The 72089-nt window shown below is 45.2% G+C and overlaps 1 protein-coding gene and 1 non-coding gene across 2 annotated transcripts; both read left to right on the top strand.

Moving 5' to 3' along the window:
- Window positions 1-46522: 46522 nt before the first annotated feature.
- LOC136571803 (uncharacterized) lies at window positions 46523-47035 on the top strand. The gene has a single exon (XM_066572431.1). It carries the CDS (start codon window positions 46523-46525, stop codon window positions 47033-47035), a length of 513 nt encoding a protein of 170 aa, XP_066428528.1.
- Window positions 47036-55621: 8586 nt separating this feature from the next.
- TRNAK-CUU (transfer RNA lysine (anticodon CUU)) lies at window positions 55622-55694 on the top strand. The gene has a single exon. It is a non-coding gene; the product is annotated as a tRNA-Lys (tRNA).
- Window positions 55695-72089: the final 16395 nt, after the last annotated feature.

The following is a 72089-nucleotide window of genomic DNA, read 5'->3' as shown; positions in this document are numbered from 1 at the left end:
ACAGTATGTCGCTGGATAGTCAGAGCACCCTCCTGTCTATATCTCAGCGCGTTGAGGAGGAGGAGCATGAGGAGGATGAGGAGGAGGGGGAAGAGACAGATTGGCCCACTGCTGAGGGTACCCATACTGCTTGCCTGCCTTCCTTTCAGCGTGTATGGCCTGAGGAGGAGGAGGAGGAGGTTCCTGAAAGTGATCTTCCTAGTGAGGACAGCCATGTGTTGCGTACAGGTACCCTGGCACACATGGCTGACTTCATGTTAGGATGCCTTTCTCGTGACCCTCGCGTTACACGCATTCTGGCAACTATGGATTACTGGGTGTACACACTGCTCGACCCAGGGGTTCGAGAGTGATGCTATACCACAGGACCCTGGCGGACAAACTGATGGTAAAATTCCCATCCGACAGCGCTAGTGGCCGAAGGCGCAGTTCCGAGGGCCAGGTAGCAGGGGAGGCGCAGAGATCAGGCCGCATGTACAGCACAGGCAGGGGAACACTCTCTAAGGCCTTTGACAGCTTTTTGGTTCCCCAGCAAGACTGTGTCACCGCTCCCCAGTCAAGGCTGAGTCGGCGGGAGCACTGTAAAAGGATGGTGAGGGAGTACGTAGCCGATCGCACGACCGTCCTCCGTGACGCCTCTGCCCCCTACAACTACTGGGTGTCGAAGCTGGACACGTGGCCTGAACTCGCGCTGTATGCCCTGGAGGTGCTTGCTTGTCCTGCGGCTAGCGTCTTGTCAGAGAGGGTGTTTAGTGCGGCTGGGGGACTCATCACAGATAAGCGTACCCGCCTGTCAACCGACAGTGCCGACAGGCTTACACTCATCAAGATGAACAAAGCCTGGATTTCCCCAGATTTCTCTTCTTCACCAGCGGACAGCAGCGATACCTAAACAATACGTAGGCTGCACCCGCGGATGGAAGCATTGTTCTCTATCACCATCAAAAACGTGGACCTTTTAGCTTCATCAATCTGTGTATAATATTCATCCTCCTCCTCCTGCTCCTCCTCCTGAAACCTGACGTAATCACGCCGAACGGGCAATTTTTATTAGGCCCACAAGGCTCAGTCATATAATTTTTGTAAACAATTTTTATACGTTTCAATGCTCATTAAAGCGTTGAAACTTTCACCTGAACCAATTTTTATTTTAACTGGGCTGCTTCCAGGCCTAGTTACAAATTAAGCCACATTAACCAAAGCGATTAATGGGTTTCACCTGCCCTCTTGGTTGGGCATGGGCAATTTTTCTGACGTACATTAGTACTGTTGGTACACCAATTTTTTGGGGCCCTCGCCTACAGTGTAATCCAATTAATTTTTTGCCCACCTGCATTAAAGCTGATGTTACATCAGCTGTGTTGGGCACTGCAATGGGATATATTTATGTACCGCCGGTGGGTTCCAGGGAGCCACCCATGCTGTGGGTCCACAGGGAGTTGTAACTGCATGTGTCTACTTCTAAAGAACCCCAGTCTGACTGGGGCATGCAGTGTGGGCCGAAGCCCACCTGCATTTAATTGGACGTTACCTAAGCTGTGATGGGAACTGCAATGGGATACATTTATGTACCGCCGGTGGGTTCCAGGGAGCCACCCATGCTGTGGGTGCACACGGAATTCCCATTGCGGAGTTGTACCTGCCTGTGACTATTTATAAAAAACCGCGGTCTGACTGGGGCATGCAGACACCTTGACAGAATGAATAGTGTGTGGCACATAGGTTCCCCATTGCTATGCCCACGTGTGCATCTCCTGATGAAGGTGGCACAGGATTGGATTTCTCATTGCTTCTGTACAGCATTGTGGGCTATCGCCCCGCCCCTTTTAAAGAGGCTCGCTGCCTAGCCGTGCCAACCCTCTGCAGTGTGTGCCTGCGGTTCCTCCTCATGGCAGACGCACTTATAAATAGACATGAGGGTGGTGTGGCATGAGTGCAGCTGAAGGCTACGCAGGGACACTTTGGTGTGCGCTGTGGACACTGGGTCGTGCGGAGGGGGGGGGGTTGGGCAGCATGTAACCCAGGAGAAGTGGCAGCGGAGTGTCATGCAGGCAGTGATTGTGCTTTGTTGGAGGTAGTGTGGTGCTTAGCTAAGGTATGCATTGCTAATGAGGGCTTTTCAGAAGTAAAAGTTGTTGGGAGGGGGGGGGGCACTCTTGCCGCTATAGTGGCTTAATAGTGGGACCTGGGAACTTGAGATGCAGCCCAAAATGTAGCCCCTCGCCTGCCCTATCCGTTGCTGTGTCGTTCCCATCACTTTCTTGAATTGCCCAGATTTTCACAAATGAAAACCTTAGCGAGCATCGGCGATATACAAACATGCTCGGGTCGCCCATTGACTTCAATGGGGTTCGTTACTCGAAACGAACCCTCGAGCATCGCGATAATTTCGGCCCGAGTAACGAGCACCCGAGCATTTTGGTGCTCGCTCATCTCTAATCTTCACCCATACATTCAGGAAGTCTTCCCCAATTACAGTGCCATTTGTGAACAGTACAACACTTTGTGTGATTGAGCTAGGTTCAGTAGGAAGTACTTGGAGGAATACAATAATGAATTTTCCACACTGCCTTGGCCCCAAAACTCACTGGGCTGTGATCCCATTGAGCATGTTTGGGATATGCTGGAAAGGGTTGTGATATCTGTTCCCACTTATCTGTAAAATGTGCACCAACTGAGCTTATGCAGTGGCCATGGGTAAGGTTGAACATGGTGGATGTTCGCCATCATAATTGCTCAGTGTATTCTCCATTAGCATTTTGCATGTACAGTAGTTCATACTCTGAGAGTACATTTTAAGTTTGCAGGGTGGATTCGTTTGAAAAGTTTTACCAGCTAAATATGTTGAGATTCTCAGAAGTGATTATAAGTCTTAATAATTACCTAATTATGCATTCATTGTAATGATAAATATTGCAAGTTTTAAATTAAATGAAAGTCATCTTCATCATCTTGTTATATATTCCCTTTTCAGTCTCTCTTACTAAAAGGTGTGACAAGTTAAACAAAATTAATATCTGGTGAGAAATGTAATGATCGTTACCATTCATAGCTCTATGTATTAGAGTGACGAATTCACAAACAGTGGACTCACGCCCTGTGCATTGCTTAAAGTTGGACATGTTAAAAAGTCAACAGTGACATAAATCCTTCCCATATTTTAGGCAGGTACTTACTGGAGAGCTGGTTGACAATAATTAAGAACTGTGTCATACACAGTAGGGCCATAAAATGTGAGTCTGCAATTAAATACGATGATACATGTATTATTTATTTGCTATTTAATGGATTTGAGCAATAGTGGTGCTCTACAAACAAGACTCTATTCACTCTAGTGTCATAGCTAAGATTTCTGGGAGCCTTTGACACTAAGTTGAATCTATCATTTGATGGATCCAAACAGTTATCGTATGTTAACATAAATTGAACACTGTATGGTGTTTACTTCTGTAAGGGCTTAGTCACATGGGCGCATCGGCGTCCGTTTTACTGCAGGTAGAAGACGGCCGCACTTCAGGACGGACGTCTCTCTGTAGCCCTGGAAGAAAGAATATGTGACCGGCTTCATTGTCGGTCATGTGTTCTTTCTTCAGCGCTGCGGGGAATCGTTCGTCCTGAAGTACGGCCGTCTTCTTCCTGCAGTAAGGGCTCAGTCAAAGAAGCTATGGCCAACTCACCTGCATATAGCTAATGCCCAGATATCTGTTGTAATTGCATTCTATGCACAGATGTTGGGCTGTGCTCCACAATAAATGAGAAAATATCCAGCAACGGGAAAGTCTGTAAGAATAAAACGCCATGTTTATTGCATCAGATTAAAAGCCACTAGAAAACTTCACTGGAAACACTGATTCAGTTGACGCTTTTCGGATATAACATCCTTAGTAATAACTTGAGTAAGGATGTTGTATCCGAAATGCGTCAACTGATTCTGTGTTTCCATGTAAACTTTTGGGGGCTTTTAATGTAATCCAATAAATGCCTGTTTTTTTTTTCTTATTGACTTTCCTCTTGCTGGATTTTTTCTTGTTCATGTGTTCACAACAGTGCATTTTATTGGAACGCATGTGAAATGTTATTGGTAGATATAATGGGTTAAACATAACATTGTAATGGTGGTGGCACAGGTAGGCCAGGTGGGGCAGAGTACAGCACTAGTGGTGAGGTGCAGCAGATTAAAGTGGCAGAGATTGAGTACAGACTGCACAATCCAGAGGTATAGTGAGTTACACCTGAAACAGTTTATTTCAATAGAGAAGACAGAGTGTGAAGGTTTAAGGTCTAGCCAGGGAAAGAGATTAAGTCTGGAGGACAATAGCCACATGTGCCTTAGTTAAAGCTGCAGAACACGTTGTAAGACCCAAGGGAACCCATTGCCAAAGTACTGCCATCACACAGTATTTAAAACCTACACAAGCCGATATTGGCTGAAACTGTTATTGAGTTGGCACAGTATTATTCCAGTATATCATCTAAACTGTCCTACATACTGTGTGTGACTACCAGTTCTTCCCAGTACGATTAGACTATATCTTGCAGCACTAATATTTCGGCACTGTACAGTATTAGTGGTTAGCATTGTGTTTTAAACAATTGTATGGGGGGCACTATAGTCTATGGGACAATTAATTAAATGGCTTTTCCAAGTAGTAATTACATTGGTGGCTATGGAGGGAATGAATCATATATATATATATATATATATATATATATATATATATATATATATATATAACCCAACAACACTCACATCTTCGTTGCTCCACTGCTCCTTCGTGGCAGCTCCAATTCTCTGGTCTTCTGTATACTTCGGCTGCCACTGTCGCAAGGTTGTTTACTTACATGACCCCTGCAAAATGGAACATTTACAGTGTCAGGACTCAAACCTGGGACCTCCTGTGCTTCTCTCCCCAGTGAGCTATCTAGCTTGTCCGGCAAGTGCCTCTGCTGATCCTAGCATTGTTCTTGCTCCTGTTAAATCCACTTCCTGTCTCCCTATCCTGGCCCTGCCCTGTTTCTAATCAGGCTCACTATAAAAGCCTGCCACTGCACTAGCACGTGATTATTGTGCTCCAAGCCTTGATCAAGCTCTATGTCTGCCTGCTCCTCTGCTATTCAACTGAGACCTCCAATTGCTGACCACTGGCTTCCCTTCTGACTGCGCTATTAACCTCCTCCATCCGTACTGCAAACTGAGACCTCCCGTTGCTGACCCCTGGCTTCCCTTCTGACTACACTACCCGCCTCCATCTGTACTGTGAACTGAAACTTCCCATTGCTGGCTCTTCCCTGACTACTCTCCATACCTGCCACTACTACACCTGAGGCTCCACCCTAGTGCCTGAAACTACTACAAACAGTGATGTCCTGTAAAACAGCTATGGCATCTATATTAGAAACTCACGTGACAGATTAATGGGACATCCCAGGGCCAGAAGACCTGGTGACATCACATGTCAGATGCCTGAACACCAAAACGGTGAGTACAAGTCAGACAACCTGTTTAAGCACAGTATATTAATACAATTTTTGCACTAAATAACAGTATATAATATGGGGCGGAGGGCAACAAAATGTACCACATGCGGCATCAGTGTCCACTCTGTGGTCCTCGTCATAGTTTTCACCCGACAGAAAACCAAAGCCAAATGACAAGTCATGAAGCAATTATATAATCTTGTAATCTGACAACCAGTTCAGAGGTAAGGAAATCCAGCATTCAGCAGTGAGGGAATGGTTAAAAATAAATTGCAGCATGTAAGAGGAGATAAATGGTAAAGGTTTAATTAGCTTTTTTTCTATGCTTTGATTTAGTTTACAAAAAAATGTCAATGTTATTTCCGTCCTAAATTTTGTATAGGAAGCTGTGAAAAAAGAACTATAAATTTTAAAGTGGTATAAAGGTTAAGAAAGAAAATCAATATAAGCATAGTTATTTATACCAATGATTGCCAGTCTGTCAAAGAAGGCACAAGGGTTCCTCTGAGCACAAAATGACCTTATTTTTCAAGGAGAGGGCTCACTTGTCAAAAATGGGTCACATTTATTTAATTGGAATTAGAAAAAGCCCACACCACAAAATGAAGTACAATTTCAGAACAAAAACATGTTCAATAATTTGTAGAAAAAGTCATACATAAGAGAATACCAAAGCCCTTCTCTGAAGATTGTATAAGAACGTTATCGGTTGTAGCACATATAAATAAGCAGAAGTACCTTCAAGTGGAAAATAAACACTTTTAGGTAAGAATATGGTTGGTATCAGTTTTGTGGATAGTAGGTTGGAGTTACATGGAAACCCCATAACATGTGGAGCTATTAGGGACCTTTCACATAAGACAGAATAGTCTGCAACAGTATTGCGGAATATGCTGTCCCTGAATTCCGCAGGAAAACCCTCACTGCTAACTGCATATTTTGATGTATTAGCAGTGCAGATTTTGGTGCTGAATGTTTTTCGCAGGAAGGTATATGCCGCAATGCTATAGCCAGGGGTGGAGATGGACAACACAGGGCCCCTGTGCAGAAAAGTGTTTGGATCCCTTTCTTTTGAGCTACTTTTTTGGCAGTAGGGTGCATAGAGCACATCCTTTATGTCTTTCCAGAAAATTTCTCACCTGACTGTTGAGCCATGGATTGACTAGGCTAACGTTAAAGAGTAATACATGAATGGAAGTAAAAAAAAGACCAAACAAATCACAAAAATACCATTATTAAAACGTATGCTTTAATATTGAGAACTAAAAAAGCCACAAACTAAAAAAAGAGTTATAATAACCAAATTTAACCACCAAAAAAATACAAAATATGAAAATGAAGCTATCAAACGAAGCCCCTCATAGACAGGCAGTTAATCATAACATTTTGTAGTGGTGCACCGGCCTCAATCAGGAAGTGGAGCAAGGGTGGCATCATGACGTCAGCCCTAATCCACATAATCACACCTTCAGCCCATGCCCCCTATCATCCAGTCCAAGTGCCGATGAGTGCTTCTTCCCAGTTACTGCAGAAGTTCCCCAAGGAATCGTCTGTTGGAATCCCTCTGTGTTTTCTCTCATGGCAGAAGTTCCCTTAGATGTTGTCTGTTGGGAATCCCCACCCCACCCTGTGTCTAAAGTTCCATTCTTATTTTTCCTGCCACAATACCTCCTGTGGTATATGGACTGATTGGTCAACAGGGTAATGTTTCTCCTAGGCCGCCAATTAGCCATACTTTTACTGTGGGGTTTATTTACTATTGCCTTCCTTTCCATCTGCTATATATTATTCCCTATCCTCCATCCATCTAGGGCTAGGTCCTTTAGGTTTGAAATGTGGGGCCGTCCCTATCAGTACAATCACCCTTTAGGCAGGGTTTGCCAATCCGAAGTTGGTTACGGATGTGATCCCCACTTCTGCACATGTGCTCCCTGTGTTTTGGTGTTTAAATATATGTCTATATTTGTCCCTTGTGGACAAAAGTAAGACCTATGTCAGACATATCCATGAGGGGTGTCGTTTTCTATGCCCCACATGAATGTAACACCCTGCCTGTTCATGAGACAGCCGGTCTGAAAAGAACTATTGTACTAGAATGCTGTACAAAAAAAAGACAAAATATAGTTAATATAATCCGTGTATCGCAACCAATATACACAGAACTGCAACTCCACTTAAAATATCCACTTGGATATCAGCAATAAAAAGTCTTCCATATAATTAATAAATGGCAATTCATAACCTCCTAATTAACAATTGAAAACCTCCAATGTGTTCCCAAGGCCACAACCATGGCCATCATTTAACAGAGAGGGTTCACTCTAAGGCCTCGGTCACACGGGCGATTTTCCGTGCGATCTGCGCATGCGCATGTGATGTGCGATTTTATAAAACCATTGCTTTGCAATGGTATCGGACACATGAGCGCTTTTTATGCGCTCGTCCGATAAATTATAGAACAGAAATCGCAGATCGCACCTATCTGCGATCTGCGATTCCTGTTCTTTTCTCTATATGCGCTCAATGGGGCTGGCAGCAGCAGCACCGACCCCATTGAGAACATATACTAGACAAATCATTCTCCTCTGCCACAGCTGTAACAGCTGTGGCAAAGAAGAATGATGTTTGCCCATTGAATTCAATGGAGCCGGCAATACAGCCGGCTCCATTGAAAGCAATGGGCTGCGGGCAATCGCACGATGAATTTTCGGGAAGGGCTTAAATATATAAGACCTTCCCTGAAATTCATCCAGAAATGTGTAAAAACTAAAGAAAAAATATATACTCACCTTGTCCCGGCAGACGGAGTTCAGCCGCGGCCGGCCGGCAGTTCTCCTGAACTACTATGAGTAGTATTCAGCAGCCGGGGATTTAAAATCCCCGCCTGCTGAATGAGCTGCCTCTGATTGGTCACAGCCCTCACCAATCAGAGGCAGCTCTCACCCATTCATGAAATCCCCGGCTGCTGAATACTACTCACAGCAGTTCAGGAGAACTGCCGGCCGGCCCCGGCTGAACTCTGGCTGCACGGACAAGGTGAGTATATTTTTTTTACTTTTTACACATTTCTGGATGAATTTCAGACAAGGGCTTATATTTTTAAGCCCTTCCCGAAAATTCATCGTGAGATCGCCCGCAGCCCATTGCTTTCAATGGAGCCGGCTGTATTGCCGGCTCCATTGAATTCAATGCGCTGGACAGCGCTGCACTGCTCCGGCCCATTTCTAATGAAACGCGGCTAGGAGCAGATTTTTCAGCGGTTTTTCGGCCCCGGTCACGCGATTTGCGGATGCGCATCCGTCATGCGATTCGCAAATCGCGGGAAAAAACGACCGTGTGACCGAGGCCTAAGTGCTTAAACTCATGGGCGTGCTTTTGTCCCATTTTTCACTATCAGGATTCTCGTGTGTTAATACTACATGCGAAAAAGATAGGGCAGGACCTATATTCCCACTTATTTTTTTCAAACTTGTGCACAATAGTAAAAAAAAAAAAAGAATTTTACATGGTACCTGCGCTAATACCCTTCGTAGCAGTGAGTGTATTAGCGCATGCGCCCATCTGTTTCAGCATGCTCATGGAACTTAACTTGATATAGTTGTGTGTCCTGTCTGCCGAGCCATAGATGTAATGATTGAAGTTATAATAATGTTATTGTTATAAATAGTCCCACTTCCATGCGATGCAATGGACAGTAGGGAACACCAACATTATATTTTAACCCTTTCCAATCCACTATCTGACGTCTGAAGACATTATGATTTAAGGCTGTACAGCTCCGATGTTGGAAAACGTCCGTCGGGGTTCTCTTACTGTATATTACCAGTCTCTCTGCTGTCGGAGCCTATCCAACGTGTCACCTCATGCAGTACTGGCTTTAGCCAGCAGATAGCCCCGTTGTATAATGGCAGAAAAAGAGTAAGTCCCCTAGGAAAACCAGAATACAAATTGGATTGGAAAGGGTTAAAGCTATAATGGACCCCCGTATTTGCTAGACCCCTGTGCAAGCTGCACTGTTGGCACATGTGCTATGTTTGCCCCTGGTTGTGACACCATTATCTTTTGACCAGGGACACATAAGGCAGTTTTCCGATATTTTTTTCAAGCCAAATACAGGAATGAATCCTAAAGTAAGGAAAAGGACAGATTATGCTGAATCCTCCCCTGGTCTTGTCTAAAGAAAAATGCAAAAAAACTTTATTGAGTGAAGAAGGCCTTTGTGTGTTTTGTCTTATACCACTAAAATAACACATTAAAAGTTGTTATCTTGAAAGAAGTATAATAATTAGAGATGAGCGAGCACCAAAATGCTCGGGTGCTCGTTACGCGGGACGAAATTATCGCGATGCTCGAGGGTTCGTTTCGAGTAACGAACCCCATTGAAATCAATGGACGACCCGAGCATTTTTGTATTTCGCCGATGCTCGCTAAGGTTTTCATGTGTGAAAATCTGGGCAATTCAAGAAAGTGATGGGAACGACACAGCAACGGATAGGGCAGGCGAGGGGCTACATGTTGGGCTGCATCTCAAGTTCACAGGTCCCACTATTAAGCCACAATACCGGCAAGAGTGCCCCCCCCCCCCTCCCAACAATTTTTACTTCTGAAAAGCCCTCATTAGCATGGCATACCTTAGCTAAGCACCACACTACCTACAACAAAGCACAATCACTGCCTGCATGACACTCTGCTGCCACTTCTCCTGGGTTACATGCTGCCCAACCCCCCCCCCCCCCCCTGCACGACGCAGTGTCCACAGCGCACACCAAACTGTCCCTGCGCAGCCTTCAGCTGCCCTCATGCCACGCCACCCTCATGTCTATTTATAAGTGCGTCTGCCAGAGGAAAAGCAGGCACACACTGCAGAGGGTTGGCACGGCTAGGCAGCGACCCTCTTTAAAAGGGGTGGGGCGATAGCCCACAATGCTGTACAGAAGCAATGAGAAATATAATCCTGTGCCACCGCCATCAGGAGCTCCGCACGTGGGCATAGCAATGGGGAACCTATGTGCCACACACTATTCATTCTGTCAAGGTGTCTGCATGCCCCAGTCAGACCTGGCTTTTTAATTCATAGACACAGGCAGGTACAACTCCCTATTGTGAAGTCCCTGTGGACCCACAGCATGGGTGAGTACCAGGAAGCCACCAGCGGTACATAAAAATATCCCATTGCATTGCCCAACACAGCTGAGGTAGTAATGTCGTGCTTAATGCAGGTGGGCTTCGGCCCACACTGCATGCCCCAGTCAGACTGGGGTTCTTTACAAGTGGACACATGTAGGTTAAACTCCGTGTGCACCTACAGCATGGGTGGCTCCCTGGAACCCACCGGCGGTACATAAAAATATCCCATTGCATTGCCCAACACAGCTGAGGTAGTAATGTTGTGCTTAATGCAGGTGGGCTTCGGCCAACACTGCATGCCCCAGTCTGACTGGGGTTCTTTAGAAGTGGAAACAGATGCATTTATAATTCTCTGTGGACCCACAGCATGGGTGGGTGCCAGGAAGCCACCGGCGGTACATAAAAATATCCCATTGCATTGCCCAACACAGCTGAGGTAGTAATGTCGTGCTTAATGCAGGTGGGCTTCGGCCCACACTGCATGCCCCAGTCAGACTGGTAATATGTACCTTAACAGTAACCACGTTGGTGGTAATGTGGTGGTGACTGCGGACCTAGTAGCGCGGTTTTATTTTGTTGGTTTTCGGAATGTGGCCAGGATTAAGTGGGCTGTGGCGGGGGATGTTTTTGAGGCACTACGTGTCCTCTCCACGTGTCCGTGGTTATATGCACCTTAACAGTAACAGCGTTGGTGGGAAATGGCCTCGCCGCCATCATGTCTTTGGGAAGCCTCTGTTTCCACACCCCAGAGACATACCATTAGCAGCGGTATAGGCAGAGCCCATAATTAGTAACATTTCAGCCGTAGCATTAGGACAGGCCCCACTAGCAGCATTATAGGGGGAGCACAGAATTAGTTCCATTTCAGTAATAGTAGCACTCAAGACAGGCCCCAGTAACAATTCCGAAGCAGCAGTATAGTGGGAGCGCAGTCTTCGTTCCATTTCAGTAGCTGCAGTATAGACAAGGCCCAAGTTACATTTATGTAGCTAAAGTGTAGGCCAACCCCACACACCTTTCTGTACCATGAGTGCAGGCGAAGAACATAGAAATTGCTATGATTACACTGTAGGTGAGTGCCCAAAAAAATTGGTGAACCAAGAGTACTAATGTACCTCAGTAAAAATTGGCCATGCCCAGCCAAGATGGCAGGTGAAACCCATTAATCGCTTTGGGTAATGTGGCTTAAGTGGTAACTAGGCCTGGAGGCAGCCCAGTTTAACGAAAAATTGGTTCAAGTTAAAGTTCCAACGCTTTTAAGAGCATTGAAACGTATAAAAAATTTTTAGAAAAATTATATGAGTGAGCCATGTGGCCCTAAGAAAAATTGCACGTTCAGCGTGATTACGTGAGGTTTCAGGAGGAGGAGCAGGAGGAGGAGGAGGAATATTATACACAGATTGATGAAGCAGAAATGTCCCCGTTTTGGATGGTGAGAGAGAACGATGCTTCCATCCGCGGGTGCAGCCTACGTATTGCTTAGGTATCGCTGCTGTCCGCTGGTGGAGAAGAGAAGTCTGGGGAAATCCAGGCTTTGTTCATCTTGATGAGTGTTAGCCTGTCGGCACTGTCGGTTGACAGGCGGGTACGCTTATCTGTGATGATTCCCCCAGCCGCACTAAACACCCTCTCCGACAAGACGCTAGCCGCAGGACAAGCAAGCACCTCCAGGGCATACAGCGCTAGTTCAGGCCACGTGTCCAGCTTCGACACCCAGTAGTTGTAGGGGGCAGAGGCGTCACGGAGGATGGTCGTGTGATCGGCTACGTACTCCCTCACCATCCTTTTACAGTGCTCCTGCCGACTCAGCCTTGACTGGGGAGCGGTGACACAGTCTTGCTGGGGAGCCATAAAGCTGTCCAGGCCCTTAAAGACTGTTGCACTGCCTGTGCTGTACATGCTGCTCGATCTCCGCACCTCCCTTGCTACCTGGCCCTCGGAACTGCGCCTTCTGCCACTAGCGCTGTCGGGTGGGAATTTTACCATCAGCTTTTCCGCAAGGGTCCTGTGGTATAGCAACACTCTCGAACCCCTTTCCTCTTCGGGAATGAGAGTGGGAAGGTTCTCCTTATAGCGTGGGTCGAGCAGTGTGTACACCCAGTAATCCGTAGTGGCCAGAATGCGTGTAACGCGAGGGTCACGAGAAAGGCATCCTAACATGAAGTCAGCCATGTGTGCCAGGGTACCTGTACGCAACACATGGCTGTCCGCACTAGGAAGATCACTTTCAGGATCCTCCTCCTCCTCCTCCTCCTCCTCCTCCTCCTCAGGCCATACACGCTGAAATGATGACAGGCAAGCAGCATGGGCAACGTCAGCAGTGGGCCAAGCTGTCTCTTCCCCCTCCTCCTCATCCTCCTCATGCTCCTCCTTCTCCTCCTGAACGCGCTGAGATATAGACAGGAGGGTGCTCTGACTATCCAGCGACATACTGTCTTCCCCGGCTCTGTTTCCGAGCGCAAAGCGGCTGCCTTTATGGTTTGCAGGGAACTTCTCAAGATGCATAGCAGAGGAATGGTGACACTAATGATTGCAGCATCGCCGCTCACCACCTGGGTAGACTGCTCAAAGTTTCGAAGGACCTGGCAGATGTCTGCCAACCAGGCCCACTCTTCTGAAAATAATTGAGGAGGCTGACTCCCACTGCGACGCCCATGTTGGAGTTGGTATTCCACTATAGCTCTACGCTGCTCATAGAGCCTGGCCAACATGTGGAGCGTAGAGTTCCACCGTGTGGGCACATCGCACTGCAGTCGGTGCACTGGCAGATTAAACCGATGTTGCAGTGTCCGCAGGGTGGCAGCGTCCGTGTGGGACTCGCGGAAATGTGCGCAGAGCCGGCGCACCTTTATGAGCAGGTCTGACAAGCGTGGGTAGCTTTTCAGAAAGCGCTGAACCACCAAATTAAAGACGTGGGCCAGGCATGGCACGTGCGTGAGGCTGCCGAGCTGCAGAGCCGCCACCAGGTTACGGCCGTTGTCACACACGACCATGCCCGGTTGGAGGCTCAGCGGCGCAAGCCAGCGGTCGGTCTGCTCTGTCAGACCCTGCAGCAGTTTGTGGGCCGTGTGCCTCTTATCTCCTAAGCTGAGTAGTTTCAGCACGGCCTGCTGACGCTTGCCCACCGCTGTGCTGCCACGACGCGCGACACCGACTGCTGGCGACGCGCTGCTGCTGCTGACACATCTTGATTGCGAGACAGAGGTTGCGTTGGAGGAGGAGGAGGAGGAGGGTGCTTTAGTGGAGGAAGCATACACCGCCGCAGATACCACCACCGAGCTGGGGCCCGCAATTCTGGGGGTGGGTAAGACGTGAGCGGTCCCAGGCTCTGACTCTGTCCCAGCCTCCACTAAATTCACCCAATGTGCCGTCAGGGAGATGTAGTGGCCCTGCCCGCCTGTGCTTGTCCACGTGTCCGTTGTTAAGTGGACCTTGGCAGTAACCGCGTTGGTGAGGGCGCGTACAATGTTGCGGGAGACGTGGTCGTGCAGGGCTGGGACGGCACATCGGGAAAAGCAGTGGCGACTGGGAACTGAGTAGCGTGGGGCCGCCGCCGCCATCATACTTTTGAAGGACTCCGTTTCCACAACCCTATACGGCAGCATCTCAAGGCTGATAAATTTGGCTATGTGGACGGTTAACGCTTGAGCGTGCGGGTGCGTGGCGGCGTACTTGCGCTTGCGCTCAAACACTTGCGCTAGCGACGGCTGGACGGTGCGGTGCGAGACATTGGTGGATGGGGCCGAGGACAGCGGAGGTGAGGGTGTGGGTGCAGGCCAGGAGACGGTAGTGCCTGTGTCCTCAGAGCGGGGTTGGATCTCAGTGGCAGGTTGGGGCACAGGGGGAGAGGCAGCGGTGCAAACCGGAGGCGGTGAACGGCCTTCGTCCCACCTTGTGGGGTGCTTGGCCATCATATGTCTGCGCATGCTGGTGGTGAGGCTGTTGGTGGTGGCTCCCCGGCTGATCTTGGCGCGACAAAGGTTGCACACCACTGTTCGTCGGTCGTCAGGCGTCTCTATGAAAAACTGCCAGACCTTAGAGCACCTTGGCCTCTGCAGGGTGGCATGGCGCGAGGGTGCGCTTTGGGAAACAGTTGGTGGATTATTCGGTCTGGCCCTGCCTCTACCCCTGGCCACCGCACTGCCTCTTGCAACCTGCCCTGCTGCTGCCCTTGCCTCCCCCTCTGAAGACCTGTCCTGAGTAGGCGTTGCAAACCAGGTGGGGTCAGTCACCTCATCGTCCTGCTGCTCTTCCTCCGAATCCTCTGTGCGCTCCTCCCTCGGACTTACTGCCCTTACTACTACCTCACCGATAGACAACTGTGTCTCATCGTCATCGTCCTCCTCACCCACTGAAAGGTCTTGAGACAGTTGCCGGAAGTCCCCAGCCTCATCCCCCGGACCCCTGGAACTTTCCAGTGGTTGGGCATCAGTGACGATAAACTTCTCTGGTGGGAGAGGAACCACTGCTGCCCAATCTGAGCAGGGGCCCGAGAACAGTTCCTGGGAGTCTTCCCGCTCCTGAGCATGTGTCATTGTAGTGGAGTGAGGAGGCTGGGAGGAGGGAGGAGCAGCAGACAGAGGATTCGGATTTGCAGCAGTGGACGGTGCAGAACTGTGGGTGGACGATAGGTTGCTCGAAGCACTTTCTGCCATCCACGACAGGACCTGCTCACACTGCTCATTTTCTAATAACGGTCTCCCGCGTCGACCCATTAATTGGGCGATGAATGTGGGGACGCCAGAAACGTGCCTCTCTCCTAATCGCGCAGCAGTTGGCTGCGATACACCTGGATCAGGAGTTCGGCCTGTGCCCACACCTTCACTTGGCCCTCCGCGTCCTCGGCCACGTCCACGTCCTCTAGGCCTACCCCTACCCCTCAGCATGCTGTATTACCAGTGATTTGAGGCAGGAAATAAATTGGCGCAAGCCTGCAGGCCAAATATACTTTTTTCCCTTTTTTTTAAAAGGAAAGGCCCACTGCGTCTATTCAATGAATAATAAGTTTAATAACTGTGTTGTGCCCCTGCAAATGTGTCACAGAACTTTAGTGTTGCAGAGTTATTAACTACAGCTGAGCAAGGAATTTCACAGGCAGGAAAGAAAGTGGCGCAAGCCTGCTGTAAAACGTAGCTGGTTGCGTCTGATTTTTTTACGTTCTCCACGCAGCACACACGTACCCAGAGCCCCGAGGACTGTCAGAGGCAGGCCAAATATACTTTTTTCCCTTTTTTTTTAAAAGGAAAGGCCCACTGCATCTATTCAATGAATAATAATAATAATAATCTTTATTTGTATAGCGCCAACTTATTCCGCAGCGCTTAAGTTTAATAACTGTGTTGTGCCCCTGCAAATGTGTCACAGAACTTTAGTGTTGCAGAGTTATTAACTACAGCTGAGCAAGGAATTTCACAGGCAGGAAAGAAAGTGGCGCAAGCCTGCTGTAAAACGTAGCTGGTTGCGTCTGATTTTTTTACGTTCTCCACGCAGCACACACGTACCCAGAGCCCCGAGGACTGTCAGAGGCAGGCCAAATATACTTTTTTCCCTTTTTTTTTAAAAGGAAAGGCCCACTGCGTCTATTCAATGAATAATAAGTTTAATAACTGTGTTGTGCCCCTGCAAATGTGTCACAGAACTTTAGTGTTGCAGAGTTATTAACTACAGCTGAGCAAGGAATTTCACAGGCAGGAAAGAAAGTGGCGCAAGCCTGCTGTTAAACGTAGCTGGCTGTGTATGAATTTTTTACGTTCTCCACCCACCACACACGTACACAGAACGCTGAGGACTGTCAGAGGCAGGGCACATAGAATTTTTCCCTTTTTTTAAAAAGAAAAGGCCCACTGACTATATTCAATCAGATAAGAAATCTGTTCCACAGAAATGCAGTTATATGAAGTGCAGCAGAGCGGTGATTTTTCCCAGGAAGGCAGGAAATAAATTGGCGCAAGCCTGCTGTTAAACGTAGCTGGCTGCGTATGAATTTTTTACTATCTCCACCCACCACACACGTACACAGAACGCTGAGGACTGACAGAGGCAGGGCACATAGAATTTTTCCCTTTTTTTTAAAAGAAAAGGCCCACTGCGTATATTCAATCAATAATATATGTCTTCTGGCCCTGCCTACACAATTCTGTCCCTGTAGTATTACTGCAGGGCGCAATGCTCTGCACAGCCGATTTTGAAAAAAAAAAAATGCAACACTGCTAACAGCAGCCTGCACAGTACTGCACACGGTTAAATGTGGCCCTAAGAAGGACCGTTGGGGTTCTTGAAGCCTACACTCACTCCTAACACTCTCCCTGCCTAACCACCACTTCTGTCCCTGGACTATTACTACAGGGCGCAATGCTCTGCAGACAGCCGATTTTGAAAAAAAAATAATTGTGCAACACTGCTAACAGCACCCTCCACAGTACTGCACACGGATAGATGTGGCCCTGAGAAGGACCGTTGGGGTTCTTGAAGCCTACACTCACTCCTAACACTCTCCCTACAGCAGCACCAGCAGCAGCACTTTCCCTCAGCTAACTCAGTCACAAGGCATCTGAGGCGAGCCGCGGGAGGGGCCGACTTTTATACTCGGGTGACATCTGATCTCCCCAGCCACTCACAGCAGGGGGGTGGTATATGGCTTGAACGTCACAGGGGGAAGTTGTAATGCCTTCCCTGTCTTTCAATTGGCCAGAAAAGCGCGCTAACGTCTCAGAGAGGAAACTGAAAGTAACCGGAACATCGCGTGGTGCTCGTTACGAGTAACGAGCATCCCGAACACGCTAATATTCGCCCGAGCATCAAGCTCGGACGAGTACGTTCGCTCATCTCTAATAATAATAACAACATTCTAATACAATATGATACAATATAATACAATGTATCCAAATTCAATTTAATATATAGTTTTTTAATGAACAGAAGATACAATCATAATGCCCAAGGCCATCTTAACATATTGAGGATATGTTTTAAATAATCTCTATGCAGTAAGATGGTCTCAAAAGTCTTTTTGGGTTAATTACATAAAACACATCTGCATTTTCATAACCATATTATGGCCCAAGCTAGGTAACCTGTTCCTCGGACGTGTTACTGCAGCCTCTATTGCATCACAGTAGTCCAATCATATAGATAGACCGACAATATAAAAAAGGCTCGACCAAGTAATGCCCCTGAAAATGATGAACATTTACACCCAACCAGGGGTATTTATGTTCGGAAGACATTTGGAAGGCATTAATTTCATCTTGCATCTTCTTCCTCATGCTCAGTATGCTTATCGCATAGTTTTTTTAACCTATGGAAGACATATTATGTGAAATGAAATATTGCCTAATATAGAAGATACCAGAAATATTTTGCTTGTGGGGTACTAGCCTGGCAAGTTTAAAAGAAGCCTATAATTTTTTGTGAAAAACAAGGTCACTGTAATACATTTTACATGTCACTTGAGGCTTGATGTGTTTTACCAAATACCTCAATCTATATGCAGCTCTGTGGCTGAGGGACGTGGCATGCACTGAATGTAAATGCTTGCTGGCAAGCTGCAGGGTTGCAGACTTGGCAGCCATACCTGGCAGATGATATAATCAGACGGGTGATATAAGCTCTATAAGTATATGTACAACCTTTGTCTCGAAAACTCACAAACACATCTAAAACCACCTTCAGTTTCAGGGATTTGGGAATACTTAATAAATGATTTTCCCTTTCTATTGCACCCTCAGTGCCGTAGATTTGCCCAACATCATTTCTTTCCGCACCTGTAGAACACCGCTACAAGGGCATTTCATCAATCAAGGACATATACTAACAATTACGGCATCATAGCCCGCAGTTCGTACTAATGTAAAATGGTTAAATCTGCCGTATGCTGGTGGAATCTTCAAAAAAAACAAAAACATCAGTGCTGGAAATCACATAGCAGTACGGAAGAAAAATTATTCTTCTATTATTATTAGATGAAGTGAGAGGGACTTGGAGACTACGATGCACTCATACTGCAGTATATTTCTATGTTCCCTCCCAACAATGAGCGTTTTTAATTGCAAGTGTAAGAGCATAATCGAGCCGCTCAGAGGTGAATGGGTTAATGTAAGCGGTACTCCTGGGGACATTTCCTCCCCTTCGCCAGACAAGTAATTTATTCCTTTCTCTGCAGAGGCATCTCATTTTCCAGTGTATTTATCTTCTGTGCACAGTGCTGTCATTCAGCAGGCAATGGCCTCCACAGAGTGTATGGCTCCTACAGAATATCAATGAGTTGTCTGCAACTCCGCCCAGACCGCAGAGGTGACGTACTCGCCAGAATTACCAGCAGAGTCCTCCCACGTTGAGGACATCGCAGATCTCAGCTCAGGTTCCAGAAGGGGTTCCCCTTTTCCCATTCATGTGTCCCAAATCATTTTTTTCTTTATGCAACAAAGTCTAAAGTGACAAAGAGACACCAAAATACGCTCGTATTCTAGATCCTATCAGTTTGGAAACTAAAGGTATAGTTATGTTAACCCTTTTTTTTTGCAAAGTGATAAACCCCTTGCAGTAAAACTCTAACCAATGAAAATCCTATCACTGTCTTCAAAGATAAATATGATGGATACATAACAAAATCCATTCATGCAACTAATCCCCTTAAGATAGAATCCCAGGGAGATTGCTGCAAAATGAAGACATTCATTTATCCCATAAACCCTTAAAATGACAAGCTTACACAATATTTGCATTGTTTCTGCCTGGTAATGATGTTTAATGCATTTGTATGTTTGTAAGATTTTACACAATTACTGCTACTTTCTAACTATGTTTTTCTCGAGCTGTCTTGAGACAACGGAGCAAAATATATGACTTCTATGGATACGCAACATCGGCTGGAGGACAGTTTATTAGCACATTATGTTCTCTATTGAAAGTGTGGTTTTGTGTATTGGGATGAGATGAATGGAGAATCTGCAAATTTGGGGTATATTCACACAAATGATTGTTCCGTCAGATTTTCCGATATTGAACTGAAATAGAACCCATTGACTTTTTTTTAGTCAGTCAAAAAGTTTTATTAAAAAAAAATGCATGTCCTATTTTGGTGCAGTTTTTAGACCAAAATCGCCTATGTAAGTCTATAAAGGCGTTAAAAAAAAACGGATTGTGCTCGTATGATGTTAGTGTGATCTGATTTTAATGCCATGTAAATCATAAAAAAAAAAAGTTGTGATTTTTTTTATACACCTGTGAAAAAACGCACGCACCAAATAAAAAACGCATGGAAAATTCGCAAATTTAAAATAACTTAAGTGTCTGTAATGCATGCACCATCAGAGAAGAAGCTGTTCTTAGGGAGGCTTTACAAAGAATAACTATCATCTGACTATTCGACCAATACAGCGAACATAGGTGACAGTTGCCACCAACTAAGTGACAAACAAGAATTTGTTCAGTAGTCTCTAGCACTTCATTTAAGATCACCTAAAATACTGTTGTTGCTGGTTAAATAATTATTGCTGGCTGTGAACAGGCAGTCGATTGTCTTTCAATGACTAGTTGAGAGCTGCGCAGAGGGACGTGCATTTCGGAGCCCGAAAAATTGAACAAGTGAATAACAATCATTCTGTGTAAAAGAGTACAACAGTCATTCCTGTGATTTAGCTACTATTTTGAGCGAAGATAGTTTCCTCGTATGATGTAACCCTGGGATTATTCTGACTGCCATTATTGAGTCAGGAAGGGATTCCACCCCCCCCCCCTCCCTCCTTCCCCCTAAATGGGCTAAATTGGCTTCTGCCTCATTATTTTTTTTTTGCCTTCCTCTGGATCAACCAGGAGGGGGGGATGGAAATAGGCTGAACTGGATGGACATTTGTCTTCTTTCAGCCTAACATATTATGTTACTATGTAACTTACTGACATTCTGTCCTGGTTAATAGAAAGGAGTCTTGAGCAGGTGACCCCCCCCCCCCCCCCCCCATATGGTGTCTATAAACCCTAATAGGGATTTCCTTAAAGGGAATGTATCATTAGAGAATGACCTATTGGTTTGAAGACAATTTACCTGCACTTTCACTTCGGACCGCCCCTGCTCTGCCAGCTGTTTTCAGCTCCTACCAGCAGTTGAATACCGCTCCATATAATGCTTATATAGCGCTATATGGGGTCATCCTCAGCTACCATAAAGAGCCGAAGACATCCAATGGGGCAGGACCACTCTAAAGAGTACAGGTGATCTTTAAATAAAGTTATTTTAACCCCTTCCTGACAGCCAGTTTTGGAGATAGAAGTGTAAGTGCCCTGACTTTTATGGACATACCAATTATATTTATTTTTTTATTGTTTTATATATATATATATATATATATATATATATATATAATATGTGAAAAGGGAGATTTTGAACTAATAATTTTTCGGGGGTGGTATTTAGTTTCCATGTTAATAAACATCCTGAAATCCTGCAGTTTTCGCTCTGGCCACTGTGCCTCACAATGGACTGACAGCTCCTATTCTGTAAAGATGACTTTTCAGTAGTCATCTCTTTATTATCACAGGCAGCATTACAATGAAAGGTAACATTTATAGATAACACAATATATTTACAATAGATTATGGTCACAGCTCACCTCCTCCTCCCTGCATCGGGAGACCTCTGCACAAGTCACAAAGCATGAGCACAATACTATGCTATAGAAGTCAATGGGTTATCTCCAGACTACATGAAGACACTATTGTGACTGATCTAAAACATATCTCTGAAAGCTGTTAACAGTATCTCTGACTAGATGACCACTCCATAATCACATACAGAAAATAGAATAAAAAATTCTACCATCAGAAAATAAAAACAGCTTAGAAAAAAAGAATACATATCAGTATCTGGCCTAATTAGTAAAAAATAATGTATTGTAATTGAATTGACCTTTGCTTGTACTAAGACATTTCCCTAGATGCTGCAGAGAATGTGTAACTGTTCCTAATTAGTACCAAAGGGCCTGAAGATTTTCCCATTGTGGACGGTTTAGGTTTCTGTGTGTATTTTCAGTAAAAACACTGAAAGATTGACTCTTGTATTTGTTATGCCTTAAAAGGGTTGTCCAGGGCTTAACTATTGATGGACTATTCTCAGGATAGGTCATCAAAAGTTGATGGGTGGGACTAGATCAGCATATTGTAGTTGACAGCATGCTCAGATGAGCTCCACTGCCATTTCAGTCTATACCAGACACAGCGCCATACATTGTACAGTGGCTATACCAAGTATAGCATCTTGAATGGAACTGAGCTGCTCTCAGCCCATGTGACCAATAAACATGATGCCACATGGCCTCTTCAGACAGCTGATCAGACAAGGTTGTGAGCCCCAGGACCCCCACTGATCAACAATTGATGAACTATCCTAAGTATAAGGCAACAACAGTTCATTACTAGAAAACCCCTTTAATATTCTCTTTATGACAATACCAAAAAGAGTCTTATCTTACAAGCACAAAATATCCAAGGACATCAAACATCCTCCCATATCCAAACAGGAACTATGGAAGTTTTGAGCTTCCGTGTCTGAGAGTCCTAAGGAGTGAGCTTTAAAGCCAAATGGTCTAAACGAAAAAAAAACAGTAAATCAATGGTTATTAGTAGTTAAATGTGAGTCTGATCTCTCCTTTAGGCCTCATGTCCATGGGGAAAATGTGATTTAAAATCTGAAGCGCTTTTCCCGCAGCGTGATCTGCTCCCCATAGGGATGCATTGGACACCCGCAGGTAGTTAAATACCTGCGGATGTCATTTTCCCCTGAGGCGCGGATTGCGTCTGCGGGAAAACACCCGCGACATGCTCCATTTTTAGTGCGGGTCTCCCGTGGGGACAGCTCCCGCAGGCTTCTATTGAAGCCTATGGAAGCTGTACGGATACGCGGTACATCCGTACCTGAATTTCTGCTCTCTGGCGCGGTAGCGCGGGAGAGCAGGAGTCCCAAAAAAAATGGAGTGCCAAGCACATACGCCAGACTGAAGAAAGAAGATCCAGCCGCGACGGAGGGAAGATCCGCAGCATCCGAACAAGTAAGTTTAATCTTCTTTTTAGCCTCATGTCCGCGGGGCAGGAGGGACCCGCTACGGATTCTCCATGGAGAATCCATGGCGGGCCTGATTTTCCCTGTGGACATGAGGCCTTAGACTTAGAATTGAGAAAGGGAACTACACACACAGGATGTAGAAGAAAGATGCATGTAAGGGGCAGGGAGCAGCGTAAACTTTGAATATTGCTTCTGAAGTTTCTCTTCTATATGCCTTTATAGTTCTTACATTGCCATTGACTTGCATTGTAAAACACAAAAGGGAGATTTATAAACGGTCTAAAATAAAAACTGTAAACAGAAAACCACGGCACTCACTCAAAACCCACTGGAAAAAGATATTCCAGGGGAGGCAAATTAAAAAAAAAAAATAACAAGATTATTAATAAAGGATTTTCTTGTTATCAGTAGCAAAACAAAATTTTGGGGGATTGATGCAAAGCCACCAACAGGGCTATGGACATAAGCCCCTTAGGGAAACACATATAGGAAAAAAGGTGGCAGCATATAATGATGCAAGATGAGCTCCTTGTCTAAAGGAACATGCTTTATTGTTTCATAGTTTAAAATTTAGGCGACGTTTCGACCTACAAAAGGTCTTTTTCATGCCAAAAACCTGATGAAACACGGTGATACGGAACATGGATTCCACACCGTGTTTCATCAGTTTTTTGGCTTGAAAAAGACCTTTTGCAATGCCACAAAATTAAGGTATTGCCGCGAGAAAACGCAGAGATATCACATAGAGCACAGCTGCAATATCGCTGTGATTTTCTTGCGGCAATATCGCTGTCGCCTAGTTAAATAGGCCTATCATTTAGCATATACAAATGCTAGGGTGCTACAGTAATATGTAAAGGAAATAGAGGCCAGTAAAACCTGGAATTTATTATGTCTCTTTTTTTTCCAGGCATCCAACTTATCTGACAACCCAATTGCACAGAAAAGCACAGAAGACTGGCTTATTTTGTGCCTTGCACAATTTGTTACAATGTAAAGGCTTTGCTAAGCTGTATAGGGTTTCTATGTTTAGGAGGAAAGAATATGGTTGGACAATTAACAGTAAGTAAATTCAGGCATGTCTGGGATAAACCTACAGGGTTATTCAAAAAGAAGGAGCAAGGAAGGTTCAAAGTTTTGCACTTGAACAATGGATTCACACTTAGCAAATTCAAGAGGACAAAACGATTTCTCATCTGGGGTCGCCATATTCCTATAAACTGTAAACAACCAGAAAAAGTGCTGCGATGTGGCAGAAAATGGAACTTACTGGTACGTCATATAAAACTTTAAACCTTCCTTTTTTTCAGTGATGTGAGGTTTGTGTACCAGTAGTTTGTAATTAAATGCCCAAATCTGCTCCTTCGCATGAAGGACCCTATATATCTATCTTAAGAGAAAAATAAAATGGAAAAACTATAAGGGCGGACTAGATGGAATATATACCATAATAACATAGTATGTCAGGGTGAAGTCACACGAACGTATATCGGCTCGGTTTTTACGCCGAGCCGATATACGTTGTCCTCGTGTGCAGGGGGGGGGAGGATGGAAGATCCAGGAGCAGGAACTGAGCTCCCGGCCCCTCTCCGCCTCCTCTCCGCCCCTCTGCACTATTTGTAATGAGAGGAGGCGGGGCGGGGGCTAAGTTCCGTGAATTAGCCCCGCCCCTGTCCCACCTCTCCCCATTGCAAATAGTGCAGAGGGGCGGAGAGGAGGCAGAGAGGGGGGCGGGAGCTCAGTTCCTGCACTTGGCTCTTCCATCCTCCCCCCCCCTGCACACGAGGACAACGTATATCGGCTCGGCGTGAAAACCGAGCCGATATACGTTCGTGTGACTTCATCCTAAGGCTGAAAAAAGTCTAGTTTAGCCTATTACCCTCCAAGTATTGATCCAGAGGAAAGCATACAAAATTGAGGTAGAAGCCAATTTTCCCCATTTAAGTTAAAAAAGTCCTTCCCAACTCCAATCTGGCAATCAGAATAATACCCGGATCAACAACCCTTCTGAAGTAATTAGTGATATAACATGTAATATTACACTCAAGAAAGGCGTCCAGGTTCGTCTTGTACTCTTTTAGTGAGTTTGCCATCCTCAGGCAGAGCGTTCCATAGTCTCACTGCTTTTACAGTAAAGAACCCCCTTCTATGTTGTGTAGATGGACTATATAAGGGCAGACTAAATGGATTGTGTCTTTTTCTTCTCACAATTTTCTGTTTCTGAAAATAAGATCAGTTCTACCTAAATGTAACATATAATCTTTCATACTTCCGTGGTCCTGACTTGCTGAGATCAAGAATGTGGACGTTCTGTACATGTTTCTCTTTCATGCGCATGCTTAGTCTAATAACATAATTTCTATACTAGTTTTTTAAATTCTTATTGCAAGATATTGATGTTCTGTTACCCCCTAAGGTAGTTTACAGACTTTTTGGATTTTGTAGACAAGATTCTTCAGTGTAATATCTTTGATGGCTGCTAGACAAGAGAAACATGAACTGGAACATTTTGCCTGTCTGACCCCGATTGTTTCCTTTAGTGATTAGTGGCATCAGAGATTTCTGGCAACTTCACATTTTCTGGCAACATCTGGCAACTTCCAAAGCTTTGTTCAAAATACATGTACATTCCAGCTGCACTGAAGAAACACCAGAAATCAGAGATGGCTGCCGAGCTGACAAAATTATTCACACTAATCTCAAGAGATAACTGATTCCATCTGTTTACAGTTACTACATAGGATTATCAGTGAGGACTCATGCACACTGCCCTATTACAATGTACAAAACTGTAATATGGCATACTTTGAGATGCTTGGTGTGTTTAGTGCTCTTCCATATGCCTCCAATCTTCGATATGGGAAGGGTTTTTTATTGGATTCTACATGAAATAATTTATTTTCTGCATAATGACATGTAATGATAACATGTGATGAGCTACCCGCCTATTTGTAAAAAGTAGTGAAGGTGTTGGAGGAGGTCACTGCTCCCCTGTTTGAAGACACACACAGCACTCCTCTGACAACTGGCAAGCAGGGAGAACAAGAAGCTTCTCCTTCTTTGATACACAGCTAGCACATCATCAATGGTGTCACTGAGGTAGTCAGGGCCAGTATAAAGCATCAGGTGGACATCATTTTGCTCCAGCTCAAAGTGGCATATGCCGCATGAAGGGCATCCCCTGGCTGCAGGCAGGAGCCCTGCTGTAGCAAAGGAGGCCTAGTCAAGGCCCTGTTGTAGCAGGGAGGCCTGGTTGACCAGATCAAGAAGACTTATAGAGAGAGGACCCAAATGAGAACCAGCAGGGGTCTTTGTCTCATGGCCTACAGCAGCGACTATGAAGTAGCTAAAGAGACATTGGAACCCAGTGCCCATTAAGGCCAAAGATATACCTGGATAGCTAGAGGCCAGTCACAGACCAGTGTGTGGTCCAATGGAAGATCCTGCATACATGGCAAGAGAGAGAGTCTCCCTTACTGTCAGACCAGATGACAACAGCTGGGGTGATGTACAGTGCCAAGATGCAAGAGATGGAGTTCAGGTAGAAGCTGATGATAGTTACAAAGTGTCATTTTTGGCTAAGTATCTGGGAAATTATACCAGGGTCGTAGCTAAAGGCTCATGGGCCTGGGTGCAAAAGTTTATCTTGGGGCCCCCTAACTTCTCTTAACCCCTTAATGCAGAGGCATAATTTGAAGCTCCTGGGCCCCAATGCAAAACCTGTAACAGGGCCCGCAACTGTAATGCTTAATTCATTGTACTGGGCTCCCTGTATGGATAAGAGATGCCTTATGGGCCCTCTAAGTTTCCTGGGTCTGGGTGCAACTGCATCCCCTATAGTTACACCATTGCTTGGTATAGTTAACAGCTATCCAGTCTTCTCCCTTTTATACAGGCATGCTACAGCTTTCATCATTGACTGCATTAATTTTATGGTTTCCTTTTGACCTGATGCTATCTGTATACCTATGTCTAACTGTTTGATCCCTATTAGATTGATTATACATGCATGCCTGCATGCCTCAAGAGGTTTACAGAAAAGGGTCCAGCACCGCGAGTTGCTTTGCTAAAAACTCCATCTTTATTTTATGTGTTTAAAACGCATGCAGTAAAAAATTGTACCAGGAAACAAGTATGCTGCATGTTTCAGAAAAATATCCTTCTTCACAGCATAAAACCATATACAACTGAATAATTTAAACACCTCCCTCTCCAAAGTCACATGATAAAATCAACCAATCACAAGGAGAAACATATAGGCGAATCTTAAACATCATGACTTTGATACAAATTATCATGCCAAAAAAATACTTCAATCACAATATAACAAATCCTGAAGTATATTGAGCCCATGGATAAAGCTTACAAACCTTCAATATGTGGGATTGATGAATATAACGAGATAACATCATAGGTAATACATACAAAGATCTGATTGCCGTTGAAAAATCTGAAATTCAGATACAAGATGCTTAGTATCACTCGGGAATCCAGGTAACTCACACACCAACGGTTGCAAATAAAAATCAACCCATTCTTCTACCCTATCCCCAAGACTCAATCCCTGCCACAACTGGGAGCAAGGGGGGGGGGGAACTCTTATGGATCTTTGGGAGAGAGTAGGAAATGGGTATTATAGGATGTGAAGCATACAAATAATCCACAATTTTTTGAGTCAAACCCCCAATACTGATTCATTCCCGCAAAAGTAACAACTCGACTCTACATGCTTCATTCTGTCACGCTCCTCATGTAATAAAAAATATTCTGGTAGGAGAAATCTTAGGCATCAAAAGAAATTGCTCAGATAATGCAAAATTTGTTCAAGAACAGGGTAATATTTGCCATAGGTTTGCGTTAAGGGGATATCCAAATTGGTGTCTTAAACATGCTGTTAATATTGTGTCTCATGTGAACAGGAATTCTTTGTTGGAAACAGCAGTTGGAGACAGACTTCTAGGTGCCATAATGTGACATTTAGTACAGAATACTGTACTTAACTGGTACTTATTTTTACTGCATGCATGCGTTTTAAATATATTGCCTGGCACGAGTCAGTTGTTGGTGAAGTGTTATTTTTGGGCAGTTGTACCATGTCAGTTAGTCAGGACAGGAGACAGGTATGCTGCTTACATTTCTTTACTAAATTACATTTCTACACCTTGAGGGTGCGGGCAGACGAGCGCATAAACGGCGCGTTTTTGCGACCAAACGTATATACGTGACCATCTGAGGCAATGGTTTCGAATGTATTCGTTCACATGGGCGATTTTACGGCGCGTAAAAACGGCAATTCGAAAAAAAACGGAACATATGCGACCGAAATACGCGCCAACGCATATTCGATCGCCGAAAAGACCGTTTGCAAAGTAGGAACAAACGAAAATACGCTTTCTAGCTCTGGTCGTGATCGGTGAAAAACGATCGCTCGGGCGATTATACGTTGCGCTCGTGCAAACGTAAATACGCCTACGCTCGTCTGCCCGCACCCTTACTATTACATTTTTTTTTGTTTTCATGTTAGGCCCCTGCCTCACAACTAACAATTAGTGACCACCTTCAGTGCAGTCCATCCACATCAGCCCCTCTCCTTCCCTCACCCATGCACAGTTCACATGCACTCTTCACTTTCCTAAACCTTCTCAAACCATTTGACACTATTGTTAAACATAAAAGTTGCTTGCTTAAATCTCTCAACCATCCCCTCTTCCTCTCTAACTTCCTACGTCTAGCTGCATGGGCCATCTCTTCTAACACCCACCCATCTTCTGTTTCACCTAGCTTTCATTTCTTATTTGCCCAACTAAGAAACTCCCAAAATCTGGTTAAGATTTGCTACACACCCTCTCCTGTCTCCTTTAAATGTGCACTCTGGAACTGTCAGTCGGCTTGCAACAAACTCCCCACCATTCATGATGACTTCATTACAAAATGTCTAAACCTGCTGGCCCTCACAGAGACATGGATTCAACAGTCTGACACTGCTTCCCTCACTGCTCTATCTTATGATAGCTACACTTCTCCCATACCCCTAGACCTGAGAATATATGTGGTGGAGCAGTTAGAGTTCTTCCCTCTCCACAATGTACCTTACAGGTCATTCCCCATTACCGTCTCTCACATTCCCCTCTTTTGAAGGCCACACCCTTAGACTTCTCAATCCACTGTCTATGCGAGTAGCGGTCATCTACCGCCCACCGGCTCCTCCCAGCTTATTTCTGGATAATTTTGCCACCTGGCTCCTCCACTTCTTATCCTGTGAAATTCCAACTCTAATCCTGGGTGACTTTAACATCCCTATTGATGACCCAATATCTCTGTCTGCCTTTCAGCTCCTATCGTTAACATCCTCCCTAGACCTCCCTCTCACAGCTTATAGATTCCACCATGCAAAAAGATGGCAATACGCTTGATTTGATTTTTCTCCATCTTTGTTCTGTTTCTGACTTCACTCCTTTTTCCCTCTCTCTGATCACATCTTCCTCACTTTTACTGTCAAGAATTTTTGTCTCCCTAAGGACACTCATACCTACCAATTATGCAGAAATCTACAAGCTGTTTATACCCAGCAATTTTCAGACTTCTTCAGGCATCACTGTCTCCTATCTCTTCCTTCTCTTGTCCTAAATTGGCTGTTGAGCACTGCAATAAAACTTTTAAACCAGCACTAGATGAAGCGGTGCCCCCCTATGTTCTGACACTTTCAGTGAAGACCACGGCAACCGTGTCTCACGCCTCAAATGTGTTTCCAAATGCCGAACGCATTGGAGAAAATTATAAACATCTGCAGATCTCTTCTACTACAAATTCAAGTTCAGGACATACAACTTTGACCTTCACCATGCAAACAAGCCTACTTCACCTCTCTCATCTCTTCACTATCCAATAACTGAAAAAGACTCTTTGATACTTTTCACTCCCCCCTCAGCCCTAAAATACAGCCACCTATTACATATCTCAGTGTTGAAGATCTAGTGGCTTATTTCAAAGAGAAAATTGACAACATGAATCAGGAAGTAATCTCCCAGTCTCCGATTAGCTTTAACCCCCTTCTCTAAAGTAACCTCCTCTAGTTCACACTCAGCATTTGACCCAACAAGAGAAGAAGTCTCCAGACTACTTGTTAGGTCTACTACCTTATGTCTGTTGTCCTCTCCCTGTTACGGATGGACTCGGGCGTCACTCTACTCCTTATGTATAAATGTACTTGTTTCTTCTACTTTCTATCAGCACTGCACTAGTTAACCCTGCTCAGTGCTCACAGCACAGCTGCAGCTTAATCGGCAATCACCATCCTATTTAAGGGAGCTGGGAATCCTTCCTCTTTGCCTCAGTATTGATGTGTGTTTGTCTCAAACACTCAGCATATCAAGGTTGCCTGTCTCAGGACTGTTTTGTCTGTTTGATCCTGTTCCTGTATCTGTTTATTTTGTATGTTCTTTGTCTTGCGCTTTTGCCTGTGTGCATTGGTCCATTTCCTTCTAGTCTGTGCATCATTCCCATCTCTGTGGAAAGTCAGTCCTGCGCCGTGTTCTGTGTGTCCTGTGTTCTGTATATCGTCCCTGTGTCCTGTCAGGGATAGGTAGTCCTGAGGGTTCCAGTGCAGGGTCGTTCTTATCAGGATGTCTACGCTGCTTTTAGGCAGGGGTCTTCCCATCTTAGCTAAGGGCAAGATTCCACATCTGATATTGCCTTGCAACTGGCATCAGCTGCCAGTCACACCAGGTCTGGTTCAAAAGCCAGGCTGGTTGGTTAGCACAGTGGGTCCACAATCACAGTCCTTAACACTACTCTCTTCTTCTCGCCCTACTACCTGCATTAGTGACTCTATTCCTTCTAACCTCTTTAGGTGTCTCTCCCCAACTGTCATAGTCACAACTATATTCAACTTTTTCTTTCATGTGGTATCGTTCCTTTCTCCTTTATACATGCTTTCATATCCCCATTACTAAAGAAACAGTTTTTTGACTCGACTTTTGCTGCCAACTACCAACCCATCTTTAATTTCCCCTTTATCTCGAAACTCCTAGAACACTTGGTCTTCTCTTATCTAACAAGCTATCTCTCAGATAATTCTCTCATTGACTCCTTGCAGTCTGGTTTTCTTCCTCTACATTCTATAGAAACCGCTTTTACTAAAGATTAAATGATCTTCTGAATGACCAAATGAAATGGCAACCACTCTCTGCTGATCCTCCCGGATCCATCTTCTGCATTTGTTATTATAGATCACCCAATTCTCCTCAATATGCTTTGCTCTTTTTGTCTTAAGGATACTGTGCTTTCATGGTTTTCCTCCCACCTTTGTTATTGCTCATTCAGTGTACCATTTGCCAGCTCTACTTCTCCTCTCCCCCTTGCTGTTAAGGTTCCTCAGGGTTCAGTCCTTGATCCTTTCCGCTTTTAGATCTACATGGTCATATTGCGCAAACTATTAGCAGATTTGAGTTTCAATACCATCTTTACACTGACGATATCCAATTATATACTTCTTCCCAGACATTACACCTCTGCTTCTACATAACACCAGTGATTGTCCACTGTTTCAAAAACTATGTTGTCCCTTTATCTAAAACTGAATCTCTCAAAAATGTAACTTTTTGTGTTTCCGCTATCTCACGACCGACCTAAACCTGATATCTCCATCTCAGTCTGTGGTACCACCATAGCTCCTCAGCAGCAGACCTGCTGTCTTGGGGTCATATTTGATTCTGACCTTTCCTTCATTCCTCATATTCAGTCACTTGCTCACTCATGTCACCTGTACCTCAAAAAACATCTTCCAAATCTGCCTTTTCCTCACTGCAGAACCAGCAAAAAACTCTTACTGTCGCTCTTATCCACTCTCAGTTTGATTACTACAACTTGCTACAGATCGATATTCTCTTCACTAAACTTTCCCCTCTCTAATCCATTCTGAATGCAGCAGCCAGGCTCAGCTTTTTGTCAAGTTGCTACATCGATGCCTCCACCTGTGCCATTCACTACATTGATGCCTCCACCCATACCAGCTACAACACTGCATCTCCACCCTGTGCCAGTTACTGCACTCGTTACCCATGAAATATAGAATAGAATTTAAACTCATCACTCTAATCTATAAGGCCCTCCACAATACTGCGCCACCCTGTGTCTCCTCCCTCATCTTTGTTTACCATGCTCTCCAATATGTTAATGATGACCTTACACTAATGACCTCCCACTCCCACCTCCAAGATTTTTCCCAAGCTGCATCAGTTCTCTGGAATGCACCACTGCAAACAATCAGGTTAATTCCCAACACACACAACTTTAACCCCTTAACACCACAGGACTTAGAGTTAAGTCATGGCAGCATGGTACTTAACGTGACAGTATGTAACCTCATGTCATGTGTATGGTGCGGGATAGGAGGCTGAGGTTGTGCCATCCCGCAGCAGCTGTTACTGGTAACCTGCCTCCCGCTGCTACACACGTGATCAATGAAAACATTGTTCTCTGTTTTTAATCCCCTACGTGCCGTGATCTATATAGATCACGTCATGTAAAGGGTTTAGAGAGCGTGCTCCCTCTGTGACTTCATTGGACTCCCACAACGTAATCGCGATGGGCCAATGGGTTGCCATGACAATAGGATGAAAGAAAGAGATGTCCATGATCACTATTACAAGCGATAAGGCATTGCAGTACAGAAGTCCTTCAATGTTTTATCACAGCGATCATAGCTGGTATGGTACAAGTCCCCTACAGGAATATAAAAAGTGTAGAAAAAAAAGACAAAAATGGTGTATAATAAATTACAAAAAAAACCCTTTCTTGCGGTTTTTCCCCTCTTACTATAAAAAATTAACATCACACATATTTGGCATCATTGTATCCATAACGAATGACCCTACAATAAATTGAACACACTGTTAATCTACACGGCAAAAAGTGTAAAAAAAAAGACCTAAAACACTGAAGCCTCCCAAACAACACAATAAAAGTGATTAAAAAAGCCATATGCACCCCAAAATGGTACCAATGAAATCTACAGCTCGTCACACAAAAAACAAGCCCTCACAGAGCTCTGTCTATGAAAAAATAAAAAAGTTATAGGACTTTGAATGCAGTGATGTAGAAAAAAAGGGTTTTATTGTGAAAAAGTGGAAAATCTAAAAAAATAATAAGAATTTTGGAATCGTTGTAATCATACGGACCCACAGAAAAATGTATCATGTCATTTATGCTGCATGATTAACGCTTTATAAAAAAAAAAACAATGGCAGAATCAATGTGTTTTCTCTCCCTGCTATCAAAAAAAATTAATAAAAATTTAACAAAATAGTATTAACCAAAAATGGCACCAATAAAAGCTACAGTTTTCTACACAAAAATACAAGCCCTTATACGGCCGCGTTGACGGAAGAATAAAAACGTTATGGCTTTTGAAAAATGTAGATGAAAACTATCAAAAATCGTTGCGTCCTTAGGCCAAAATCAGGCGAGCTATTTTTTTTTTTTTGTTTGTGCACAAACAAATTGCACTCCACGGATCTGCCAAATGTGTGTGACCGAAGCTCCATGCAGTGGCAGAGGACCGCGATGCTATCCCATTGCTTTCAATGGGGCTGGGGCTGCTGCTGCCCCATTGTTACCAATGGGATAAAGGCAACCCCCGCAGGATTTTTTGGGGAAGGGCTTGAAATATAACCACTTCCCTGAAAATAAGCCCTAGCTGCTGTAAAAAAAAAAAAAATATATATATATATATATATATACACATCATCTAGCAGCGCTCCAGCGCGTCTTCTTCCCAGCTTCCCGGCACTCTTCTGTAGTATTTCTGCTGGCCGGGGATTTAAAAATCCCCGCCCCCTCAAAAGCGCTGCTTCTTTTTGGCTGAGCGCTATGACCAATCAGAGGCAGCCCTCAGCCATTCAATGAATGACAGGTAAGTGCTGCTCTTTTAAATCCCTGGCCAGAAGAAATGCTACAAAAGAGTGTCGGGGTGCCAGGGAGAAGATGCGTCGGAGACCCGACAGCACTGCTAGGTGATGTATATATATTTTAAATATTTTACAGTAGCTTCGGCTTATTTTTGGGGAAGGGGTTATATTCCAAGCCCTTCCCTGAAAATTCCTGCGGGGGTTGCCTTCACGCTATTTCTTTCAACGGGGCGGCAGCAGCGCCAGCCCCATTGAAAGCAATGGGAAGGCATCGTGGTCCACTGCCACAGCTGTGGCAGGGGATTCTTTCATCCACACAGGGAGTCCCATCATCACTGAACACTGTGGCAGTGCTGTCACAGTGTTCAGTGATGAGGGGACTCCCCACAGGGATTCTTCATGCAGCGTCCGAGGAGCGGGCCAGGGCCTGGGAGACAGCAGGGTAGAGTTTGGGCCTTGTCACAGTGGCTCTACCATCTTCCACGGGGAACTCAATACTGGATTACCTTAGTCCTGCGCAACTTCCGTGTGGGAATTCCAAGTTGACAGAGTAAATTCTCTCACACACGGGTACTATTTAAGACGCAGCCTCCGGAAACAGGCGACTGGTCGTTTTACTGGAACTGGGTTACAAGCTTCTCTTCAGTAAATAATAATTGAGCAGCGGCTTGACAAGTGAGGTGACAGGGAGAATTCACGGGATGCAGGAGAAACCCCAGCCCAAGTTATCTGTAGGTCCTGGCCCGGTACCACTCTTTCCTCTCACAGCCTCTACCAGTCCACACTCACACACAGGGGAAACATACTGCCGAACTTCAGGGAATGCTGGGCGCCGCAGAAATTAGGCCATCCTTTCAGCCTCCTCCATTCTGTTACTGTGCGTTGATGGTACCCACAGGCAGCTGCCTTGTACACCTCTGTCTAGGACCAAAAAGCCCCCTGCAACTCCTCTCATACCAATAAATAATAAATGGTCATGTGACAGACAAAAGATACATTACCCAGATACTAGACACTTAACCCATTCAGTGCTGCAGAGTAGGGAATACACTTCACTCACACAACACAAAAGACACTGACAATGCAATATTGAACATCCACACTTTTTACGAGGGGCCCCGTTTACTAGGCCCTAAATTTACACGCAGCGCGGACCTTGCTGGCGCGCAATCTAGACACGCATGTCCTATCTTTTGCAAGTGCAAGTATTTTGCTCCTCTAAAAGACGGACATGTGAAGACTTCATAGGGAACCACATAGGCGAGCGCAAAAAAACACTTGTCTGACTGAGCCTTTATGGCTAAAATAGGCCATTTCCTCAAGGAATTAAACATGCTCTAAAAAAACACATCTTTAAGGCCTCCTTCACACGGGCGACAAAGTCGCGTGATTTTGTAGCGTTGATACGATGCTACAAATCGCATGTATGAGAAGCCCATGGTTTCCTATGGGTTACTTCACACATGAGATGTTTTGTAGCATGCTCCAAAACGACACACAAACCTCGCAGGTTCGGCGATAAGCCCGCGACACGCAAGGTTTTGTAGCCCATGTTTCTATATGGAGCCTTCCTCTCTGTTGCATCGCACCGCACGGAAACGCGGTTTGCATGCAATGCGGTGCAACTTTGAGAGTAGCAGATGCTAAAAAGTCGAGTGATTTTGTAGCATCACATGCGACTTTGTAGCACTACAAAATCGCAGTATTGCTGCGAGAAAATCGCAGCAATATTGTACTGTGCAGCGATGCGATATCGCTGCGATTTTCTCACAGCAATGTGGTGTCGCTCGTGTGACGGAGGCCTTATGGTGGTCTACCATATTCACTGATCTAAACTCCTCTTTATCTACCCTACCTTAAGGCCTCCTTCACACGGGCGACAAAATCGTGCAATTTTGTAGCATTGCTACAGTGCTACAAATCGCATGTATGAAAAGCCCATGGTTTCCTATGGGTTCCTTCACACATGAGATGTTTTGTAGCATGCTACAAAACGACACAAAAGCCTCACAGGTCCGGCGATATGCCCGCGACATGCGAGGTTTTGTCGCCCATGTTTCTCTATGGAGCCTTCCTCTCTGTTGCATCGCATCGCGCGAAAACGCGGTTTGCATGCGATGCAATGCAACTTTGACAGTAGCAAATGCTACAAAGTGGCGTGATTTTGTAGCGTCACATACGACTTTGTAGCGCTACAAAATCGCAGTATTGCTGCGAGAAAATCGCAGCAATATCGCACGGTGTAGCGATGCGATATCGCTGCGATTTTCTCGCAGCGATGTGGTGTCGCCCGTGTGAAGGAGGCCTTAGGGCTGCTTCACACGGGCGACAAAGTCGCGCGATTTTGTATCATTGCTACGATGCTACAAATCGCATGTATGAGAAGCCCATGGTTTCCTATGGGTTCCTTCACACGTGAGATGTTTTGTAGCATGCTACAAAACGACACACAAACCTCGCAGGTCCGGTGATATGCCCGCGACACGCTAGGTTTTGTAGCCCATGTTTCTCCATGGAGCCTTCCTCTCTGTTGCATTGCATTGCACGAAAACGCGGTTTGCATGCAATGCGATGCAACTTTGACAGTAGCAGATGCTACAAAGTCGCATGATTTTGTAGCGTCACATTCGACTTTGTAGCGCTACAAGATCGCAGTATTGCTGCGAGAAAATCGCAGCGATATCATATGGTGCAGCGATGCGAAATCGCTGCGATTTTCTCGCAGCGGTGCGGTGTCGCCCATGTGAAGGAGGCCTGCACCGTATGATATCCCTGCGATTTTCTCGCAGCAATACCGCGATTTTGTAGCGCTACAAAGTCGCATGTGACGCTACAAAATCACGCGACTTTGTAGCATCTGCTACTGTCAAAGTTGCATCGCATCGCATGCAAACCGCGTTTTCGTGCGATGCGATGCAACAGAGAGGAAGGCTCCATAGAGAAACATGGGCTACAAAACCTCACGAGTCGCGGGCCTATGGCCGGACCTGCGAGGTTTGTGTGTTGTTTTGTAGCATGCTACAAAACATCTCATGTGTGAAGGAACCCATAGGAAACCATGGGCTTCTCATACATGCGATTTGTAGCATCGTAGCAATGCTACAAAATCGCGCGACTTTGTCGCCCATGTGAAGGAGGCCTTATAGTCTGTAAGCTATTGCAAGTTGAGCCCTCGCCTCTGTTGTTCAAGATGTGTATTGGTTTATTACTGGATGTTATGATCCATTTTTTGTATTTTTTCCCCAATTTGTAAAGCACTGCAGAATATGTTGGCACTATATAAATAAAGATTATTATTATAGTACAACTGGGTCAACGAGAATCAATACTTAAGCATGTGCATCAGCCTCTTTGATCCATGGAACTGCAGGAAGAATGAATGTATCAGGTGAGTAGATGTGGCTGCAGGAGAATAGACCTCAAAAAAAGCCAGCTACTCATGACACTGCCCCTGTATCAGGAAAGTCCCCCTCAGGACTAGGCACCATCAGGTTATCATGCAGCTTGCATGCATGCACAGGAGCCAGGCTTTTCAGTATGTCCTATATGAAGACATTATAAACATCCCTTCTATTCTAGTCTACTCCCCCAGACTGGCCATGATCTGCACCATCCTAGGCTGCTCAAATTTCGAGCACCTACTGCGTTTTCCTGAAAATAAGACACTGTCTTATATTATTTTTTTTGCCCAAAGAGAGGCACAGTGTCTTATTTTCGGGGGAGGGGACTTATACTTACCTGGTCCGCGGCGTCCCGATGCCTCGCGATGGCCTGTGGCAGAGCTGCGGCAAGCTGCAGTCTAGTTCATGCTGACATATTAGTTTCTTTCTGGTAATTGGGGCTTTGAATACCCCGCCTCCAGCAAAGCGAGCACTGCCGACGCTCAATCATTTACAACCAAATCTGGGAGCAGGAAGGATGCTGGAGCCTGGCACTATCTACTCTGCCAGGTGGTGTGGCTATGCTAGGAACGAAGTATCACCAAAAGGATGCAGATTTTACGGCTAGAATCATAGGTGGTGTATGTGACCAGGTGATTCTTGCTTGTAGGGTGCAGTCAGATGACCGTGGCCCATGCATGTCACACCACCTCTAATGGTCAGGTGCAGAAAGAAAGGAATTGGGATCACCACAACTATACCTGGCAATAGTGCATTATGCAAGTGGAACCACATTAGCCTTATTGTATATATAGATATATCCAGGTGCCGCAGGGCAATGATCAGAGATCTGCATGCATTTAAAGTGGAGATCTGGCAGATCTGCAGCGTGTACAGGCATCCTAAAATGTCAACTTCTAATTAAAATGAAATATAATTAGAGTACCTGTGCAAGCTGCAGTTGATTACTCACTGCATGCAGATTACTGCAAGTTGGTGGGCAGCACCTGGACTTGGTATTTAATTTAATTCATTAAAATTCATTTCTGGGGTATAATACATGTTTAATTTTATGGGCACATTGTTTTATTCATTTTAGGGGTACAGCATATTCTAATTTATTCCAAGGGCACAGTGTATTATTATTTATTTATGGGGATGCTGTGAATAGCACAATTTTCAGGTGATACACTCTGTAGGACTATTACTTTCACAGGAGCCTAAGATGTCTGCACAGCAAGCTCTACAGAGGAAAGAATTAGCTGGAAGAAGTCATGAAGGTCTGGAACAGATGAATAAGAAAAGGAACGAGTCCAGAAAACATAACCTGTAAATCATTCAAACTCAGGGCTTATTGAGACGACCGTATATCGGCCGGCTATTCACGCCGGCCGATATACGGCGTCTCTCTCTGCAGGGGGAGGAGGCTGAAAGAGGCGGGAGCAGTGCACTGAGCTCCTACCCCCTCTCCGCCTCCTCTCCACCCCTTTGCACTATTTGCAATGAGAGGAGGTGGGACAGGGGCAGGGCTAAATTTAAAGAATTAGCTCTGCCCCCGCCCCGCCTCCCCTGATTGCAAATAGTGCAGAGGGGCGGAGAGGGGTTGCAGAGGAGGCGGAGAGGAGGCAGAGAGGGGGCAGGAGCGCAGTGCACTGCTCCCGGATCTTCCAGCCTCCTCCCCCTGCAGAGAAAGATGCCATATATCGGCTTACGTGAATACCCAGCCGATATACAGTCGTCTGAATAAGCCCTCATTGTGTATTCTGCCTCTGACTATGTCACATCAGTACTGGGATCATGAATAAGAGCTGCAGCAGTCTAGTTTTCTGAATCTACTTCTCTCAGGTTATCCTAACTATTGTTGAGGTCACACTGGGAGCTGTAACTTCACATGGTAAAAACGTCTATAGGACAGGATGGGTTGTCAATTATGCTTTGGTATACTAAGTATTATTTATTAGCGTTATTTCGGTGTTTCAGTGATACTCACATACATGGTATCACTTCAGTGGATTTCAGTGATTTTGTTTTCACTAGCTCTTTTGTCAGCTGTTAATAATACAGCCGAGAAAAGATAGGACCTGCCCCATGTTTCCAGTATATTATGTGCAGGAAAGATCAGGCAGGATCTATCTTTCTGCTGCTTTTTTCAAACCCCTGCGCTATGGAGTTTGAATGGACGAAGAAAAGTTCAATCAGGTGCAACTACACTTCGTGCCAGTGAGAATAGTTGTCTGAAACAGCACTAAGTCTGCGTGTTATATGCACATTTTTGCATGCATAATACACAGTGCTAAAAGCCATTGATTTACATTGGGCCATTCAGAACCACATTATTCATGCGTGCAAAAAAATGCAGTGTTTAGTGTGTAATATGCACCATTCTCTGGCGCATGAAATACACATTAAATGTGCATGATATTTGTGCGTAAAACAATACGCAAGCTAAGGGCGGTTTCAAATGGCCATATGCACAAATACATTCACCACTACGGATTGTATTTGCACTTAAACTAGGTTGGGAGATGACAAGAGACAGGCTGATACGCAAGTGCCAGTGAACAGTACAGTACGGTACTCGTGTGTTACACCCTTTCCATGGCACAGAATGGTAATTAAATCCAAGTTAGGGCCAGCTTTCTTTTTTCCTTTGTTGTATGCAGAGTAACTCCCTCCCTTGTCTTAAGCTGCCATAGGCAGCTTTAAAAAAGTGTAGGTCCTATCTTTTCTTGTACAAAGATTTTGCGCGCCTGAACGAATCCATTGAAATCAATGCCTTCGCTTCATCGCTTTATACGGGCATGAATTTCACATACGGAAATGCCTCTGCAAATACATTAGTCTGTTTAAGCCCTAAATATGCTCATCTGAATGAGCCCTCAGGCAGTGAGGTAAATCTACACCCCAGTGTGTGTTTTTCAATGAGGGAGCTCTTGGAAGCAAAGTTTTGGGAGTTAACATGTGTGACTTCTGGCAAAAAACAAAACAAAATAGTTTTTTAAAGTCTATTCATTCTAACTAATGATCATCCAATTACGTCATCACAATAGAGAATTTAATTGGAGGACAAACTGTTTAAGGACTCTTTCACATGGGTGTACTTGTATTAATTTCAATGCGTTTGTTCACAATTGTGTCGCACAAAAAAAAAATCACGCCATGTACTATTTTCCTACATCTGACACTCATTAAAGAATGTGTCCATTTCAACGTCTAAGAGCACTGGTTTGTATTTTTCCACATGAGCAATTGCAAGAAGTTCAGTAAAAATGGCGGTTGCACATGCAAATACGTAACTTTCATTCCACAAAGACATGCACAACTACACTTATGCTCGTTTGAAGCAACCCTAAGCATAGAACTGTGACTGTAGTTTCTACAGAGACATAAAAGGGGAGGTTCTCTACTGTAAGAACTGTAAAAGCGTGAAATCTAACATTTGCGCACCCTTTGAGACGGCACAGGCCCCGGTGCATATCTTCTTCCCTCCCCCTCGCCAGCTCACCTCCTCTCTCCTTCCCTCTGGCTGTTTGAAATGGGAGTGGGCTTGACAGGAGCAGAGCTAACACCCGCCTTTTGTCCGCAGCCAGCAGTGTGAGAAGTGCGACAGGGGCGGAGCTTTGTTCCGCCTAAGTTCCACCCACTTCCATTGCAAACAGCTGGTGGGGAGGAGAGAGGAGGAGAGAACAGGGAGGGAGTTTAGCAGTCACACTGCTAAACTCCCTCCCACCTCCCTTCTCCGGCTGCTGTGATTGGTTCCCATAGGAGCCCATGCAGTGGCCGACGTATTCTGTGCCGAAAAGATAGTTCCAGGACTATCTTTTCGGCCCGGAGTGAAAGCGTCTGTTGCTATATTGGCCGTCCGGGCGCTTTTACACCTCGGGAATATGGCCATGTGATCTGATGATGGCGGCAGGCAATATATACTCGTGTGAAAGAGCCCTCAGGACGTGGTGATGGCGAACTCACTAATAGAATACAAGAGCGGCCTGGATGTATTTCTTGATTGATACAATATTACATGTTATAGTCACTTATTACTTCAGAAAGGTTAGTGATCCAGGGATTATTCTGATTGCCAGATTGGAGTCAGGAGGGAATGTATTCCCTTAAATGGGTAAAATTTGCTTCTACCTTATTGGAGCCTTTTGGCGTCCTCTGCATCAGAACTAGATGGACAATATGTTTTTTTTCTGTCTTACATACTATGTTAGGGCTCTTTGACATGGGCGCTGCGCTTTTCATACGCCGGAATTGTGACTGAAAATCGCATGGACGAGAGGCAGCCACGACTAAGTCATAGCTGCGTCTCCTGTTTTCCCACTCATTCAGACAGCAGGACTGCGGCCTATATACACCGCAGCCTGGAATACCATTGGCTGAGGGGAGAAAGTTCAGCTCTGCCAAACTCCCTCTCCGCCACCCTTGCCAGCTGCCGGCAAAGAGAGGGAGTGGGAGCTTAGCAGAGCTAGTACGCTAAACTCCCTCCTACTCTCCACTCCAGCCTATGGGAGCTGCCGGCAAGGGGAAGGACTTTAGCAATGTGAACCGCTGCTAAACTCCCTTCCCCTTTTTCTTTTCTGAAGGCTCTCTTAGGCTCCCATAGGAGTCTATGGGAACATCCGGCGTATTCCTGCAAAAGGTAGGACCATATGCATTATCCTTTACGTGCCGGAAAATCACCCACCTGAACGTATGCACTGAAAACCAATGCTTCAGATGGTTACGAATTTCGGACGGCGTTTTATCGTGGCAAAATAACCGTGATAAAACGCTTGCGTGAAACTAGCCTTACTATGTTAAATCATACACATTGTGACTAAAAAGGAAACAGAAATGGCGACTATGGCAATATTAGGAGGCAATGCGTTAATAAACTACTGAAGCGAACTGCGGCTCATACCAAAACATTAATGGATATTTTATTTTTATAGCTGCAGTTTTTTTCTAATCTCTTTTATTACCATTTGCTCACTGTCACCCATTTAATTAATTTAGTGAAGTTGATATTTGCTCATATTGAGTCTTGTGCATTCATTTGTATTTCATTTGTTATGGTTCTGGCATTTTAAGCATCTTTTTGTTGCTCTGTGGCATTGTAAACAGTATATTGAATATGAAATATATGCACATGTAATTTGTATGCTGTGTCTGCATAATGTGCAGAGTTGCAAATAGAAGACAGCTTGTCTGAGAATAGAATGCTCAGGGAAGAGGGAATGAGGACAGGGAAAAGAGTAGATTATAGCGCGATGATAGCAGCACTAGAAAGAGGTAGCGGTGGGTGAAAAAAAAGAATGGAGGGGTTAGGAGATATCAAATGGAAAGAAGTCATGTGTTTCTCACTATGTACAAGGGTTTTATTAAATTCCTCATTACATTTCCATGCACCATTGTTATGTGAAGTCTGAATCAGACAAAGAGTTAAAAAGAGCTGAAAGCAAAGAAGGTGAAAGCTGAAAAATAAATACAAAGCCTGCAGCCTGTTTTTTGGTGCAAATGGTAGAAAAGTGCACGACAGGTAGTCTTTTGTATTCCTGACTCTGAAAATATCCCTGATTCCTCAGTTGTCATTTATCCAGCGTCACCTTCTGCCTGGCACTCCATTTAGAGGAAAAGCCTTCTCTCTGCTCTGTCATTATTCTAGCAGAGCCATCTGTCCCTGCAGCGATGAAAACTCTTGATTGCTCTGTGCCTGCCTTAACCCACTGTCCACTCTTGTCTTCTGCTCCTACCAGAAAGGAACACGTTGGCTGTCAATACTTTGTCATTGCTTTAAAGGTCACTGTCCTGTCTGACCTTTTAACACATTTCCAGTTTACGAAGAGACAGATGTATCAATTGTTCAATATGTCTCTACCAAACACCCTGCCGAGTGACAATCCCACACCTGGTCTGCTGTTGCATTGCCAAGACAGCTTGAATGATACATTGTAGACACCTTGGTTGATACTTCTGCCCTACTAGAGAAAGAAATGGCATCAAGTCTACTATCCGTCCTTGCTCCTCCCAAAAGCAAGGTGACATTTCAATGCTGAGGCAGAAGGACCACACAAAGAACGGTGAAACGGGTGACACAAATGACAGCTGTGCATTTTACGATAACGAGTGGGTGGAGATCCAGACAGGTGCACAATAAGAGATTGCTGTGCTATACACCATGAGCTCGAAAGCACAAAGAATGTAGAGCAAGGAAACCGCGCACGTGTGCTGCCCTATTATGAGTGATTGGGTTCCTTGTGGCTATAATAGATGCTAAATTATTAACAGATAATTACATCGCTTAGCTGCTACTAAAATATTAAGACACACTTGTCCCCAAAGAGGCAAGGTGCCAGTGAAATATCCAGTAATGAATAGCTGAGGGGAAAGTAGGAAGGAGGGTGTTACATGTCACAAACTAAGGGTAACTCATTCATTGCTGGGGCAGCAATACCTAGAATGAGTCTTCTGTTCAGGGTCATTGTCACGAGGCACGGTGCTACATCTAACCTCCTTTAGGAATAAATATGCCTCTGTAGAAAAAGGAATAGCATTCTCTTCCCGGTAATTGGCAACAATTGTTTGTGCAGTGCATTACATTATCACATGTAAAGTATCATTTTTTTGGCTCCAGCTTTTTGAGTCTGTGATGGAGACTTTTACATAATGGAGAACAACCAAATAGTAACATAGTATGTTAAGCTAAAGCAAGACATATGTCCATCCAGTTCAGCCAATTATCCTACAATGTTGATCCAGAGGAAGGCCAATGAGTTAGAAGCCAATTTTCCACATTTAAAGGTAAAAAATTCCTTCCTGATTCCAATCTGGCAATTGGAATAATCCCTGGATCACCGACCTTTCTGAAATAATCAGTGAAGTAACATGTAATATTGTAACACTGAAGAAAGGCATCCAGGCCCCTCTTGTACTCTTTTAGTTTGCTATCACCACTTCCTCAGGCAGAGAGTTCCATAGTCTCACTGCTCTTACAGTAAAGAACCCTCCTTGTTGTTGTAAAAACATTCTTTCCTCTAGACGTAGAGGACGCCCTCTTGTTACAGTCACAGTCCTAGGTATAAATAGATGATGGGAGAGATCTCTGTATTGTCCCCTGATATAATTATACATAGCTATTAGGTTGCCCCTCAGCCGTATTTTTTCTAAAGTAAATAACCCCAATTTTGATAACCTCTCAGATATTGTAGTCCGCCCATTCCAGTTATTACTTTAGTTGCCCACCTTTGTACTCACTCAAGCTCTGATATGTCCTTCTTGAGTACCGGTGCCCAAAACTGCACACAATATTCCTGCTAGGACCACCAGGTGTGCGAGGGCCCAGGCTGGCATCTCTGTCAGGGGTGCCCCTACTCTGGTGGTTGGTCGCGGCGGTCCTCGGCATGTCCCACATCGTGTGCAGGCACGCCCGGCCGCTGGTCAGCAGCTGGTCGGCCGCACGGTGCTCGGCACGGTGCGCGCCGCCGGGGGAGGCGATTTCATGAGCTCCCCTGGTTGTTCCATATATAAACCCTCTCAGCCAGTTCCTCCTTGCCAGTGTTTGGTTTATCTTCTGTTCAGCCGACACCTGCTGTCATAGACCTGACATTTAGTGCTTTGACTTCTGCTTGACTCTGACTTGCCTTTTGTTTATCCCCTCTGTACTTTGTATGTGCTTACTGGTTTTGACCTACTACTCCTTGGTTGTTACTACTCCTTGGTTGCTGTGTTGTCTCTTTCTTCTGTTCAGGTTCCCACTAGCCTGGTTCCCTGTCCCTCTTTCCTGGGGTCCCTGACACTAGTTCAGTGTAGGGACTGTCGCCCAGTTGTCGCCTTGGGTTTGGCCCAGGGGGGCAAGTAGGTAGGGACACGGGAGAGGGTTGACGTAGGTTTCCCTGTCCATCTGCCCTGGCCAGCCCTAACAGAAACACTGGCCTAACTGTTACTGGGAACCTGAATTTAACCTTCCAGTTTAAAACCAGACATGGAGGCTGTTGCGGCCCTTGCTAATCAGATGCAAGCCTTTACTGGGTTAGTGCAAGATTTGTCCACTCGGCTGCAGCATCTGGAGCAGACCATTGCTGGTACTCCAGTCACCATTGCTGCAGCTCAGACTCGGGAGTCGAACCTAGGATGGCGCTACCTGATCAGACCTTTCTGATATATGTAGTTCACCATGCAGACCAGCAACCTATTAATGATGCCATGATAATTCGGCAGGTTGCCCTGCATTTCCAACAGTGAACCACATTGGTACTGCCACCCTGGGCTCGCCCTGGAGTCTCAATGCCACACTGCATGTGAATGATAGATAATAAATGCAAGGCATTGGTTGAATGTTGGCCAAGATACATGAGTCCACTAACCACTTCACGGTTCCTTGCGTTGTAGTGGGTCCCTACACTAATATAAATGCATCACAGAAGGGGGAAATTAAAAATTAAAAACAATCACAGAAAAATGCCATAGAGACTCCAGGGGGAGCCCAGGGTAGCAGTACCAATGTGGTTCACTGATGGAAATGCAGGGCAACCCGCCAAATTATCATGGCGTCATTAATAGGTTGCTGGTCTGCATGGTCAGAATGGTCTGGCACCCTGTATCCACTATGTGTGGGAGTGTACGCCAAGCATCCACCCCCCTCATTATCAAGAGGCAGTGTGAGTGGTTGTCTTATTGGTGTCCTGCACAGGTGTTATTTGCTCCCCTATTTGGTAGTCAGCTACCTGCAGGGTGAAAGGAGGATGCATCTATATGCACTCCTTACTCAGTAAGTAACGGCCATTTTTCTGTGATTGTTTTTAATTTTTTATTTCCCCTTCTGTAATGCAGTTTTTTCTGTAGGAGCGCTACATTCAGAGGTGTGCTCATTCCTAGTGATGAAGAAACTTTCCGTGGATTTGGTCCTGGGTTTACCCTGGCTCCGGCAGCACAACCCAGTTTGATTGGTCCACCTCCGAACTGGTGCAGTGGGGGCAAGGTTGTGGTGAGCACTTAGTCTCCGTCCAGGTGCACTCCACTGAGTGTGAGGTAAAGGATTACCTCCGTATATTGAGGATTTTTCTGATGTCTTTTCTAAACAACTTTTTGAGACTTTACCTCCGCACCGGGAATGGGATTGTAAAATCAATCTTATTCCCAGAAGCAAGATACCTAAAGGGGAAATATATAACATAACTGTCCCTGAACGTGAGGCTATGAAGGAGTATATCAGTGAGAGTCTCGCCAAGGTACATATTTGTCCTTCTGAATCGCCTGCAGGGCAGGGCTATTTTTTGTTGAAAAAAAAGGATGGTGGGCTCCGGCCCTGCGTTTATTATAGAGCCTTGAACAGGATAACCATCAAGAATCAGTACTCCTCGCCGTTGTTCCCTGATCTCCTCAACCAGGTTGTAGGAGCCCACTGGTTCTCCAAATTAGACCCCCGGGGGGCCTATAATCTCATCCGTATTAGAGAGGGGGATGAATGGAAGATGGCATTTAATACTCCGTTGGGGCATTTCGAATGTCTAGTCATGCCATTGGGCTTATGTAATGGGCCCGCTGTTTTTCAAGGTTTTATGAAGACCATTTTTCATGATATTCTGTGCGCATGTATGGTTGCTTATTTGGATGATATCCTGATATTCTCTCCGGATTGGGAGAGCCATGTCGGGCATTTAAGGACTGTGCTGTTCCGTCTTCAAGACCATCAATTGTATGCTAAGTTGGAGAAATGCCTATTGGGTGTACAGAAGATTGCTTTTTTAAGATATGTCATTTCTCCATCGGCCATCCGGATGGACTCCGACAAGGTCAAGGCCATCACCGATTGGGTGCAACCCACCAACTTAACGGCATTGGAATGTTTTTTGGGGTTTGCAAATTTCTATCGGAATTTCATTAGGAATTTTTCGGTGGTGGCCAAACCTTTGACCGACTTAACCAAGAAGAGGGCTAGAGTGGATTCCTGGTCGCGGGAGGCTGTGGAGGCTTTTGTACTTCTCCAGAGGGCTTTTTCTACAGCACCAGTGTTGGCTCAGCCAGAGCTGGATCGCCCATTCATCATTAAAGTAGATGCCTCCGAGCATGGTGTGGGTGCTGTTCTCTCGGAGGAATCGCCAGGCTGACTAGGTCTCCAACCCTGTGCATTCTTTTCCAGAAAGGGCCCGCTGTTTTTCAAGGTTTTATGAAGACCATTTTTCATGATATTCTGTGCGCATGTATGGTTGCTTATTTGGATGATATCCTGATATTCTCTCCGGATTGGGAGAGCCATGTCGGGCATTTAAGGACTGTGCTGTTCCGTCTTCAAGACCATCAATTGTATGCTAAGTTGGAGAAATGCCTATTGGGTGTACAGAAGATTGCTTTTTTAAGATATGTCATTTCTCCATCGGCCATCCGGATGGACTCCGACAAGGTCAAGGCCATCACCGATTGGGTGCAACCCACCAACTTAACGGCATTGGAATGTTTTTTGGGGTTTGCAAATTTCTATCGGAATTTCATTAGGAATTTTTCGGTGGTGGCCAAACCTTTGACCGACTTAACCAAGAAGAGGGCTAGAGTGGATTCCTGGTCGCGGGAGGCTGTGGAGGCTTTTGTACTTCTCCAGAGGGCTTTTTCTACAGCACCAGTGTTGGCTCAGCCAGAGCTGGATCGCCCATTCATCATTAAAGTAGATGCCTCCGAGCATGGTGTGGGTGCTGTTCTCTCGGAGGAATCGCCAGGCTGACTAGGTCTCCAACCCTGTGCATTCTTTTCCAGAAAGTTTAACCAGGCAGAACGCAACTATGATATTGGCAACAGGGAATTGTTAGCCATAAAATGGGCTTTTGATGAGTGGAGACATTTCTTAGAGGGTGCTCGTCATACTATTACAGTCCTCAATGACCATAAGAATCTGGTTTACCTGGAGTCCGCTAAGCGCCTGAATGCACGTCAGGCCAAGTGGGCATTGTTTTTTTCACGTTTCAATTTTGTAGTCACTTATGTGCCAGGGTCCAAGAATGTCAAGGCTGACATATTATCATGCAGCTTCGGAGCTCCCGAGGTAGAGGACCCTCAGCCAGAGAACATTCTAGGCCCGGGCGTGGTTATCGCCGCACTTACACCTGACATTTCTGTTTTACTTCAGTCAGCCCAGCATTCAGCCCTCCCAGAGCCTTCCTGAGGGGAGGCTATTTGTACCCGTGCCCTACGACTCCTCATACTGGAGGAGGTTCATTCGTCGGTGTTAGCTGGACATCCTAGGGTCAGAGGCACCCAGGAGCTGTGTGGCCGTTTGTACTGGTGGCCACAAATGTCTCAGGACATCTGGGAGTTTGTCAAGTCCTGCCAGATCCGTGCCCGAGGGAAGAGTGTACGGAGATGACCTAAAGTTCCGCTTTGTCCTCTTCCCATTCCAGAGAAACCATGGACCGACCTGTCAATGGGTTTTATTACCGACCTGCCCGAGTCCCAGGGGTGCTCTGTTATCTGGGTGGTTGTTGACAGATTTTCCAAAATGACACATTTTACCGCTCTTAAGAAGCTTCCGTCTGCCGCTGAGTTAGCCACCCTGTTTATCAGGGAAATTGGGTAACTGGTTCAGTACCTCAGAATGTATGTGGGTGATAGTCGGAGTCTCTGGGTCAACTATCTAGCGTTGGCTGAATTTGCTATCAATAATCATACACATTCAGCATCTGGTGTGTCTCAGTTTCTCTGTAATAATGGTTTTAATCACAGGTTTTCGGTGTCTTTTACCTCCTCCTCCAATAATCCGGCTGCTGATGTTCAGGTTCAGGACCTACGGGAGGTGTGGGAGAAGGTGCAGAGCAACTTGGAACGGTCCAAGGATGAGTAGAGGAGGAGTAGAGGTACTCGTACTATCTCTGAGCCCCTGTCTGTAACGGCTTATTTGTATTCTCAGTGTTAGGACCTGCCATAACAGTGCCAGGGGGCAGAACTATGATGATGCCAGGGGGTGGGGCTATGACAGCACCAGGGGTGAGGCTATGATGTCGCTAGGGAACCGAGCTATGAGACTCACTCCCATACAAACAGTCAAGTGGTCATTAGTAGTTTGAAAGACAGCATTTTAACACATTTTGGGGGACACATCCCCTTCCTCAGAATGACTGCATAGAACACTAGTCACAATTGACATAAGAGGTGTAGATGAGACCGCAGCTCACTATCCGCACAGAGCTGGCATTTAAGAAAGGGGCTTATATCCACCAGAATGACTTTCATGTTTAGAGCTGGCTCCTTGTACTGGCCTATGTCTTCTTTCCTTTCCTTGCATCACCCATTAGTAGAGATGAGCGAGTACCCAAATGCTCGGGTCCGCGTTATTCGAGTCGAGCTTTTCGTAAAATTCGAGAGCTCTACTCGAGTAACAAACCCCATTGACTACAATGGGAGACTGGAGCATTTTTGTATGTGGGATGTCGGGTACCGAGCTTTTTTTTTTTTTTCTTGGTTCGTGGTTTTTTCTCTCTCTCTCTCTCAGCTCGGCAGAGTACGTTCGCTCAACTCTAGTCATTAGCACTTTGAGCTACAATGGGACAACCTCAGCCCACCAAAGCCACCCAATGCCCTACAGGTCAGTGTTGCCTCAAGACTTGTTGGGAAAAAAACAATCTTTTTCTACATTCAATGGCTTGAGTGTAGATAGATTTGTCAATAGTGAGATACCCTATGCCGCCCACCATCTCACAGCTGCTGCCTTTGCTGCCTCTGTTCCCTGTGGGCTGCCAGTCCCATTGTCTTATACTTACTCCCTAAACCAGTAATGGCGAACCTTTTAGAGACCGAGCGCCCAACCTGCAACCCAAAACCTACTTATTTCTTGCAAAGTGCCAACACGTCGGGGAGGAAAGGGGGGGCTTATCACGATGTATGATTTTACCCCCAAATCAAAATAGACAGGGTGCAGATTTGGACTGCTTTTTAGATTCAGAAATGCTGCAGAATGTCCTCAGCAGAAATTTCTGTGGAAAATTCTGCTGCATTTCCGCATCCAAAAAGCAGTCAAAATCTGCACCTGGTCTATTTTGAAACAGCCCTGCCCATTTCCGCCACATGTAAACATACCCCAGTGGTAATATTGACACCCCACAGCGGCCCCAAGTATGGTAGTGACAAACCACAGCGGCCCCCAGCGTTACAACATGTGAAACCCCTGTATTATGTCACCACCACTAACTTTAGGTGGCAACATAATACAAGAATATCGGGGAGCCACGGCCCCTGCCGGTATTCACTACTGGTGGACAGCCGATGGCAGCGCGTGCCAACAGGGAGGGCTCTGCGTGCCGCCTCTGGCTCGCGTGCCATAGGTTCGCCACCATTGCCCTAAACCATTAATTTGTAAATCTCTCAGACCATCTTTGCCAAGTTTTACAACAGTACTAACAGGAGGACTTTCTGATTATTTCACACATCAAAATCAAGGTTCATCCACCAACAGTTTGATACATTAACATCCAATGAAGCAAGACTGTAAGTGAACATTTATGAAAATAATAACTGAATGGAAAAAAATTCACCTAAAAAAAAAAAGACAAGTCCAGGTGTCGTGGCTTGTCTTTCGCAACAGCGTTGTGACATGGTGGCCACGATGCAGGGTCGGACCTATCGGCTTGTTGATATCCCGCACCTAGAACTCTTGAGGCCATGTCTTTAGCCATACAGATTGGTAGGCGAGTTAGAGAGCGGGTTAATGAGATATCTTTTGCCTTGTCCGTAGAACCCACGGAGCTTGATAAACCCATGCAATTAGGTTTTTTATCTGGTGGAGCTGGGAGAAGAAGGGAGAAGCAGGGGGGCAGAGGTCATTATTTTTTCTGCGGCCATAAAGGACACTTTATACAGGTGTATCTAAAAAGGTGTGTTTAAACTTTTTTGTTTCTGATGTTTGTTTAAAGATTGCATTATTCCATACAGAGAAAATAGTGTTGTTCGTCATGGAGTTTTTCATTACACAGGTGGTGTTGGGATTGCCATGGCTGAAGTTGCACAACCTAGTGATGGACTGGGAAAAGGGAGACATTGTTCAGTGGAATCTTTCCTGTAGACAGAATTGCATGTCAGTTAATGTCTCTGCGGTACAAACTGAGGAATTACCTGAGTGCATCAAGGAGGGAGCAGATTAGTTACCGCCACATAGAGAGGGGGATTGCTCTATTGAACTCATTCCAGGTTGCAAGCAACCCAAGAGTTGCATGTATAGTGTGTCGGGTCCAGAAAGGCAGGCTTTCAAAGAGTGTATTGCTGACAGCTTGAGAAAGAGACACATATGTCCATCCAATTTGCCAGTAGCTGCCAGTTTCTTCTTTGTCAAGAAAAAAGATGGGGCTCTGCAACCATGCCTCGACTTTAGGGAACTTAATAAGATCACTAAGCGCAATCCTTATCTGTTACTTCTCATTCCCAACTTGTTTAGCCAGTTAATGGGTGCCTCCTGGTTTTCTAAGTTGGACTTGCATACAACTTAATACGAATTAGAGAGGGTGATGAATGAAAGACAGCCTTCAACACTCCTAAAGGTCATTTTGAAAATCTTGCTATGCCTTTTGGTTTGACCAATGCCAAATACCAAACCTTCATAAATGGGGTACTTCAGAAGTTCATTGGACATTTTGTGTTGGTTTATTTGGATGACATTCTTATTTTTTCCCCTGATCATGATTGTCATATTTTGCACGTTCGACAGGTGTTGCAAGCTCTCTGCAAAAATGATCTATTTGCCAAGAAGAAGAAGTGTATTTTCGACATACAAGAGATTACCTTTCTGGGACATGTTATAACCCCATATGGATTTAAGATGGACCCTGGGAAGGTCTGAGATGTTTTGAACTGGGTTCAGCCTGAGAACTTGAAGGCACTTCAAAGATTCTTGGGGTTCACAAATTATTATTGGAAGTTCATACATGGGTGTTCAGAGAGGGTCAAACCTTTGACCGATATGACAAAGAATGGGTCCTTTTCTTCTGAATGGTCTCCAAAAGCAATTCATGTATTTGAGACTTTGAAGAGGTGTTTTGCGTCTGCTCCTATTCTTGTACAGCCAGATTCATCCATGCCATTTGTTGTTAAGGTGGATGCTTCAGAGATCAGGGTAGGGATTGTTCTGTCTCAAGGCACTGGAGAGTTGAAGAATCTTCACCCTTGTACATTTTTTTCACAAAGATTTACCCCTACCGAGCAGAATTATGACATTGGTAACAGAGAGTTGTTGGCCATTAAATGGGCCTTTGAGGAATGGTATCACCTTCTGGAAGGGGCTCAACATAAGGTGACAGTTATCACCAATCACAAGAATCTGATATATTTATAATTGGCGCAGAGACTTAACCCTAGACAGGCACGGTGGTCGTTGTTTTTCTCTCATTTTGATTATGTGGTCACATACTGGCCTGGTAGTTGAAATATCAGGGCGGATGCTGTCTCTAGGAGTTTTGTCCCAGTGGTCTCTGATGAACCTTCTGCACCAATTCTGTCTGAGAGGGTGGTGGTGTCTGCGGTGTCCCTGGATCTGGAGAAGAAAATTCATAAGGCTCAAGATTTGGCACCTGTGGGCCGGTCAGAGGGCAGGCTTTTTGTTCCACAACATTTAGGGCTCATGTCCACGGGCAAAATATGATTTAAGATCCGCAGCGGATCTCCCGCATGCGGATCCGCATCCCATAGGGATGCATTGACCACCCGCGGGTAGATAAATACCCGCGGATCGTCAATAAAAGGGATTTAAAAAAAAATGGAGCATGGAAAAATCTGGACCATGCTCCATTTTCGTGCGGGTCTCCCGCGGGGACGGCTCCCGCGGGCTTCTATTGAAGCCTATGGAAGCCGTCCGGATCCGCGGGAGACCTAAAATAGGAATTTAAAGTATTTACCATCCGTAGCGGACCGGGAAGGTCTCCTCTTCCTCACGGCCGCATCTTCCTTGCTTCGGCTCGGCGGATGTGCCCGGCGCATGCGCGCGGCACGTCGGCGACGTGCCGGCGACGTGCCGCCGGCGTCAGGAATTCATCCGCCGGCCGAAAATGAAGATCCGGCCGTGAGGAACAGCTGACCTTCCCCGCCCGCGCCGGATAGGTAAATGCTTTTAAATTGTTATTTTCGGCGCTCATGTCCGCGGGGCAGGAGGGACCCGCTGCAGATTCTCCATTGAGATCTGATTTTCCCCGTGGACATGAGGCCTTAACGCTTCAGGTACTCTCCGAAATGCATAGTTCTGATCTGGCAGGTCATTCAGGCATCAATAATACTTGAAAATTGGCAAGTAAAGTGTTTTGGTGGCTGTCTTTGAGATGTGATGCTTTTTGTGTTGTTTTCGCACGCGAGGTCTGTGCTAGAGCCACATCGCCTCGGAATATCCCAGCCGGGAAGTTGTTGCCTCTACCAGTACCGAAAAGACCCTGGACTTATCTGTCCATTGACTTCATCACTGACTTACCATTCTCAGAAGGAAACACTGTTATCTGGGTGGTGGTTGATTGCTTCAGCAAGATGTGTCATTTTGTTGCCCTGCCTGGTCTACTCAATGCTAAAAAACTGGCTAAGCTGTTTATAGCTCATGTTGTTAGGTTACATGGGGTACCATTTAATATTGTCTCTGATCAAGCTGTTCAGTTTGTATCTGGGTTCTTGTGTTTTGTGTGTCGCCAGTTAGGTATACAGCTGTCTTTTTCGCCTGCTTACCATCCTGAAACAAACAGTCAGACGGAGAGGTGTAACCAGAGTCTCGAACAGTACCTGGTCTGGTTGTCTACTAGGAAGATCAAGCTTAAATGACCATCTTTTAAGCTGGGTCCACATTTTATTGGTCCTTTTAAGAACACTGAGAGCAGTAGCCTGGTGTCCTTTACATTGGAGATCCCTAGCTCTTTAAAGATCACTGGTGTGTTCCACAAGTTTTTACTAAAGAGGGTGGTGACTCCAATACTTGGGTCGTCACTTCCTTTGCCAGTGTTGGTGGATGGGAATCTGCAATTCGAAGTCAGCCACATCATTGACTCTTGTCGTGTCAGGAACTTGCTGCAGTATCTGTTGCATTGCCGAGGGTATGGTCCTGAGAAGAGGATGTAGGTTCCAGCAGCTGAAGTCAACACGGACTGCTTAATTAAAAACTTTCATAAATTGAATCCTTGTAAACTAGGTCCTAAGGGTGCTGTGCCAGTGCATCTTTCTAGGGGTTCTGATAGGGATAGTCAGGGCTCAGAGGAAGACAGCTGGGCTGTACTTATCAGGACAATAGCTGTGCTTGTAGGCAGGGACTCCTCACTTCCCTATTAGGTAAGGGACAGGGTTTTTTCCATCTTCCTGTAGTGGTGCTCGCTTTCCTGTATTGTGTGGCGTATGAGACTTGCATTAAGTCACCCGTGCTGAGCGTGCTGCTCTTGTGTCGCACAGATGTAACATCGGGTATTCTTTATGAAGTTCCCCCTCATTTTGTGTAGCATTTTAAAAAATGCTATTAATCTAACTTAATGAATTCACAGAATTGTGCATGGACCATGAGATGCCATTTTTAAGGTAAATGCACTCTGCTACCAAAAATATTGGACACCTGAGCAAGAATCAAAGAATCAAGAATCAAAACAAAGATCAAAAGCAATATTTATTTGTACATGTTAATATTTAGTCGGGCTCCTTTGGCCCTAATGACATTGGATACTCTCCGAGGTATGCTTTCTACTAACATCTGATACACGACAGATGGTATTTTTCTTCATTCATCCTACAAATATCTAGCAAGTTCTCTCAAAGAAGCTGGATGCTGTTAATGTAAAATATCCCCAGACCATAAACGCCATATTTAACTGTTGGTACAACACATTCCAGTAAAGGCATTCTGCCGGTATCTTCCACACCCAGAAATATCCATCTAATTTGAAGATAGAGTAGCATGATTCATCACTCCATAGAACCTTCTTCCATTGCTTAACTGTCCAATGATAATATCTGCGCGCCATTGTGGACAGGCTGATGCATTGCGCATCATGATAGACGGCTTGTGTGCTACGGCATAACCCGTATATCCAACAGTGTGCATTTTACATCACAAACTATGCTGACATCTCCAAGGATCCACATCTTATTAACCATGGGTTCAGACTATGTGACATACTAATAAGACACCATTCTACTGATAGTGGTGTCCAAGTGCTGTCCAATATACTAAAAACAGGGTTCCTTGAGTACCAAAGCAGTGGGACTCAGAGGTATAATTACAGTAAAAGAATGGGAGACAATTAGTGAAACTTGCAAATATATAGCTAAAACAATGTGAGACTAATCATTGAAAATCACAATCAGTGAAAATAGAGGAAAAAATACGTCTTGAAAGAAAATTGGAATAGTTACATATAGAGGAGATAGGGAAGTTATGCCCCAAGCTAATGATGCTCGTGTCAATAAATAAATAAGGTGGTTTAATTTTGTGGCAGCCCCATCAGATATGAAGGTAAGTCCAAGTATAAGGGCTCAGTCAGACGAGCGTTTTCGTTTTGCACACCTGTGTGCGCAAAAAAAATGCGCTCCACGGATGTTAAAAATGCATGTGACTGTAGCTTCATGCCCATTATGAGAAGATGTAATGGGCACAGAGCCCTGACAGTGGCGGAAGGTGATGTATATATATTTTTTATTTTTACTGCAGCTATGGATGATTTTTCACGGAAGGGCTTATATTTCAAGCCCTTCATTGAAACTCATCAGATGCCTGGCTAGCTTAGTCTGTAGAGCATGAGACTCTTAATCTCAGGGTTGTGAGTTCGAGCCCCATGTTGGGTGATCCGGCTCTTCCTTTGGGATGATTTAGTAAATCCTGCACTGAGCAGGGGGGACCTGATGATCCTGGAGGTCTCTACCATTCTGTGAAAATCCCATTGTTTTCAATGGGGCGATCCTTGTGACAGCTGTGGCAGGGGAGTCTCATCATCCCTAGCTGCAGGCTAATTTACAGGCAGCATGGACCTTGCCTGTCCTATCTTTTGCAGGTGCGAGTATTTTTGTGAACACTACATAGTGAACGAATGGTTCTATGAGACGTGCTTTTTTTTGCGCACATAGGCGCATGCAAAAAAACGCTCATCTGACTTTGCCCTAAAAGGGAGACCTCCAGCAAGTATCTGGGATTGTGGGATTTATGTGATTTAGTGTACATGAACATAAGCTTTTTTTCCCTTTCAGGCTTAGAACTGAAAAATCAGTCCAAAAATCTGAAGGAAATAGAACCCATTCATTTGAATGGGTGTATGCACTTATAGTCAAATAATGACAAATAGTCCAATTTTTAAAAAAAATCACACCATGTACTATTCTTGTCTGAATTTTCAGACGAGATTAGCACATGATAGTGTGCAGTCTCCCGCACATCAGACAGCACACAAATGGAATGTCCATGTGCAGTATCCGAGGAGCGAGCCCCAGCCTAGGAGACAGCAGAGTAGAGTTTTAGGCCTTGTCACAGTGGCCCTACCATCTCCCATCCGGAGGGTAAGCAGGGAAACATCTAAGGGGCCGAGGGCAGGCTATTGAATTAGGTTAACCCATTGGTGGTTTTCTTTAGTCCTTTTGTCACTTGTTGCTCTAGAAGTGCTAAACGGCTGTGGAGGAAATCGCTAACGTCCGCAGACTTCTTCCACTACAAATTCATGCTCAGAACCTACAACCTTGCCCTCCATCATGCCAAACAAGTCTATTTCCCCTCTCTAGTCTCCTCACTATCACAAAACCCTAAATGGCTCTTTGATACTTTTCACTCCCTTCTCAGCCCTAAACCGCAGCCCCCTGTGACAGATCTCAGTGCTGTAGAGTTAGCTGCTTACTTCAAAAAGAAAATAGACGACATCCATCAGGAAATAACTTCCCAATCCCAGACTAGCCCTGACCCTAGTCTTGTCAGCACTGCATCTAGCTCCTGCTCACTGTCTATACTCAGACCAGCGACCACCTGCGCTAGTGACCCTCTCCCTTCACACCTCCTCCGTTCCTTCTCTCCAGTGGTCATCTCCCATCTCACCACTATATTCAACCTCTCTCTGACCTCTGGCATCTTTCCCTCTTCTTTCAAACACGCCATCATATCCCCACTGCTAAAGAAGCCGACTCTGGACGCGACCGATGCTGCTAAGTACCGACCCATCTCAAACCTCCCCTTCATCTCCAAACTACTAGAACGCCTGGTTTACTCCCGCCTTGTAAGCCATCTATCAGAGCACTCTCTCCTAGACCCCCTACAGTCTGGCTTCCAACCTCAACACTCAACAGAAACTGCCCTTACTAGGGTATCCAATGACCTACTGACAGCCAAATCAAGGGGCGATTACTCCCTACTGATCCTCCTCGACCTTTCCACAGCGTTTGACACTGTTGACCACAAACTCCTCCTCAGTATACTTCGCTCCATTGGCCTAAAGGACATTGCTCTCTCCTGGTTCTCCTCCTACCTATCTGACCGCTCTTTCAGTATCTCCTTTGCTGGCTCTACCTCCCCTCCTCTTCCTCTTGCTGTTGGGGTCCCCCAGGGCTCAGTCCTCGGCCCCCTTCTTTTCTCTATCTACACAGCCCCTATTGGACAAACCATCAGGAGTTTTGGCCTCCAATACCACCTGTATGCTGACGACACCCAGCTATACACCTCTTCCCGTGACATCTCTGCAGCTTTCCTCCAAAACATCACCGACTGTCTATCCGCTGTCTCTAACACTATGTCCTCTCTCTACCTAAAACTAAACCTCTCTAAAACTGACTTACTGGTATTTCCACCCTCCACTAACCGACCTCATCCTGACATCTCCATCTCGGTATGTGGCGCCACCATAACTCCTAGACAACACGCCCGCTGCCTTGGGGTCATATTTGACTCTGATCTCTCTTTTACCCCCTACATCCAATCTCTGGCCCGAACATGTTAGCTGCACCTCAAGAACATCGCAAGAATCTGCTCTTTTCTCACTGTGGAGGCGTTAAAAACGCTTACTGTCGCCCTCAACCACTCCCGGCTCGATTATTGCAACTTGTTGCTGATCGGCCTCCCCTGCACCAGACTCTACCCTCTCCAATCCATCCTGAATGTGGCAGCCAGGCTCATCTTCCTGTCCAGCCGCTACTCAGACGCCTCTGCCCTGTGCCAGTCACAGCACTGGCTGCCCGTTAAATGCAGAATTCAATTTAAACTCGCTACCTTCATTCACAAAGCCCTCCACAGCGCAGCACCCCCCTATATTGCTTCCCTCATCTCAATCCATCACCCAGCCCGGGCTCTCCGCTGTGCTAATGAAACCAGACTGAATGCCCCTTTAATTCGAACTTCTCATTCCCGCCTCCAAGACTTCTCCAGAGCAGCACCGGTCCTCTGGAACGCACTACCAAAGGCTACCTGAGCAATCCAGGACTCGCAGAAATTCAGGCGTGCTCTAAAAACGCACTTCTTCAGGGAGGCATACCGCATTCTCTAAACAAACCCCTCTGTACTCCGCCTGATAACATGCTCTCTGCCCTAGTGACTGCAATCCCTGCTAGCCATCATAAACCGCTCCTGCAGTCACACCGTTTCTGCCGTCACACGGCTAAATGTCTGACCATTGTCTATGTGTATAACATCGCTCACTCTTCCACTTCGCGATACCGTGCACATCTCCAGCTCCTTTACCTTCTTTATCACCCCACTATTTGTAGTACGTAAGCTCGTTGGAGCAGGACCCTCACCCCTATTGTATCAATCAACTGATTACTATATGTAACCTTGGTTCTGTAATTTTTGTATTTTGTCTTTCTGTATCCCCCTGTCTATTTAAGCGCTGCGGAATATGTTGGCGCTATACAAATAAAGTTTTTTATTATTATTATTATTATTACTTGTGACGCCACCATTTCGTCCTCTGCTGTGAACTCTCGATGATGGAAAAAAGAGAGTCCACACATGCAAAGTTGAGTTTAAAGTCAGAACTGGGAATGCTCGGTAAAGCCGTTTACTTGTAACGCAACTTGAAACAGTCCAACAACAGTTATACATCCACCGGCTAGACACTGGTGGAGGAAGACACGTGCTGTGACAGAGAGGAAACACGGGAGGACAGAGAGACTTCTACAGGCCAAGTTATCTGTGGATCTCTGTTTCCGGACACTTCTACACGAACACTCTCCAACTCTCTACCGGTACACACTCACGGAGCAGGAACATACACACAACACTGCATGATGGGGACTCACAATCCTTGCGTCTTCTCTCTCATTCAATTCTCCAAGTATGAAAGAAGAAGGGATCCACAACACATACAGGCTATCCTTTCAGCCTCCTCTATCTTCTCTGCACACAGACTGAGGGTGCGTTCACACGAGCGCATAAACGGCGCGTTTTTGCGCCCAATCGTATATACGTGACCATCTGAGGCGTTGGTTTCAAATGTATTCGTTCGTACGGGCGATTTTACGGCGCGTAAAAACGGCGACCCAAAAAAAAACGGAACACATGCGACCGAAATACGCGCCAACGCATATTCGATGGCCGAAAAGATAGTTTGCAAAGTAGGAACAAACAATAATACGCTTTCTAGCTCTGGTCATGATCGCCAAAAAACGTTCTTTCCGGCGATTATACGCTGCGCACGTGCAAACGTAAATACGCCTACGCTCGTGTGAATGCACCCTGAAGGTGTCTGTCTGCAGACAGGCTCTATGCTTGCAAGCAGGAAGCTCACAGCAAGACTGACAAGAAGACAGATCTAAGAAGACACCCTCCCTCATGCACTTTGCAACCACATATATAAAACAAGGCCAAATGACATACAAAAGATACATTTGCAGACATTACCCAGACAGTAACCCATTCAGTGCTGCAGCTAGGCAATACACTTCATATTCATACAACACAAAGACGCTGACAATACAGTAAGCACGAGACAAATACATTCACCCTGATGGAGGGGCCCCACTAACTCTGGGCCACTACCCATGTGCTGTTCAATCCGAGTTGTGCCCAAAAATCTCGGGGATAACTTTTTTTCAGCCATTATTTTTGAATGTAAAGATCTTGGATGGACTTTCAAGCAAAGAGATATTCCAAGATCTCTCTGCCATATGATAGGATGATAAGATGGTGGATGATGAGGCTTGTGCAAAGAGAAAAGTGTTCTCTGACTCTGTTTCAATGGCATATGATTGTGGTGGATTGTGCAGGGTGTGAGAGAGCTTTCTACAGTAGTTTGTAGTAGTAGTTTGCAGTTTGTCGGTTTGGAGTAGAAGTACCAAAATTTGTGATACTTGTTAAAGAATTGAAGGCATCTGCTACAGGTTTGAGGCTATTAGACAAGATGAAAAAATTGTCAAAAATTAAAGTGTGTTTATCCTACATATATTGAAGGATAAACCCATTCTAGCCGGAAAGCGGATATTGTCAAATATCGGCGTTTCAAACCTCAGTTTAGTGGAGAGAGGAAGTAGGGAAACAGTCATGAAGTGAAGCCTTTATGAGGAATGGTAGAGTCGCCTCCCTGACCTCTCAGAGAACCAAAGAGCAGCAATGTGGGGACATTGTGCTGGACAGTTAGCAGACAGTGCATATAGAAATAGGGGGGGAGGGGTGGGGCTTTTATTCTCAAAGGGTAGATGAAATCTGTCACTAAAGGCCCTTTTACACAAGACGATTATTGCGCTCCCGCGGTGTTTTGAACGATAATCGTCCCGTGTAACAGCATGCAGAAAGTGAATGATTGGACAAGAATCATCTAGTTGTTCACTTTTAATTAGCTTAAAATCCAAACCACACATCATTCGGTGTAAACAGCAGCCGTTCAGTACTGAAGGGCCACTGCTTACAGTGAATGGAAAAGGGGGGGGGGGAGGATTCACCTCCAGCTGCTCTGCCTCCCTGCAGGCCGCACTGGGAGCGATCCAGCGAAACTGCTGCCTGTACAGAGCAAGCATCACAAGGACGAGTGTCGGACATCATTTGCCCGACACTCGTTACATGTAAAAAGACCCTTACAGACACCTCTAACAGCAGATTATTTCTTATGAAAACAAAAGGACCAGGCATGTTGTAATCCCTGCTTTATCTAAACATCTTCCATCAAGGGAGAGTCATGACACCACTCATACATGTACAGTTGGCTGCTAAAATCAGTGTGTTTGGACAATGTTTATTTAATGTATATGGCTATCTTAAAATCATAAAAGGATATGTCCATCTGCGATTGATTAGCTAAGATGTGAAATACCTCTTCCATAACCCCTCACCACCACCACTACCAGTAATGAGCTGATGCACCTTCAACAACAGAGAGAGTGCACCTCGACCCAATACTGTGCATCCACCCACCTGTAATGATGAGATCATCCTAAGAAATGCTCCTTGCACTGCATAATACACACAGAAGGTATACAATGAAGAGGTGGTACTGTGCAGGTTGTGCTAATTAGCAGTGTTGAGTGGAACCAAACCAGTTGAACCCTGTTTCAGGTCAAACTTTTCTAAATGTTTGGTTCACGCCGAACCCAAACCTCAGGTCAAACCCACAGAGGAAGAAGAAGGAGGTGGTGGTTCTTCTCATGTCGAGTAGTGGCTAGCACTGTTACCTTGCAGTGTTGAGGCCCATGGTTCAAACCAGTCAAATCTGACAACATCTGCATGGACTTTGTATGTTCTCCCTGTGTTTTGTATTAATCACCTATCTATATATAGCACATACATATTACACAGTACTTTACATAATTTCATCTGTTCTGTCCTTAGTGGTACTCACAATCAATATTCACCTACTAGTATGTTTGTGATGTGTGGTAGGAAACCCACACAAACACATGGGGAACATACAAGCTTCATAAGATGCTGCCCTTGGTCAGATTTGAACATAGGACCCCAGTGCTGCAAGACACAGAAAGCAAATTATGGTTTAAAATTGGATACAAACTATTCTCTAATTCTATTCTTACAGGTGTCTCAACTTTTGTAGATTGCTTTCAAACCCTCTGATTCTATATAACCAGTGTTGGAACAGACTGCATTACAATACCCCCTGGGCCCCTTCACATGGGCATAGGCGTTTTTATGTACGACGGCCAGCACCATAAAAACCCATGAACGGGCGCACAAATCCAATGTTTGTGCACCCATTCAGACGGCACGAGCCCTGGCACATACACACCGAGCCCGCAATGCCGCTGGGCCTCCCCTCCCTCCCCCTTGCCGGCTCCACTCTTCTCTCCTGCCGTCCGGCTATGTGCAATGGGAGGGGGCGGGGCTAAGTTCCTGCCCCTTGTCCGCAGCCAGAGGGGAGGAGAGAGGAGGAGAGAAGAGAGAGGGAGTTTTCCTTTCACCTCCCTTCTCCATCCACTCTCATTGGCTCCCATAGGAGCCCATGCAGCGGCCAACGTATTCCATCCCAAAAGATAGTTCCAGGACTATCTTTGCAGGCTGGTGTGAAAGCGTTCGGCACTGTATTGGCTCAGCCGGGCACTTCAAGCCGCAGGAATCCAATGCATCAGATCATAGCGTAGATACACTCCTGTAAAAGAGGCCTAAAGGGCAGGATTTTGACAGTTTTGCTCTTCAGGACAGAGCACATCGCTATCATAATGGCAAGAAAAAGGCAATCAACCAAAGAAGACAGTCAGACAATTATAACCCTAAGGTCACCGACCGCGGTCAGAGCCACATGCGAAATCTGACTGTGCTGTCTGCAGGCAGATTTCGGGTACTTTCTTCTTTTTCATTACTGTGGATGGTCACAACAAGCCACTGTCCAACATGCATTGGATTTTTTTCAAATGTTTATTTTTCTGGCGCTGTCGCTAGGCAATGACATGGAATCCGCAACCTGTCTGCAATATTAATTGTGGACAAGCCACGGGTCAGGCGGTTTTCATTAACTTCAATGGAAGCCATCTGCATGGAATCCGCTCAAAAATAGAACATGCTGCGATTTTTCCTCTTTGAGCGGAAATCGCAATTGATTTCTGCTGGTGTGCAGGAAAAAGCGATTTCCCATAGCATGCTATGAACAGTATTTGCTGCAGATCCGCAGTATGGAAGCCTGCCGCGAATTCCGCAGCAAAAATCAGTTGACGTGCTGGCAGCCTTAGAAGTGTAGATCTTTCCTACAGAGAAATTGCCAAGAATGCCGAGGTGGCAATAAGCACAGTTACCTACCATCAAAAGGCACTTGGAAACTGGAGAAATCTCTGATAGGAAGAGGTCTGGCAAACCAAAGGCAACTACAAATTCAGATGATAAGTTTTTGAGAGTTAGCAGTTTGGGTGATCTAAGCCTCACAACACAAAATCTTGAAGCACAGCTTAACCCTTTAGTGACTAAGCCTGTTTGTGCCTTAATGACCAGTCCAAATTTTGGAAATCTGATATGTATCACTTTAACATAGAATAACTTAGTAAAAGTTTTGCATATCCAAGTAATTCTGACATCGTTTTTTTGCGACACGTTGTACTTCATTTAGGTGGAACAAATAGACGATAGAATATGTGTATATTTATTAAAAGCGCCAAAATTGGGAAACATTTTTTAAAAATTGTTATTTTTTCACATTTTCAACTGCAATATCTCAAATATGTGCAAACATACTGTACACATTTTTGATGAGGTATATATTTCCATCTGTTTACTTTTTGCTGGGCGCACATTTGAAAAACTTTAGTTTTTTTAACCATTTAGGAGACGTACAAATTTAACAATAATTATTAACATTTTGAGGAACACTTTGTTTTCTTGCACCAAGCCAAGATTACAAAGGCTCATAGGTGTCAGAATGATAGATACCCCCACAAATGATCCCATTTAAAAAAAATACAGACATTAATGTATTCTTTGAGGGGGGTCAGGAGTATTTTGCCCCCCAGTTTCTTTTCAAGAGTTAATGCAATTTAGAGGAGAAAAAATAAAATTTCATATTTTTGCAAATATGTCATTTTAAAGGCAGGTTTCTTTCTATAGTGCACATGAAAATGAGGATTTGCGCCCCGAAATTGATACCCCTGTCTATCTAATATTCAGAAACATACCCATTGTGGCCCTAGTCTTGTGTCTGTATGCACAACGGGGCCCAAACCGAAAGGAGCAGCCAGTGGCTTTTAGAACAGACATATTGCTTGAAAGGGATTTAGACTCCATTGCCCACTTGTGCGTATTCTGACTCCATAGTTTTTGAATGAATCTAAACAGAACAGAAGGAAAAAATTATAATTTTTGGTTTTTTTGGGGTCATTTTAACTGTGTTAATGTGGCCCTAATCTTCTGTCTGGATGCACAACAGGGTCCAAACCGAATGGAGCATCAAATTTTAACTGTCTTTTAATGTTTACCTGCTTGCCATAATCCATTGGATAACGGCGATCACATGACTGGGGACCGATCACTGCAGCCACTAGTCACTGCTCCAGGCTCTCAGCTACCTTTAGTACCCAGGAGCAAGGAGATTTTTAATTTCTCAGGCCCTCCCCAGCTTCTGCGCTTGCGTCTGCCATTGTATCGGTGGGCGCATGCGCCAAAGCTGTGGGCAGGTCAGAGGATATGGATTCCATCAGGGGGCATTGCTGGGTGCTTTAGATAAGTAACTTCACCTCCCCTCATGGATCGGATCCTTTGGATAACGGCAATCACATGACCAAGGACCGCGTACCATGGCCCCCGTAAGATGTCCAATTACCACACAATCCATGGCTCTAACTTTTTAAACTTTGTATTCACTTTAATGCGATCGCATGACCGGGAAAGGGGGCTTCTCGCAGCCCCTATGACAGCTCCACTTTGTCAGCTACCTCCAGCAATCGACAGCAGGGAGCTGTTACGTCCACATCCTGCAGGGCTTTAATCCCTAGAGGAAGCGTGTTTTTATAGCCCTGGGGATTAAAGAGATATATATATTAGGACACATAGTTGCGAAGGTTTTTCTATTTATCACTAGAAGTATTAGGTAGAGAAAAACACTGCTAAGATTTCAAATTAAAAAAAAACGATTTGCCTGGGACAAGCAGCACTTCCAGTGGACTACTTAAGAGTGGAAGAAGGTCTTATGGACTGATAAATCAAAATTTGCCATCTTTGGTGCAATATGCAGGGTTTTCATATGCCATTGAGTACATGAAAGGATGGTTCCTGAGTGTGTGGCACCAACTGTCAAACATGGAGGAGGAAGTGTGATGGTCTGCATCTCTTTTGCTGGATCCAGAGTAGCAGAACCAAGCTCTTAACACCAGTTCTGCACCAGAACTAAGCTCATAACATAAAAACAGCATGAACAAACCTCAGTACATATACACAATACTGGAACCAATCTCATAACAGATATAGAACCAGAACCAAGCTCTATTTATACAGAAAACAGCAAGATAGCAGCATACCCACACCAGAACAGCTCAGTGAAAAAAAAACTGTTCTGGAATCCAGCTCATAACATAAATACACCACCAGAACCATGCACAATACAGAAAAACAGACCCAGAACTAAGCTCATCACAAATATCAGAGCTGATAACATGAATATAGCTTCAGAACTAAGCTGAGTATATAAATACAGCCCCGGAACCAAGCTCTTAACTAGAAATTAGCGAGCGTACTCGCTAAGGCAAACTACTCGAGCGAGTAGTGCCGTATGCGAGTACCTGCCCGCTCGTCTCTAAAGATTCGGGTGCCGGGGGGGAGAGCGGTGAGTTGCGGGACTGAGCAGGGAGGAGAGAGTGAGAGAAAGAGATTCCCCCCCCCCCCCCCCCGCTCCTCCCCGCTCTCCCCCGCTGCTCAACCGCGCCCCCCCCCCCCCCCCCACCACCACCACCCGCCGGCAGACGAATCTTTGGAGACATGTGGGCAGGTACTCGCATAAGGCACTACTCGCTCGAGTAGTTTGCCTCAGCGAGTGCGCTCGCTTATGTCTACTCATAACATAAATATAATAGTAGAACTAAGTGATTGTGTTGTGGGGGTGCTGATAAGCTGAAAGTGGTGCCTTGGAGCATCAGGGAAAGGAGATGGAGCAAGAAGGATGAGGATTCATGATGCTCCACAAGATACTGCTGCATGAAGGAAGAAGATCATCTAGCTGGGCAGACCTAAGGGAGGCAATTGACCCTGAGCCTAGATCCACCTGGTGCCCTCTCTACAAGCTAGCAGCCAGTGCCCTGTAGAATCACACTGGTCATATGTAGCCAAGGCTGGATCCGCATAGTGTTGGCTTGGTTTCTCTTCTGTTTGCTCTGTTCTTGTCCTTTATACTGTATATAATCAGCAAGGATTTGTGAGCAGTGGGGTAATATAAAGTGAAGCAGAGTTAATATAATCCTCACATGATATGCAGTACAAGAATAATGGCCATTGTCTTACCTAGTGAATGATGTTTGGAGTCTGCATTCACTGCATTCACTCTTCTGCTTCCTATGTGTTAAGTGTTTATTATCACTATTGTTCACAATAATCTTTACTGGTCTCCAATTTAGTGGCTGCCTCAATCCTTGATAGTAACATAGCTCATATCTCTAGTCATTTATCTTCCTGTGCAACAGATTCAGTCCTGCTTGCTAGTCTGATTTCCAGCACTCTGCATCACTCACGCAAGCCTTGGCTGACAATATGTGCAGGTAATGCGTAAAGGGATGAAAAGACATTTATTTCTGTTGAAAAAATTGGAAATTTTGCTCAGAATGTTTGATACTTGGCCACTACCAAAGTTAAGGACCCTCGGGCAGGGGCGTAATTATAGAGGATGCAGGGGATGTGGTTGCACCCGGGCCCAGGAGCCTTAGGGGGCCCATAAGGCCTTCTTCTCCATATAGGGAGCCCAGTACTATGAGTAAAGGATTATAGTTGGGGGCCCTGTTACAGGTTTTGCATTGGGGCCCGGGAGATTCAAGTTATGTCTCTGCCCAGGGGTATTTTGATGCCCTAAGGCAAGGGGTGAAAGCCAGGGCAGGAAAATGTCCAGGACGGCAGGGTCAGTGTTGGCTGGCTGAGGGTCCTGCTGGGACAGTTTTGGACCTGGGGATATGGGTCTACTTAGTAACATAGTATCATAGTAAAAATAAGGGAGATGGAATGGATAGTATTATAGTAACATAGTATGCTAGGCTGGAAGAAGATAATGTCCATCCAGTTCAGCTTGTTTTCACCTCCATCCCCCTTGTTGATCCAGAGAAGGGCAAAAAAAACAGTGAGATACAAGCCAATTTACCCTCATTCTGGGAAAAAAATTCCTTCCCGATTCCAAAATGGCAGTCAGAATAACCCCTGGATCAACATTTGAGATCAGCAACCCTTCTGGTCACCTAATGTCTATATCCTGTAATGTCGCAGTGCTCTAAAAAGACGTCTAATCTCCTTTTAAACTCCTGTTTCGATTTTGCCATGACCACGTCCTCAGGCAGAGAGTTCCACAGTCTGACTTCTCTTGAAATCTAACTTGAGTTCTAAGGACTCTCAGCTTCTTCATATGGCTTTTCCAGTTCCACTTCTGCTGCCCAATTTGGCTTTCTGCCTATCGGACTGATGCTTGCAGTTCATGCTGCTTGCCGGGCTATGTCCCGGTTATTGTCAGAGTCCAGAGGTGTAATAATCACTGCCATTCATCGAGCGCTGGCTGTGATTGGCTGATGCTTAGCCAATCACAGCCAGTGCTTCCAGAAGGCGCGGATTTTTGAATCCACGGCCAAAAGAGATGAAGATGATCTGTGTCGGGGACCCAGGAAGAAGATGCGGCCGGGCTGACAGAGCGTGAGAGGTGATGTATGTGTGTTTTTTTGTTTTTTTTTTTCTGCAGCCAGGGCTTAAATTTTAGCTTTGACAGTAGGATTTCCTACTGTCAAAGTTGCATCGCACCGCACGAAAATCGCATTTTCGTGCGATGCCATGCAACAGGGAGGAAGCCTCCATGGAGAAACATGGGCCACAAAACCTCACGAGTTGCGTGCATATAGTGGGACCCATGAGGTTTTTGTGTCGTTTTGTAGCATGCTACAAAACATCTCATGTGTGAAGGAACCCATAGGAAACCATGGGCTTCTCATACATGCGATTTGTAGCATTGTAGCAATGCTACAAAATCACACGACTTTGTCGCCTGCGTGAACGAGGCCTTGTGCTGATGGAGTGAAGTATGACAAGGAGGAGTTCATAGTCAACCATGTCAAACGCAGCGGAGAGGTCAAGGAGGATTAGTAGGGAGTAATCACCCCTCTACTTGGTTGCCAGGAGGTTGTTTAATACCTTTGTGAGGGCAGTTTTGGTTGAGTGTAAGGGGTGGAAGCCAGACTGGAGGGAGTCAAGATGAGAGTTTTTTTCAGAGAGAAAGCGTGTGAGGTGGGAGTAGAGCAGGCGTTCTAGGAGTTTGGAGATGAAGGGGAGATTTGAGATGGGTTGGTAGTTGGCAGTGTCGGTCAGGTCAAGGGTCTGTTTCTTTAGCAGAGAAGATATGATGGAATGTTTGAGTGAGGAGGGAAAGATGCCTGAGGTTAGGAAGAGGTTGCAGATAGTGGTGAGGTTGGTAATGCTATCCATGTAATGCAACAGACAGCCTTCATTCTCAATCTAACAGAGAAAGAACACCAAAAAAACAGTAGTGAAAGTAATGAGAGCAACATAGTAACAGCCATTTTACCCCCTATACCAAAGTGCTACTATTCTGGACGTAGGCCCTCATTTTGGCAGCTAAATGTAGTGGCATTGGTTAGCTTTGCTTCTCCTAGGACAAAGATTCAGTTTGCTGTCCTAGCCCTTTGGCATCCCCTATTAGTCATTCAGCACCCAGAGCATGGGCAGATATGATGCTCTTTCTGGAGAAAACCTTTAATCTAACTTCATTATAGCAAAATAGGAAGCATGTTTTTGTGTTTTTCTTCTATTTTTGCTCCCTTTACAAAATTAAATATCAGTACTATTTTTAGCCAGTCCTCCAAGCAGAAAAAAAAAAGAATTGAGTTTACCTTCACAATGCGTCATTACAAAAGGTATAAAGTTTTCTTTAGATAAAGAGCCATCAATGATTCTGATTATTACAGGGGTTTTACTATTAAACACATTATCCCCTTTAAAGGGCATCTGTAATCACCTTTGAGCCCTATAAACTACATTAAGGGGCACAAAGATGTGGGAATAGCGAGTCTGGGGAGCCATAGGATAGACGATAAAAGTTTCATCACTGGAGAGCTACCTAATGGGACCCCCAGTAATCCCAAGACTGATGCAAGTGTAGCAGTGGTGCTCATGCTTAATCACTGTTCCATTCACTTCTATACAACAGAGGGAAATTGCTGAGCACATTGATGTCCACAAGTGCCATTGATGTGAATGAAGCGGCAGTCTAGCATGGGCACTGCCACTCCATTCACTTGAGGCATTTAGGTGCACAGGTCTTGAGATCACTGGCAGCTCACAATGGTTAAACCCATAGCAATTAGGCATATATTCCCTGTCCTGTGGTTTGGAAAAACTGTTTAAAAGTTTACTTTCTATTCTGTTATGAAAGCAATGACCTCAGTGAATGTCATTTGCCTTCTGATGAATGCAGAAGAACCCTGATGGACCCAATTGACTGTAATAACATAGTAGTGACCATCAAACATCAGACAGAGATGGTCCATGCACAACTCACTATATATATATATATATATATATATATATATATATATATATATATATATACTTCCAGTATAATAGCTTTACATGTAAATATTGTTTTTAATGTTCAGAACCACATCTATTCCAACTGAGGCAGCAATCACCGTAATGTCTGATGAAGACTACAGGGAGCCGTTTTGTGCTGCATAACACCTGTGATCTGCGGTGAGATTGGGACATTAACACATCTCTCACTGCTGTATGATGCTCATTCAACCTGGGTACATTTTCATCTTTCATGCAGCATATCTTACTCCGTCTTATTATAATTCTCTGGCAGTAGTCAATGTCTTCATATCACCATTTACAGCGCATGGGAAGACTATTGAGATTTTTACCTATATGGCACCACAAATAGTCACTGTGGCTCCTTACTTCGAGGCTGTAGGCACACCGTGTGCCACAATATTATGCCTCCGATTCCACTGTACTAGACGTCATTCCTGACGCTGTTAAACCTGTCATCCCACTTACATTATTCTGCTCCATTTCAGGAGAAGAGCAATGAAAGTAACTGCTGTTCTGGATCCGTTATGTCCGCAGATGGACGTGGATCCACCTTACAACAGACTGGTTTGACTTTGAGGAGTCAGCACTTGGGGAATCCAGGTTTTCACCCATAGCCCCTAAAAGCGGGATTTGGTCTTTGGTCCTCAAGCCATTACAGGTGCAATAACAATGTCCACATAGAAACGCAGTCCCAAATACAGAACTGAGGTCAGGCAGCACAGAAATCAGGATGATCGGGAACACCGACAAAGGTCAGAACCGGAATGCACAAATGGGGGCTTTGTCACAATGGTTAAAGGAGACTGATTGCTTGGGCATTCTCCATGAGGGGAGGATGGCTAGTATAGCTGGGAGTTGCTGGTGATTGGAGGAGAAGGGGGATGTGGGAGTAAATAGGGCCGTCCATGCTGGTCCTTCAGGACAGGGGGTGAGAGAATGTGCAAGTCCTACAAGCAGACACCAGGAAGGCAGAGAAGAACAGGGAGTGGTATGCAGTTTGTGCACAATAACTGCGCCCAACCACGGCCCAAGCAACAGGTGAGCATGGGAGCAGCAGTGGTGTGCCGTGACATGTTATATGCCACTGACCCCACTGACCATAATGTGGACTGTCAGGCTTCTGTCATGGTGCCAGGAATTTGACTTTAAAAAATTAGCGCTTAAAAGGGAAACTGTCATCACTTTTGAGCCCCATAAACTACTCTATGGGGCTCAATGGTGAGAGATTGGGTAGTCCGGCTAGATGTGTTTCATACTCACTAAGTGCCCAATTCCAGCACTGTATCCCAGGGATGATGGAGCTTGCATGCAGCATGACTCTTTTTCAGCCTGCTCTATGTGCATGTTCTCCCATTCATGTCTATGGGAGAACGTGCGTGCAGAGCCATCGGAAAATAGTCATGCTTTGTGCATGCACCAACTTTGCAAGGACACAGAGCAAAAACGGGGCAACTGGTGAGTATGAAACACCACTCCCCAGACTCCCTGTTCTCTCACCTTATGCCCCATAATGTAGTTTATAGGGCTTAAAGGTGTTTACAGATGCTCTTTAAAGAGTTATTCCTGCGATTCAAAGCAAATGTTATATGGTTTATAAGGTGATAACTTGTAATTTTGCAACATAATGTTGTAACTTATTCTACAAAGCTGCAGAGATATTGCTTTACCAGTGCCCCCCCCCCCCCCCCCCCATCATTAGTTCTCCATTGGTATCCAGTGGTTACGTCCTGTACCCTACAGGACGAAGCAGTTTGTAGAGTTGTGAATTTGCATTCATCAGAAACTTTCCGCGGGAATTATGGGAGTGTTTGCCTTTCCTTGTGGTCACTTTAAATAACAATGTGGAAATCTGAAGCTAGCTGGTAGGCAAATAAAGTTACTGGAGATCAGTTGGAGGATTAGATGGATATTTGGAATAATAGCAATACTTGTAAATGATAGCAAAACTTTACCCTGTCTCCATTTCAGACGGACGTTTTTGCATGCACAAAATATACGCACGCAATATGCAGAGAATAGAACCTATTGATTTCAATGGGTTTATTGCATTTCGTGATTTTGCATGCGCATTTCTCGCATACTCAAAAAAAATACAACATGCTCTATCTTCCAGCATATTTGCAACCCAAACATCCCCATAGAAATCTATGTGGGGCACGCAAATGCTGAGTAATTCCATTAAAAAAGAGCACCATCTAGACCTCGTTAGGGTAATTACTAATTAGAGATGAGCGAACACCAAAATGTTCGGGTGTTCGTTATTCGTTATTCGGAACGAACTTCCCGTGATGCTCGAGGGTTCGTTTCGAACAACGAACCCCATTGAAGTCAATGGGCGACCAGAACATTTTTGTATTTCGCCGATGCTCGCTAAGGTTTTCATGTGTGAAAATCTGGGCAATTCAAGAAAGTGATGGGAATGACACAGAAACGGATAGGGCAGGCGAGGGGCTACGTGTTGGGCTGCATCTCAAGTTCACAGGTCCCACTATTAAGCCACAATACCGGCAAGAGTGGGCCCCCCCCCCCCTCCCAACAACTTTTACTTCTGAAAAGCCCTC

The sequence above is a fragment of the Eleutherodactylus coqui genome, chromosome 6 (genome assembly GCF_035609145.1).
Source record: "Eleutherodactylus coqui strain aEleCoq1 chromosome 6, aEleCoq1.hap1, whole genome shotgun sequence".
Lineage (NCBI taxonomy): Eukaryota > Metazoa > Chordata > Amphibia > Anura > Eleutherodactylidae > Eleutherodactylus > Eleutherodactylus coqui.
The sequence above is the reverse complement of the archived record's forward strand: the minus strand, read 5'-3'. Positions and strand labels throughout refer to the sequence as shown.

Coding starts and splice junctions, on each gene's coding strand:
- LOC136571803 (XM_066572431.1), top strand. CDS start 46,523: ATGGTTGCTTATTTGGATGATATCCTGATATTCTCTCCGGATTGGGAG.